Source organism: Saccostrea cucullata, unplaced genomic scaffold (assembly GCF_032062105.1).
Source record: "Saccostrea cucullata isolate Sc308-1 unplaced genomic scaffold, CSIRO_AGI_Scuc_v1 ctg3621, whole genome shotgun sequence".
Classification (NCBI taxonomy): Eukaryota; Metazoa; Mollusca; class Bivalvia; order Ostreida; family Ostreidae; genus Saccostrea; species Saccostrea cuccullata.
In genome coordinates this window covers 19,675-91,763 of record NW_026921698.1, presented here as the reverse complement: position 1 = coordinate 91,763, position 72,089 = coordinate 19,675, and the positions used below count along the sequence as shown (strand labels likewise).

Genomic DNA, 72,089 nt, shown 5'->3' with positions numbered 1-72,089 from the left:
AAGCATTCTCAATGCATATTTTTTTTAACTCACAAAGAAATGAAATAGATTTCTTTATGTTTTAGATACACGTACTTGCTGTTTGATTCTTTAATAATATATCGGGATGGATCACATGCCTCGTCTGACAAAAGCTGTGTATGTACGGAGGCCGTTCAAAAATTACTCGGACTGTGTTATTATTTACTCTAGCGGGCGTCATATAGTTATGAAATTTCCACAGAAATATGTATCTTAAAGATTCCAATAAATTTTGGACAAAATTTATGAATTTAAAAAATAATTCTACGAAAATTATCGGTATGTTAATATCGCTGTTGAAGAGGTACGGAGCACGACAAAAAATTCGAAGCAAAAGCATGCGGAATCCAAAATTTAACTCATCATTTTTCGATAATTCGCGATATTTTTCGACAATTTTCTCAAAAGTTTCTTTAAAATGTTCTATTATTATGTATTTAGATTTCTAACCTGATATTTGAAGTACTTATAGAAACATAGTGATTTTTCTCCGATGCGTTTCCGTGAAAACGACGTCTCCTGAATTGACGGCGCACCACACTTTTGTTAAATTGCGTGTGATGCTTGAGATATCGCCAACATAGATCCAAAATATGCATAATTAAACATGCAGTAAACTAGAGTATTCGTGACATTCGTCCACAAATAGCAAAATGAAATTTTAGATCGTTAAAACTCTGAAAGAGGCTATACGGGAGGACGGGAAGATGATTATCGACGAAAACTTTATCCGGACTGTAAAGAACCTGATTGAGAGTCACCGATATCATATTATATCTCATAAATACCTGCATTGTTTGGTTTTAAAACAAAAAAATAGAATATTCTTTACTTGTTTAATAAATTTTAAGCTTGACAAGAAATGGTGTTTGGATGTTGGGTAGATAAGGTAACTCAAACTGTACAGGTACTCTTGGGAAAATGTTAAGAAAATGAAAGTTTAGTAACATTTTTTTATAATGCCTGTGACGTCGAAGATTTTGCTGCTCCATGACTTAATGATATGTCCTGATAAATCACTCAAAATCGATACCAATTTATATAAGTTAAGATTCTTTTATATTATGTGTGACATTTTGCCTGATTATGTCGTTAAATATTTTTTCAGTGCAACAAGTCTGCGTAATTTTTGAACGGCCTTCGTAGGACTTTGTTGTGAAATAGGGAGTCCTACAGTGGTAAGGATCAGGAAAAGAAAAGTGATGGACACTGAGGAGGTGGTGGTCAAACCCGTGTATATAATGAGGGGAATTGACAGAATGAGGCATCCCACAACACACTGTGATTCTGATGGAGTGTGATGGTTTACCACCGGGATTTACCAGACTTAACATGATGAGTCAATCAAATTATACAGAAACCATTTCCTTCTGTTTTGTAATGGATAACATTGTATACATTTCAAGTAAATTATTCAAAGATAATCATTTGCGATCATTAAAGACCTGCAATGTTCCTATGGCTACTGTTGTCCCTCATGGACCTTCTTCTACATTTTCCTTAATTGAAGATATCGAGGGTGACAATGTGTACTGTTTCCGATCTCATCACTGGCCTACAACAGCACAACAATGGATGCAGAGGTCTCGCGAACAGGGCTCGCCAGATCAGAATGTTGTTTCAGATATCTTACGAGGAAGATGTCGTGTTGTTCCTATTGGAAGCACATCTGAAAATGAACTAGAATGGAGAATCTCATTCTCTCAAGCAGAACAAAAACTCGTTTATTCAATGAATCATTCTCAGTTTTTCTGTTATTGTCTCTTCAATTTTTTCTGAAAGAAATAATTAATTCGCAAAGCAATACATCGATTCTATATTCATACTTCATAAAACCTATTTTATTTTGGTCATACAGACCAATACTCCCCTGTCTTGGACACCAGTAAACTTGCTGAATTGCTTCTGGGAAAGCTTTAAATTATTGATACTCTTTGTTCATACTGGGGTATTCCAAACTTTTTTATTCCACAGAATAATATGCTTAGAATTACAGTCACCGGTTTTGTACAAACCTAATTGTTAAGTCAATTGTGTGATTTGTATAGTAAGGGGATTTCTTGTCTACTATTAAGTGAAACAGTTAGACCCTACCTCAATGTTGCTATATTAAACAGGACACTTATAGTTTATACAAACGATAACAGCATGGTATCCGGCACAATGTTCGATATGTGCTTATTTATCGAATTAAAAATAACTGATCAATATATTTGGAGTAAATCGGAATTTGCAGTTTACATAAAACAAATAGAGAGAATGATTTGGGGTGGGTTGACATCGAATCAGCTAGTCATTTTACAATGTATCACATCAGATGTACTACGAAATACTGCAATGTACTTACAGAGTAGTAGATATCAAAATAAAAGTGGATATAAGATTTTTTATAAGGCAAAAGCAGCCACATTACTAAAACATTCCTGTAAGTTTGGATATCTATCTGACATTCTGTATCTTGTTATGTACTTTTATAGAACACGTAGATATGAAGAATCACTCCGATGTTTACATAAAGCACAGGAGGGAATGTCCTTGCCATATTTAATTTATAGGGATCATGTTATGTAGATATGTACAGGCATTATATGGATGGGAATTCCCTGTGTACTAAGATGAGGAGAGCTGTATTAAGAGATATTGAGCTCTTTGTTGTATATAGGTACATTGATGAACTAGTGTTAGAATAGGAGATCAGTAAGAAGCATGGTATTCCTTTATTACAAATTCCACCTCTAGTGATGTTGCACATGTTGTTTATACTGAATCACCACAGACTGGGTGACACAGTGAAGTCACAACAATCTCTACATGATCTACAGACTCTGCTGCTCTATGATAACGGGCATTATGTATTTCCTCTCTCTAGAGATATTTTGTGGCAATTACTGGGAATCTGCCAACAAATATGTGGGAACTATTCGGGATCTCTCCAGTCTTATCGATATTCCCTACAAGAGAAACCACTCCACTAGCTTCAGGAAGCAACAGAGTGTAGAATTAGAAGTCTCCCAATTGTAGCCGTCTGAAGTGTTTGAATAAGTGTATTTGTTAACACATCATTCTAATTCATTGTATGACACATATTTATAATTTATATACCCTGTTTCCCGTGGGGTTTGTTTTTAATGTATGTAAGGCGGTTCCTTTTTTTTTTAATTTTACAAGGGATATAAAACGTATTCTTTTTAGATAGTACAATTAATTACTGTTTTTGATTGTATTGACATTGATATTTGTAAGAATCTATTCAATATAAGTATCATCAATTAAACTTCTCTATCACTGGATTTTTTTTTTCAATTGAACAAAAATTGATCAATTTATATCAAATACTAAGGTATTATTAAAGGACAAGATTTAATGTTTTGTTAGCCAGTATAAAATGTAAATAATTAAAGCAAATAGAAATAATTTAAAAATTAATAATGCCGAGTTAAAGAACGAATTAATTAACTATTACTGTGCACCGGACTTTTCCCCAATTTCTTTCTCAAATTCAGATGTAAAATGAAATTAAAAATCTTCATTAAGTCTGACATTTTATTTTGATCTTATTAAAATAAAATGCATTTGGTGGGCATGATTTAAATCAATTTGAATTTCAAATTATATTTCATAATAATAAATGGTATATTCCTATTTTTTTGACATCACTTTTAGAAATGAAGACATATTTTTTGTAAGAAGCACACGTTCTTTACGTATCACTCAGCATCTCTTAAAAAAATAAATCAAGGCATAAACTGCCCAATTTGGATTACATTTTGAGGTCACTGTTAATGTTTTATTCTGTTGTTGCTCTTTTCGTTTTTACACATACCGTGGAAACTGCATTTTCAATTAACAACTTTTTGGCGTAGAAAAATAAAATGAATATTCACTTATGGTTTTATCACTATGTAAGATTTCATACTTCGAGATGTTTGGAAAAATAATACTACTGGAGGTACTGTAAGCGATGAGCTCACTAAATAATACCCTCGCCTCCATTTAGTTATAATGGCATGTTTTGCTGTGGCCGGGAAACCCAAAATGTGTGTTGGATAAAAAAGTAAAATAGGAGGTGCACAATGGCAATATGTAATAAAGATTCTGTGAAAGTTTAATCAAATTTCATTCAGTGGTATGAGAGGAGTGCGGATAAGAGATGGTTACCCCAAATCGAAACAGACGGACGGAATTAACGATTACTATATACCCTCCCGCTTTTCAAGCGGGGGGGGGGGGTTATACAGATTGATTTCACTTTAACAATTTTCCTGATCAGATATACAACTGGCTCCATTATTTGAAATCATTGTTATCAACGTCGTTTCAGGTGTTGTTGATACTGAGTTAAGGAGTCCCGAGATTATGTAGTGTTTGCGTTTGTAATGATAATTTAGGAACTATTTATAGACTATATGAATAAAAAATGAATTAATTGATTGTCAATATATGTCGAAGGAACTTCCAAAGCTGACATCTCTTTTTAAAGAAAATGGACAATTCTGATTGAATATAACTAAATAATAATATATGTCTTTTATGTAACCAACCCTGATTTAGTTTAAGCTATATTCTATTTGAACATGACAAGCAAGAAATACAGGCAAGAAGTACAAAGATCAAAAAGGATTCTGAAACAAGTTTCAAAAACTTATACAGTAAAAGTCGGAGATAACGTAGTCATGTCATTGGTAACCAATAAAATTACTTTGCTATATCCGTATAGGGATTTGTAAAATTCTTATAGAGTTTTGCTGTACTAATCCGTTTCCTTATAATTTATTATAAAGATGACAGATCCTTATTAGATAGTTACAAAACACGATTTTAAGTTGGTTAAAACAATATGTGAGATTGCCATATACATTGAATATGAAATCATGTTAATTTACATAAATGAATTGCGTTCTAATTTTACAGGAGAAATCTAATGGATGTACAATTTGTCTGAGAAAAAAAAGTAGAAAGTGGTTGAATTGACAGAGAAGAACATTTAAGAATAAATACAGGAGCAGTGAAATATTAATACAAATTTGAAAAAAAAAATAAAAGAATGGGGAAAATATTGTAAAAAAGAAAGAAAAAATGAATAATAACATATTGTTGCACTGTGTTCAAAATAAATGTATACAATACTCCATTCCTTACTTATTCAGCAATATACCTTTATCACCTGCAAACGGAGTGTATATATCTCGGTTGATTCAATACGTAAGATCATGCTCTACGTATGAACAATTTCTAAAATGAAGTAAATTATTAATAAGCAAGTTGATGAAACAAGAAACAAGAATATCAGCAGTCTTCTTCTAGTAGATTAATTTGAAGGGATGCAAGATGCAATATATAATATAAAATTCCTTTTTGTTTTTGTTGCTTTAATATGGGTAGGACATAAATGTTGAACACTTGTAGTTTACAATCAGGTGACATAGAGGCTAACTGGTCACACCCGCCGTGTGCTCCTTAACATGATCGGGAAATAATGCAAAATCCGTCGATAATTCAATCTTTAAATAAAAGTTTAACAATTAGTATGAAGAACGTTAGTCAGCATATGCATGACTGAATGACAAATTGCATTTGATGACAAAATAATTGTATCGAGCATAGAACTTAAACGTTGACTTTAAAAAAGGCGGCATACATTCCTGGTCAACAATTTGTTAATTATTTTTACTGTTCATACGTTGAGCAAGTTCTTGCGTATCGAATCAACATATAAATCTTATGACAGATATATACATTTCTTTTATGCAGGATGTATATATCAAACTCACCCTTTCCATACTGAATGGTTTAACATTATATCTAAAACTTAGATATCTCTATATGAGATATTTAGATATCTATTTATTCATGTCACAGAATGATATTTGGAAATAAATGCAACCGTACTTGCAAATTTTTTTTGCTATGAGAAACTAATTATACAACTAGCATTTAAAAAAAACAAAAGCCTTGTCAAGCATTAAATTGATTTCTAAAACAAAGTTTAATGTATCTCACAAAATACTCGTTCATGTATATATATTTTTATTCATTTTCAAAGGTATTTGGACGAACATGTCAAGTTGGTCTTCTCCAACAGTGCCCAAAGGAACCACTGCAAAGTCAATAAATAAGCACTCTCAATACATGTAAATATTGTTGACATTCACAAAAAAATGACATAGATATCATTATGTTTCAGATATATGCATGTTCTTGCTGCCTTATTCTTTTATAATAATATATCGAGATGGATCACAACCCTCGTCTATCAGAAGCTGTGTATGTAGAACTGTGTTGTGAAGTAGGGAGTCCTACAGAAGTGAGGATCAGGAGAGAAGTGACTGACACTGAGGAGATGGTAAATAAACCTGTGTACATAATGAATGGACTCGATAGAATGATGAGTGGGAGTCAACGTGAAGGATTTTAGAATGAGAACTTCAGACACTGATTGGATGTTCTGGCATCCAGACCACAAGGTGATATGTGATCTCTCTCAAGTCAGTCTCTATCTTATCCCACGACACACTGTGATTCTGATGGAGTGTGATGAATCACATCCCGGATTCCCAAGACTTAAGGGGGCTCTCTACACCTATAAAGTATAACTGATTTTTGTTGCATGCATTTGTTTCTAATAATAGGCCCCATATCCGATAACATAAGGTTCCAAAGTACATCAATTTATATTTTAGAAATATTTGAAATATTTTATTTATTTTGTTAAAATCCCTCCTATCTATATTTTTAAAAGCGTAGTGCTTTAAATTTCTCTTCGAAGTTTAGTGTTATAAAATATTTAAATAATAACCAACAAAGTTAAAAATAAAATCAACATAATTTTTATTTAAATTTACAAAAATAGACAAAAGAAAAACTAAAACAGCATTTTCTCGAGAATAGCTGGTTGGATCCTCTTCAATATCTGAAAAGATATATAATATCAAAGGGTAAAAACAATGAAAAAAAAAGAAATTGAAAAAATTTGAAAAACTGTCAAAAATTTATAAACATCACAAAAATTCAGGTGTGAGAGATCCGCTTTAAGAGTGGACTCAAATATCTTGGTACTGTTTTTTTTTTATAAACTTCAAATAAACTCTACTTGCATAAGTATTAAACAAATGTCACGCAAGGACATTGAAAGAAGTTCGTATTGTACATATATTATTTTTCCATGAGTTTAAGCAAAAATCATCGCGTTTCCAGTCAATGACAAAGACATGTATTTAGCGAATTCATGGTATTGAAAAAGGTAGATTTACTTACCGTTTTTATCCAGCTTGCATGTGGTATTCAGTGCTATATATAACAAAACAAGTTAAGATGGTAAATGGCCAAAAGCGGTAAAAGAAATTTCTATAACCAAGTGCACACTTCGTCTAAAACCTGCACGTTTCCCATACTTGTAAACAGCTGACAATCAATGATCAAACGTTTGGGTCATGCAAAATTTCACCGGGTTTAACTATTCATTCGGGTGTATACAAATCGAGAACATAGTATCCTCTAGTCGATGGGAAGATAATACATATGTCTTATCTGATCAAATTTGCAGTTTTGGGGGGATATATTCTGTTAGAAAGCATATATGCTTATTGAAGAAATAAATTTCTGAGTGTATGGCGCTTTGACACGTAATGATGAATTAGCATATGGACAAGCCATGTTTTATATCATTTTTTTCTCACCTAAAGATCTTATTCTAATAAGTTTATAAATGTATTATTTAATAATTAAATAAGTAGAAATTGAATAAATTGACAAACAATTCATTTTTAGCCGGGCTCATTGTTCGTAGAGCAATGCCCGGCTATTGCGACGGTGAGCAACAGGAAATGCTGCTTCCTCACCGCCAAATTGAGTTTACGAATAAAAATATAGTACGTACGCCCAGTCGCTGTTAAGAAAACAAAATCCATTCAAACACCTTAAGAAATAGTAAATCGAATATTTTTAATCAAAATATTGAATTGTTTAATATTTTTCCTGGCTCCTTTGACTAATATTTTACAAAGCAATTCAAAAGGTGCGAAAGGTTTTCACCAGGTATCCCTGTCTGCGTCATATTCTATAAATAAAGGTTGTACTATCAGGCTAACACAAATGCAGGGAACTACATTAATGACTTGATGCAAAACCCCCCGCTGAGGACACATCAGTGCATAGTCGTTTGACCTTAATTAATCTTGCTGCATCGGTACTTATTTACTGCTGTTTGTATATAAAACCCCGAAACGATAATGTGATAAATATTTTACGCTGTTTTTTCTAGCTATATTTTATTTAATTTTTAAAACTTTTAATACTATACATGTCATTGAGATATTTTGTGTGTAAATTATCCTCTAAACGTCTGAACTTGATTTTAAACTGTCACCACGGTCTTTGTTCATTACCCTGTAAATGAGCTTTCAGTACTTCTGAGTACTTTGATTAAAGAAAGGGTACGAATTGGGCAATACACTGTATTAATGTACATTCCATCCACAATATCGCATGTTGTGTTATACTCAGTGATTTATCGGTGTTAAGTGAATTTGAATCTGGTCATTTGGGATCAAAATAACGTTTTTACGGAAGTACTCCATTGTGACTTTGTAGAGAGCCCCCTTAACCTGATGAGTCACTCAAATGATACAAAAACCACTTACTCCTGTATAGTAATGAATGACATTGTATACATTTCAAGTACATTATTCAGAGATAACAATTTGTTATTCTTAAATACCTGCAATGTTCCTGCTGTGGCTCCTCATGGGCCTTGTTCTACTTTATCCCTAGTTAAAGATTTAGAGTGTGACAATGCGTACTGTTTTCAATCTAATCACTGGCCTACGTCAGCACTACCATGAATACTGAGATGCCCTGAACGAGGCTGGCCAGATCAGAATGTTGTCTCAGATATATTAAGGGGAGAATTTCATGTTGTTCCTATTGGAAACATACCTGAAAATGAATAAGGATGGAGAATCCCATTCTCTCGAGCAGAACAAAAACTTGTTTATTCAGTGAATCATTGTCAGTTTTTGTGTTATGGTATTTAAAATATTTCTGAAAGAAGTAATTAATTGTCAGCGAAATTCATCCATTCTCTGTTCATACTTCCTAACAACTATTGTGTTTTGGGTCATACAGAACAATACACCAATGTCTTAGACACCAGAAAACTTATTGTCTTGTTTCTGGGAATGCTTTAAACTATTGATACACATGGTACATACTGGGGAATGTCCAAACTTTTTCATTCCACAAAACAACATGTTTAGAGTGAAAGTCACCGGTTCAATACAAACCTCATTGTTCAGTCAGTTGTATGATTTGTATAGTAAGGGGATATCTTGTCTACTATTAAGTGAAAAAATATCCGACTTGTCCTCAGTAGGGCAATAATAAACAAATCTTTGAGAGTCATTAAATAGAACATTGCAAGTCTGTACAGATGAGAGCAGTATCATATCCAGCACAGAGTTAGATTTGTGCTTATTCATGGAATAAAAAATATCTGATCAAGAAATTCGGGGTATTGAGGAGTTTGCAGTTTACATAGAACAAATAGAGAAAATGCTGAGTGGAGGATTGACATCGTATCAGTCACTGATTTTACAATGTATCACATTAAATGCTCTTCGGAATACTGCCATGTTGCTACAGAGTAGATATCAAAATGAAACTCGAAATAAGGTTTATTATAAAGCAACTGCTTTTCTAAAACAGTCGTGCAAGTTCGGATATCTATCTGACATTCTGTACCTTGCTATGTATTTCTACAGAACACGTAGATACGAAGACTCATTCAGTTGTTTACTTGAAGCACAGGCTAGAATGTCATTGTCGTATGCCATTTATAGGAATCATGTTAACGAAGATATGTACAGGTGTTATATGGAAAGTAATACCCTGGGTACTAAGATGAGGAGAGCTGTGGTGAGAGATATTGCGCTCTTTGTTGAACATAGTTACATCGATGAACTAGAGTTAAAGCAGAATATCTGTAAGAAACATGGCAGGCGTATATTATTAATCCCACCTCTAGTGATGTTACACATGTTATTTTTATTGAATAACCACAAATTGGGTGACACAGTCAGGTCACAACAATCTCTACAGGATCTACAGAGTCTGCTTCTCCCTGATGACGGGTCTTATGTACTTCCTCTCTCTAGAGATATTTCGTGGCAAATTCTGGGAATCTGTCAACGACTTTGTGGAGACTATTCGGGATCCCACTGGTCTTATCAATACTTCTGAAAACAAACTCCACTCCACAAGCTTCAGAAAGCAACAAAGTGTCTAATTAGAAGTATCCAAATGTAGAATTAAAAACAAATTTTAATTCATTGTGTGACACTTATTTATAATTTATGTAACCTCTTTTCCGTAGGGTTTGATTTTAATGTATGCAAGGCCTTGAATGTTTTATAAATTTAAAAGGGACAGAATACATAATCATCAATAAAATTTCTCTATAACTTTTTTTCCCTCAATTTAACAAAAATTGTTTGATTTATATCAAATAATGAGGTATTATTAAAAGACAATATTTTATGTTTTGTTAGTCGGTATAAAATGTAAATATTTAAAGCAAATAGAAATAAATTAATAATGTATATTCCGAGTAAAAGTAGGAATGAATAAACTATAATGTGCACCGGACTTAACCCCAATTTTAAAATGAATTTCAAAATCTTCATAAAGTCTTACGGTGAAATCAATTTTAGGATTATTGTCCACACATCTCGAAGTCTCACATATTACATAGTGATGAAAACACAGCATGTATGAGAGAACAATGATTTTATTTTTCTACGCCAAAAAGTTGTTAATGAAAATGCAGTGTCTACGGTATACCGTAAAAAAACGAAAGGAGAAACAATTGAATAAAAACATAAACAATGACCTCAAAATGTCAACCAAAGTGGGCAGTTTATGCCTTGATTTTTTTTATGCTGATGCTTAGTGAAAAGTAAAGAACGTGTGCTTCTTACATTAACTGTCTTCAATTTTTAAAAACGATGTGAGAAAATAAGAATAAACCATTTATTAGGGAAAATATAGTTTAAAATTGAAAATAAATATAATTTATGCTCTTCAAATGCATTTTATTTTAGTAAGATCACAATATAATTTCAATTACATTTTTTTCTGATAAGATACAGTAAGGGGAAAAAGTGTTGAGAAAAAAATGGCGTCACGTTTCCAACAGAAGAGAGACAACTCGTGCGGAAAACCGTCTTGACAGCTGACTTACTATGACAAAATCACAAATACTTACCTTAATACTTAGTAAGATTACCTTTTAATCTGATGACCTGTTGTATTCTTCTTGGAATTGATTGATAAAGATTTCTGACATAATTTACGGTTATGTCCTGCCATATCCTATGCGTTTCCTGAAAAAGTTCGTCTGCGGAATTTATATTGTGCATCCGTGATTGGAGTTTTCTTTTAATATAAAGCCATACAATTTCTATGATATTTAAGTCCGGAGACTGTGCAAGCCAGGTCATGTTCTTAATATGGTTTCTGGCAATAAAATCCTGTGTAACACGAGAGCGATGTACGGGGGCGTTATCATCTTGAAAGAGGTAACTTCCTTGTGGGAAATGCCGCACTAGAACTGGCCAGAGGTTTAATTCTAAGATGTCAATATATTTTTCTGATTTAATGTTCCCTTCCACCCGACACAAAGTTCCGATACCGCCGAAGCACAGGCACCCCCACACCATGATACTGAATTTGTGGCCATTTTGTCGTGGCACCAAGTCCGGTCTCCAACCTTCGCCTGCTTTTTTCCAAACATAAATACGATTATTCTCCCCGACACATATCTGAGATTCATCGTTGAATATAACCTTGGACCACTGAGTTTGTACACTCCACCATCTCTTCTCTCTACACCATGACAAGCGTTTCGTTTGATTTACATTTTTAATCACAACTTTTTTCTTATACACATCTCTAGTGAAACTATTTTCTTTAAGTCTACGTTTGACAGTCTTCTGAGACACAGATGTTGCCCTGTTTTCATTAAATCGCGCTGTAATTTCTCCTAAGGGTGCTCTCCGATCTCTATTAACAATCCTCTGGAGCCTCCGATAGTCCCGATCGTCGATAGAACGAGGCCGACCCGATCTTGGCAAATTCTCCACTGATCCTGTGCCTTGATATTTACGTACAATACGGTACACTGAAGCCAGAGACCTATTGATACTTCTTGCAATAGTTGACATTTTTTCTCCGTTTAAGTAAAGTTCCACAATTACTTGTTTCAGGGGTTGTGAGATTTCCTGACGCTCCGTCTCCATTTTGTTACTGAGTTAGATCGTCTACAAAACTACAGCAGATGACGAAATATACGTCATACTATACGTCATGTGTACTGACCTATTTATATATCAGGTGGATTTCCGAAATTCCAACTCTGAACAAAAATACACGACTTTTAATACACGCGGATCTATAAATTATTTTAATTACGCCATTTTTTTCTCAACACTTTTGTCCCCCTACTGTATACAACTGCCTCCGGTGTTTAATAACGGTATTAACAATAATTGTTAACAATGTCATTTCATGTATTTGTTGATACTGAATTGAGAGATGCTGAGATTATGCAATATTATATTGATAATATATTATAATTTATTAAATTAATAATATTAATAATATTTATTATATTGATAAACTTCAGACAGTCATCAACATAAAAGTTCTTAAACACGTTGTTGATGATCTAAGAATCAAAGAGTTCTTTAGAATCTCTAGCTGTTTTTCTAAGAGCATAATTAGCACAACTAGGCGATGATGATGCGCCAAACAAGAGTACTACCATCTGATACTCTACAATCATCTTAGTCATGCCTCCATCTTACCACCATAGAAATCTAAGGAAGCTTGATCTTGTTTTGTTTTGAACTTGGTAAAACATACTGTCTATGTCTCCCATCACTGTTACCTAGGTCGATATACTCCATGCATCTTCGGTTAATATCTGTCACCCTGGGATTATAAATGCAGATTGACCTACGTTGAGTCAATATTTGTATAATATCTCTTAATATCTTGTTGATCAGGATACTATTCAAACATAACAGGTGGGAGATCTTGCATCGAAGTCTATTTGTTTTGAGGACGGACATAATCAAACTGGACTTCCATTTAAGTCTAATGATGTCAGATTACCAAACAACAAGAAGCAAGTCCATGCATCTTCGGTCAATATCTGTCACCCTGGGATTATAAATGCAGACTGACCTACGTTGAGTCAATATTTGTATAATATCTCTTAATATCTTGTTGATCAGGATACTATTCAAACATAACAGGTGGGAGATCTTGCATCGAAGTCTATTTGTTTTGAGGACGGACATAATCAAATTGGACTTCCATTTAAGTCTAATGATGTCAGATTACCAAACAACAAGAAGCAAGTCGAACAACGGTTATCGCCTCTTGTAAAACTATTCAATCGTGATGAAAACATTCACAGAGAATATTGTGAGTTTATTAACAAGATTATGAACGAAGAATATGCTGTCAAAGTTCCAACTGAAGATACGGAGCAAATGGATGGTAACGTTTTGTACTTGCCGCATCATGGAGTGTATCATCCAAAGAAGAAAAAGTTGAGAGTGGTGTTTGATTGTGCTAGATTTAAAGGCACATCATTAAATGGTCAACCTTTACCTGGACCAAACTTAACTTGTTCACTTGTGGGTACACTGCTAAGATTCAGAGGAGATAACAGTAGTAGTAGACCATATGTTAAGTTTGGTCAAGGTAAAGGTTAACAATTTAATGATATGCCTTTAAATCTAGCACAATCAAACACCTAGAGCGCTAGCCCGAGGTCGATATACTCCTTGTATCTGATGTCAATATCTGTTACCCTGGGTCATTATAAATGCATATTGACCGTGCATTGAGTCCATATTTATTATATTATATAAATAATATTTTCCCAAATTTATTTATACAATTAATGTATATCTTCCTAATGTTTACAGAGATAGTATTAACCATAAAAAAGTTGAATGTAAATGTTTCAGAATTTATTGAATGTTACTCAGAGGAACTTGTTTCGGTTATAAATTTTAACCCATACACATCCAGTCCAAAGACTTTTTTCTACCTACGTATCTATTAATAGCTACCTAGGTATTTCAAGCTACCCAAAGTAGCTATTTTAACCTACTTTCTGCTTTACTTACATTTTGTTGCCAAATGCAGAAACGGCGCAACATGGTGAGCACAAAATTTCTTGATACAGTCACACTGATGATGGATATGACAAAAATTTGGCCAAAAATGATTACTTCGTATATTATCTATTTTGCATAGAAACTAATATAAAATTGCCGATTCAGGAAGTAATCATTTTTTGGCCAAAATTTTGTGGTATTCATCCTTAGTGTGACCGTATCAAAAAATATAGTGTTCGCAATGTTGCGCCGTTTTGTCTTTTGGCCGCAAAATGAGAAAGTATAAAAAGTAGATAAAATAGCTACTTTGGGTAGCTTTAAGTTCCTAGGTAGCTATTAATATGCCATAGCATAATAATAACGCAAGATATCTATTTCCGAATAACACCGATTACCCCCTCCCCCAGATTGAAAATCGCACTCGTTTACACTTGCAGAGAAAATTATATGCACTGACAAAATATAAATACCTATGTCTTCTACGATAAGATACAATCATACATGACACACTCGTCTTTATTTTCTTTAGTCTCCGTAATCGCGTAAACAGCGTCAAAACTCTGCTCGCCGAGTGGAAAAGTCGAATTCAACCATGAAATGGTATGTGCTAAGTATTCCCGAAAAATGTTCACAGATATCCTTGTAATTGTTTTGTATTCTCAGCCTCAGAGTTCTTCACTATATCTTTTAAATTTTCCTCACCTACAACTTGCAAACTTGAGAATACTCCATGTTTGTCTAAAGCAAAAGTGAAAATGAAGCAGCTCGTGCGAGTCATTATTCGCTTTCTGCGGTCGTTATAAAAAAAAATAATTATTTCGTATTGACGAATCAGATTACCGGATTTGAAAATGTTATATAATATATTAAAATAGCCTACTTTATATAATATATCTGGCCGTTTTTGATGAGATAACGAGATAAAGAACAGATTTCTCAAGGACTACTTAAGATCCAATGTAGACCGCCCACAACCGCCAGGAGTTCCTTATCAGGAACGGTTTAAAAACCTGTAAACATTTCAGTGTGCTTCATAAATAACATTACAATTTGTATTTCAAATATCAACCATCTTTCTGTCGAATCACAATGATGTGAAACATATTGATTTTATGGATGACGACTCACAAAATATGAAAATATCCGAGTTCAATATTGATATATAGGTTTTGCCTATCATATAACAAACCGTATTCCTTTGAAGTATACTGACATTTGGTTTCGTTAATGTACTCAGATTACGCAAACGGACGTCTAAAGTTTTGGTATAGTCCTAATTTCATTTTTGTTTTTCTTCAATGCTTACAATTAATTTTGAAATTGCATCCCTTTATATTACTCTCTGTCTTTGGTGACGTGAAATACTTGACAACTGACAGAAATTGGTAGTGAAAAATCCAACTTATCAGATCAGTTGATTTTTGATTTACAGTTGATACTGTATATATGCTAAAGTTCTATTCTATATATAAATTATTAGACCGATTGAGTACGCAAATTTCGAGATTATCTCCCTTGGTGCGCTCTTTCGTTGAGGAGGGGAGTTTGGACAGGTGGGACAGATATTTATTATTGGATATATCGCATCATCGATATACTTGTTTATCGTAACTATATAATCGTAAGTATGCACTGTTCAACTGAAGAACAACAGAATTAAAGTAAAGGTGTCATTTTTAAAGCAAAAAATTCGGAACAAAAAGAAAATTCAGTGGATGTGAGACTTTTCAGACGAGGGAAGAGATATATGGACCTCTAATAAATACGGTAAACATGAAACATGATCATTACATATCGGCAATCTAAATGACACATTGATTTTTTACCTTATCATAACTTAAAAAAATCCACTAACTTTTTAGAGAATGTTTGTACAATCAAGAAAATCTTTTACTTGTATGAAGACCACGACGTTTATTTCATTTTTAAGTACCCTATAATTGAAAGTAGATTTATAAATAAACACAGATGAGCTTGATAAAATCATAAAATGCATCACTGACTAACATCTTTATCTTTCTATAACATTAAATAAATTTTAAAAGCCATAGACATCGTTCATTTATTTATGCACGTTTGTATACATAAGCAAACTTTCCCACCTCCATGCTGAAATGGGTACTTGTTGCGCCTTTATCGCAGGAGAGTTACAATCTCGAAACTGGCGTATTAAGATCAAGTGAAATGTATCCAACAAATTTCATAATAAACGCAAGTCTCTGATTACTCTTAACACGGAAATTAACAAATCATTTATAAGCCTGATGTGAAGAAAAATAAAACAAAAAAGCTAATAACAGAAAGAAATGTTTTTTTATCTCAATGGAAAGAGAAATTCTGTTTCCTCCGTATTTCATCATTATGTAAAATAAGAATAATTGTAAAGTAAGAGCACACGTCCTCTGTTGTAATGACTTATTCACATCCAGACAAGTGATATTTCTTTTTTCATTTAATTGATCTCATTGTAAATATAGTTTATAACATAATTTTTGTTTTGATAACGCACTTAAGCAGTATGATATTTTCCGTTAATATTACACCTAACAACAATTTGACGATACATATATGTGATTTCCTATATATAAGGAAATGCTTAATTTTTTTTTACGTTCTAAATTATGTATATATATTTAAAAAGAACTTAAAACGTCATGTACCAATTTCCATTTCATGCGTGTCAAGATCATGTTAACATTGTGGCACTGTAGTTACACAGATATCCTGAACATAAGGCCATCGTGAAGTAAGGTCAGTATATAATGAACCATAGATTTTGTAAAAGTATGAAAATTCACGCGCGATATTTTTGTTGTATAAATAGATTGACATAAATTAGTATCGATTAAATTAAAAGAGGCAATAACAGATCTGTTCTTGGTGGAGGGGGGGAGGACCTTGTCTTATCTGTCATGACTCAGGGTAAAATCATGGGGTCTGTAGGTAGGTGCGATTTTTTCCAGAAAATTTCATCATATTTGTCACGGGATAAGATCTCTAGGAATAAAAAAATACATCGTGTACTAGAATGCAAAACAGAGTTTTGAGTAAGGCCGTTTTTAATAAGTCAATCGTGAGAGGTCAATTTTCCCTCTGTCAAGGTTTAATGAAATCGTTCCTATTCATATACGTTCAGCAAAAAAAAAACCTTATGACAAAACTCTAACAATGTAAAGGTGTATCGATTAATTTAAGTTGTATTAATAATTATGTTATTGCAATCGTATCCTCCAATTATTGTATCTTAGATATTGTTTTTAGTAGTTTACTTCTTCCAATTAAAGTCTCCGAATTTTTAAGAAAGTTCAGCAAGTTTCTTTATTGTTTTTATAACCACAAATGCATCATCAAAAGTGTGTAGCTCAAACGTCCATAAAACAATACAAATTAAGATAAGAGAAAACTCCGATCTTTAAAACTTCAGGGGAGCAATCAGGTGCCCTGGAGAAAGAAGCATCCCGTCACCACCGATCACACCCGCTGTATATTCTCTGACATGACTGTTAAATAACGGAAAATTCCATCGATAATGCAGTTTGTAAATAATGATGTTATTAAGTTTAAATTTTGATAAAGGATGGTTTGAAAGAAAAAATTGTCTGAATTCCTACAATTAGGTCGATTGTCCTATCTGAGATATCCTTATGAGTATCTGTATCCAAATATGTACGAGAGGCATCTCGATCCCAATAATATTTGCAGTCAATTGTTTTCATCTCAAGCATGGACGAAAAAATAACACTTCGAAATATCGGATTCGAGTTAATTTAGAATAACTCTACAGGTAAATAACATTCTGTTGTAGTTTGTTAAAGTATCAGAGTTAAAACTTTTAGCTGAGTAAAAGTTTGTCTCAAGGCTAACGGTGGGAGAGGAGCAGGAAGAAAGCAATAAATGACAAGTGACAAAACATATGCAGAAATTGACCAAACTTTATATAAACCTTTTATCGGGATTGAGGGTAGGGTGTTTGTAAGAAAAATTAAGTTCTTTCCATAATCATTATAACTGGGAAAGATTTGGCAAAACTGCAACAAAAAACTGTTGGAAAGAATTGGAAATTCCCATCCTCATGTTTCTTTTTGGCATATTTATTAATTGATGGTCAAAATTCTCAAGAGATGCTTTGAGTATCTTGAAATTCCAGGCACTTTGAAGTCCCCAATTTCCTTAAATTGTTAAATTGTCGTATCCTGGTTTCCAGAGAGCTTGAGAATGTACTTCCTCGTGCGAGTGTATTAACACTTATCGATACTGGGAGAAAAACAGAGAAGAACTGTTTGTTTAGGATCCATAAATATCTCAAAAGTTGCTCTATTTACAAATTAACTACAGTTTATTTGAAGATTTCTTTAATATTTAGACGACTCTAAGTCTATAAGGTGTCTTTAAGGTGTACTAGCTGGATCGATTTTTTATTGAGGGGGGTGGTGGAGGGGGGTAGGTGGGGATGATGATATTTAATACTTTTAATGTGTTGTATATTTTTTCTTTACTCTGTGATTTTTTACTTGATATGTTGAAGCAATCTCTTCTATTCAATTATATAATTTGTGTGCTCTATTTATTTATACTTGCTCGATATCGGTCAAAATAAAAAAAATAAGCTGGATGGACTAGGTAACTCAAAAGAAAACAAGGTAGCTCAACAAAATGAGTCAAATCTTGTTTTGAAAATGTATAGCTTAATGTTCTTATCTTTGTGATAATAAGAGAGTTAAGATAATATATACACTATTCTGAAAGTTTTTATATCAAAGCATAAATTATATTTCACATGTACAACAACAAGAGAACAAAAGATGTCAAAGTAAAATAGTGCATTTTCATTTCATTAGCAATTTTCGAGGGACACCATATCAAAATGGAATCAAGCTCTTAGAGCAACAGCGCAAAAGTAGCAATTTCTAAGGGGAAGGCGGGGGCATACATGTATCTGTCAAGTATTTCACTGAAATAAAATTAAACTGAATGAAAGAAAGTCAACAGGCGCTATAAAGGATTGTGTGCGTGCCTCTCCCCCCACTAGGGGTAAATGGGGGGGGGGGGGGGGGGTAAATGACATTTTAAGCACATATCCATAATGGTATGGAAACGAATCATGTATCGAATATAAAGAGTTATATTGATGGTGTTGATATTTACTTCTTTTGTATTTAACTAGGAAGGTTACCAGGTAACTTTTTTGCAACGTCATGGTTTTTATAAATTACAGAATGAATCAATAATATGTCCTAATGTTAAGGGACATCTAGATGGGGATCCAGATAAATGTTTTGAAATAAAATGCAATGACATATTAAAATACTCTATGAAAACAAATACGAGTTTACTTTTTTCTCATTTTATATATGTTTTTATTTCTCCAACGAAATGAGAGGGGTTTACAATAGCTCTATGCAATTATTCAGAAACATTACCTCATGCTATTTCTCAATGGATGGGATTGCTTTAGAACCATATATATAACGATGGACATTTTCTAAATAGTTTTGCCATTTGGATGGAGATGCATCTCATACCTCGATATGTTTACGACTACGTATACTTATACGGATACGCATGATAGAAGATTTAATAATGTATGCTAATTAATTATTTAAGAAAAATGTACTTGTCAACCAGATCGTGACGTAACGTGAAACTTTTTCAGCCATGATCTGATTAACTTCTATATTGAAACAAAACACATTTGATTCCACACACCACTAAACTCCTAAGGCTCTTTCAATCGGTAGCGCATCGTAATCCAAGTCTAGGTCCTTGACTCCTTTTGCTAGCTCTGAGATTGGATTTGTCATCATGACATCTCTGTTGTTGTCTATCCACTTTGAAATGTGAAACCCAATCCGAGTAAGAAGTCTTTGTACATCCTTGATTAAGTCGATAGCATAATCAACAGTCTTGACGGACTTCAGACAGTCATTAACATAAAAGTTCTTAAACACGGTATTAATGATCTCAAAATCAAAGAGTTCTTCAGAATCTCTAGCTGTTTTTCTAAGAGCATAATTAGCACAACCAGGAGAAGATGATGCGCCAAACAAGAGTACTACCATCTGATACTCTACAATCTTCTTAGTCACGTCTCATCTTCCCACCACAAATATCTAAGGAAGCTTGCATCTTGTTTTGGAACATGAACTCGGTAAAACGTACTGTCCATGTCTCCCATCACTGTTATCTCCTCTGAATCTTAGCAGTGTACCCACAAGTGAACAAGTTAAGTTTGGTCCAGGTAAAGGTTGACCATTTAATGATATGCCATTAAATCTAGCACAATCAAACATCACTCTCAATTTTTTCTTCTTTGAATGATACTCTCCATGATGCGGAAAGTACCAAACCTTGCCATCCACTTGTTCTTTATCTTTAGTTGGAACCTTGACAGCATATTCTTCTTTCATAATCTTGTTCATAAACTCACAAAATTCTCTGTGAATGTTTTCATCACGATTGAATAGTTTTACAAGAGACGATAACCGTTGTTCGGCTTGCTTCTTTTGTTTGGTAATCTGACATCATTAGATTTAAATGGAAGTCCAATTTGATTATAACCATCCTCAAAACAAATAGACTTCGATACGAGATCTAGAGACTTCCTGGCATCTCTGGATGGCTCATGTATGTCATCATTTGTCCTCTCACTGAAGTCGTAGTTAAACTGGTGACGAATCTGCTCTTCTAGCCTCCTTGCATCAATGCAATTGATGGATACACACAAATTACTGTTGTCATTGGAAGTCACTTCCAGCGGTCCATTCACGATCCAGCCTAGTAAGGTTTTCGCTGCCAAGGGACCATTATCTGCACTCATATAGGCATGACCTCTATACATCATCAACTAAACTTTTCTATAATAAAAGTAATAAAAGTAATTCTTTCTTTTAATTCTATTTCAATAAATTGTATTGAATTAAAGTTTATATTTTCCATACGTTTCCTTATGCCATACATGCATATTTTAACTTTACGGAAATCTGAGTGAAATGAAATGCAAGAAAATTAATTTTCTAATCAATTATTATCTGTAGGTATCCAAAATCGAAAACAAAAATACAAATTTAAAGTAGGAAAAATATTTATGATTTTTTTTGTTTGTTGTCAAAGTCAGATGAACTAAATTGTTCACTGTGTGAACCTCTCTTATATGTTTCATATTCTTTCTGTACACATTTTCTCAACTACAACTTCATTTTAATGAGAGGTTCCCGATTGACATACAATTTTATGATGGAAGTCAAGTAGAATTATTGCCTTTAAGGTGTCAAATGGACTTGTGTTGACTGTAAAGTATAATATGAATTTATCCTTTGGTGTACGTTATTCTGTGTCTAGTCTAACCTTATTCAATATCTTTATCAAAACAATCAAATTTTAAGTGAATCACAAATTCTTTATTTTTCAAATTATACCTGATGTATCTGTTTTACAAAAGAGATATTAGCCTCATTATTTTAAAAAAATATACAAATAAAAATACACTTTTGAATCTGTTTATTTGTGATAAAAACAGATTTTATCAGAAGTGGATTCGATGGTAGTACAGCAGATTTGCTTCACTTTTATTGTAAAATTGAAAACTTTTAAATTCATTATTCAGAGTTTGGAGGTGTTTAACAAAACAATGTAGACGTTTTCGATTATAATTTTGTATATTCACAAGTGATATTACATAGATATTTTTTTTAAACTTTTATGTAGAATATTTCCGAATGATGCTTTATTATTTTCTATTTACTTCTACTAAAAAAAGTTTTTTAAAACTATGATTTATAGTGCAATATTTTCAGTCACTTTGATTATATGTCTAAAAATATATTCGTGTGCACAATACTGGTCTTATTTTTCAAATCTGGCATGATGGAATCGGTTTATCATTCTTTTACAATAAAAGAAATGTAAATCGCACCCTTGTTCATTATACACTGTAATAACAAACTAACTGAACAATCAACATTGCCAAGTCTGCAATGTTTCTTGGGAATGAACATGAATCGAGTATTCATTGAAAATATTATACGAAAATATCCCAAGATCAATTTACATTCAATAAATCCAGGGTTGTACATGGATTTAGGTTAACGACAATTCCTTTCAAAATCTTGAAACCTCCACATTAGTGATCATGTACAAACAAATGTATCATTCTGTAACAATATGGAGATTACACAGGAAATGAATTCGAACATGCCATCAATAAAACTTAATTTAAGAAAATAAATTCAGCTAGGAAATGAAACTCGTTTTGAAATTCGAAATTTGAAATTCGAAAAAAAAATTCCTGTGTTTCTTCAGAAATTGAAGCGACGTACACTTAACAATGGAAAAAAGATTTTTAATACCTAGAACAGTGTTTTATGTTTTCAGATATGGAAGGTCCTGCAGTCAAATCTTAAACCCTTCAAAAGAAGTATGAAACGTACAGATAATAATCAAATTTGTAAAACTAACAATGTCAGAACAAACACATGTCTATATGATAATTTTTAAGACTTGCTTCTTGAGAGCATATGACTGAAATTATAAATGCATGTAAATTTTATATCGTTATTTATTCCAATTCTTAAAATCCTTTTTCTTTTATTGCATATAATCATTTCTCGCATTTTATTTTATCCATTTTGAGGTATTATTTGGAAGATAAAGAAATAAATGATCTATGTTTTAAGATGTCGATATTGCTAAAAATAGGGACATTAAGGAGTCAATGAATACCAAAAATATAATGTAGGAAAAAACATTCAAAACGAATTTTTATATTAAGATGAGAAATTTTAAATCACTCTAAATAAGAATAAGTTCGTTTTTTTCCCACGGAACAATGTACCTTTGTTCCAAAATATTTATTAAGTTTGAATCTAAATTGATAATCACAACTTTTTTCATTTTGCTACATTCAATATATGTATCCCTTACATTCCTTATAACCCTTCCCAATCTATGTGTCTGTACACATACTGTTCTACTATTAATATTAAGCATAAACTTCTGTTTATCTAAAGATCACATAGAATTCAGGAAAACAAAACTGAAGAGGTCCTACTGCTTAGAGATAGTGTGGTAGTATATTTTTTAATTCATTAATTTTACAGTTACAGTAGATATATAAGAATCCGTTCATGTATAAATAAGGGTATTTTATATTATCATCAATCGTATTTGTCTGTTTGCATTGTTTGGTAAGAGATGTCCATTCAGGCGGGACACAGTTTTACTACATGTATTCCATTCAGATATACTTTCTGTGAAGGCTTCAGTCAGAGATCTGTTTCTAATCGTTTAAAACTTGATATTTAGTTTGGAGTAAATTAAATATCTCATAAACTATAATTAAGTAAATCTTTTAATAAAACAAATCTATTGATCATTAACCAAATGATAATGAATAAACCTTGCCAAATGCGTACATGAATGTAAAAAAAGTAAAAAATTAGTGAAGTTAAGATGATATTATAATCTAGGAGCAAGGTATGTTTATGAATATTTCATGTAGAACTTTTGATCTGGGTTTGAATTATGAATAATTTTTTTTATAAGGTAACAGCTCTAAATCGGAGTGACTACAGTGTACAATTCAATTCATTCACTCATATTTTAAGGTACCAGCCTCCTGACATTTACAACTATTATTTTCAGATCTAAGCAAAGCACTGCGAAGCATGATAATTCCCATTTATTTATACACTTTTCACTTTAGTTTTCGATTTTAAATGTAAATTAGTATCTATTTAAACCTTAATAATAACTAGTAGTGGAAATAATCCGATGTGCTCATTTTGGTATATTGAGTCAAAATTTAAATCACACCCCTTGATAAAGAGGTAATGTGATCTGTGTTTTAAGACGTCGATATTGCTAAAAATAGGGTCATTGGTGAGTCATTACTTGCCAGAAATAGAGAACAGGAAAAATACAAACCGAAAGTTAAATTAAGGTGAGATTTATTTTCTCTCTAAGCAACACTAAGTTCGGCTATTTTCAGGGGAAACAGGTACATTATGTTTTCAAAATATTTATTACAACTTGAATCTAAAAACAGACAACCAGTTTATTTATTTGTTAAGTTTAATGAATGTATTTCTTACATTCCTCATAATCATTCCGTGTCTGTACACATATTGTCAACTGTTTTATATTAAGCACATTTTTATCTGAAACATAGAATCATATTTATTTTTTTCTTTCAAATAATTTATTCAATAATGTACAATACAACAGTGATCATATACGTATCTCCAATATTTGAACACAGAATTTTTTCACATTATACTAATATATAATTAGTGACCCTTCATTTTCATACATATACATAAATATCTCAAAACAAATTTGTACCATTTTTATATATAATGACAAAGTATACGTTTAACACCAATAGAAGTATGACCCTTGTTGCAGAGGAGATTCTGTGAAAAAAAGAAAGAAGTATCTATATCAATCTCATTGTAACTAGTGTTTAGGGCCAGATCACCCTGTTATGTTTCACAACTTATAAACAAGATCAATATGTAGAGTTTTGTGATAATAAAATGAGATTATAAAAAAAAAACACATCAGAAAGAATGAATTTTACAAAGACATAAATATTTTTTTCCTCACATATAAAGTTTGAATCTAGCATTACATTTTCATTTGATGATCTTTTAACTTATTCATCTTAAACATATTTAAAACATAAAATTTCCAGTTACATGAAAAATAACATAGCAAAAAAACTGATGTGTCTTATAATGGATTAAAAAAATTATAATACATGTATATATAGTAGATACTGACAATAACACTATAACTAGTATTAAAATCAAAAAGAATTTTGAAACATATGATTTATTTTCTTTTGAAATCTGTCAAATCATGTGATTGTAATAGTAAAAAAATCGATTTCTTTTCATTTTTGAATCCATTTTTAATATTGAAATCAGTTATTTTCAAATTCTCATATTTTAATTTTATTTCTTGTTTTCCATATGACCCCTTTATAAATACATATTAAGATGTTAACAACGGTTCTTTGGGTTTGCGGTTCCTTCAAGTATCCTTATATTATTGTCTGTTGGTCAATTTGTAAAGTTCCATTTAGTTGTAGCACATCTTCAATTATATCTTCTAGTAATTTGATAGTTGTTTTCACTTTTGTGCTATGGAAAAAAAGGTGTCGTTGATTTTCTTTACGATTTTTACATAAGTTGCACAAACCATTGGATTTTACGTAATTCATCTTCAGTATACAATATATCATGCACGCATTTCCATTGGAATTCTTGAATTTTATTTTCAACTTTCATTTTTGAAATACCGTCCCAAATTTAGTTCCATTGTATATTATCTTGATACATATTTTCCCATTTTTCTTGACATTTTGGAATTATTGTCTTAATAAATATTTTTCTATGTTCTTTAACTTGATATCTTCATAGGTTACCGCTTCATTAGTATCTCTTTTTATGAGTAAATTATTATTCAATTTATAAGGGAGTTTTCTTTTGCTATTAGATACTGAGTTGTTTCTTTTCAGTTTTTGAGAAAACAGTTTAGGAATGGCTGATTTTATTTTACTATATTTATTCAAATATCCAACATCTTTTGTCTAATAATTTATTAAAAATGGTGTCATTATATTTAAACAATTTTCCGCATCATTCCAAATGTCTTTAATGTTTAATAAACCACTTTTAATAAATGATTCCGCATATAGGTTTTCCCTTGGAATTGTATAAGTTTATAATCAAAGAGTGAGTGGTTAAGTATTTCCTCTCGATTCTCTGGCTCGAATTTTGACTGAAAATCGCTATATGCGACGAATGCTTTTTATAAAAACTAGACATGTTATTTAAGAATATTGGAGATAAATCTGAACGAGTACATAAGAAATATTCCTGACTTTAATGCATATCTTTACTCTGTAACCAGTATTTACCAATAGCATTCCATGTTTTTAACTTTGAATGCATGATTTTATAAATTGCTTTTATTTGTTTACTTTTTAAAACATTAAAGATATTCATCATGTTAATTCCTCCTTTATTCTTCCTTAAGCAGCACATATTTCTGTAAATTTTATTCAATTTATTATCCCACATAAAAGACCAGACAATATAATTTATCTCTTTCGCATATATATCCGGTATTCCCCTCATTTCGATTTCATAGCCAATAATCAGAATTATTATTTTTATTATCAAAGTTTCCCCTCTGAATGTAAGGTTCCTAAGTTTCCAGACATGCAAGCTGTTCTTATTTTTTTCCTATTTTTTCCAACCATATTGCAGTAGTATCAATACTATATCCATGATATACCCCAAAAGTTTTTATATTAGTTTTTATCCACTGTGTCTTTTTTAAATTTTGGTGTTTTACCTTTTGATTTGCCAATAAACAGCTCTTTGTTTTGAGAAATTGATTTTTGCCCCTGAGGCTTTTTCATATATTTCTAACACATTGAATGAATTTATTATAGATTCTTCGGCCTTATTAAATAACTGTGTATCGTCTGCGAACATATTTATTTTACATTCTTTGTGTTGATCTTTATTAGGAATTAAAATGCCCTTTATCTGCAGATTTTGTCTAAATGCACAGGCCATAGGCTCTATTTGAAAAACATAAAGCAATGGAGCAATAGGGCAACCTTGTCTTGCCGATCTTGAGATTGAAAAGTATTTTGATAGAAATCCATTAGTTTTAATGCATGTTTTTGATTTAATAAATATCATTTTTATCAAATCGCCATCTTTTTTACCAAAGTTAAATGTTTTTAATGTTGCTTCTATCCAGCCCCATTCAATTCTATCAAACGCTTTTTGATGATCTAGAAATATAATTGCCCCTTCTAAATCTTCATTACCTGAATAATCAATGATATCTTGAATCAGTCTATTTGCATCACCGATATTTCTACGCTTAACAAATCCTTTTTGGTCTTGATGAATTAAATTTGGTAGTACTTTTTTTAATCTCTCGGCGAGTATTTTAGCAACAATTTTATAATCATTGTTAAGCATTGTTAAAGGTCTCCAATTTTTATATCTTCTCTTTCATTCCTTTTATGTATTAATGAAATATTGTTTGTGAGTCACAGAGTGTGGCCCTATGAAAAATGTGTTTTTGAACTTTTGAAAATTAATTTTTAATTATATCCCAGTATATCTGATAAAAAGTTGATAAAACCCCATCTTCACTGGGAGATTTATTTGGCTTTAATGGCATCACTGCTTGATATATTTCTTTATAATTTATATCACTATCGAGCATGATTACATCGTAATCGTCTAATTTACATTGTACTTCCGCTAATAAAAATTCACCACTTTCACTATCCTATCCTTCCGTATTCAATAATTTGTAATAAAAATTAATTTGCTCTTCGATGATTGAATCAATGTAAGTTTTATACGTACCATTATCTGTTTTTATTCTATTCCACATTTTTTTCTCCCCATTACTCTTTTATAATTGAAAGAGTTATTTCGAAGGAGCTTCTCCTTCTTTAAACCATCTACATTTTGATGTATTATTGCCGCTTCTGTCTTATCTATATAAATTTCTTTTATTTTCTGCTCAAGGTCATTTTGATACTTTTTATTAGTATTAGGAATGCTTTTAATCTCTTCTTATTCTTTTTCAAATTCCTCTAGTTTTTGTTCATTAACGTTTAATTTTGTTGACATCTCAATACACAATGTTTTTATCTTATATTTAGTTAAGTCCCACCAGTATAGAATATCTTGACAATTATTTAAGCTTTTCTTGTAGTTTTTCCAGAATTCAACAAATGTTTTTCGGAAATCTTCGTTTGTTAATGTTTTATTATTCATTACCCATAACCCTGGACCTCTTTGGATGTTATCTAATTGTAGTTTTAATATTATCAAATCGTGATCGCTAAATGGGAAATGGACAATTGCATAATTGTTTATTTTGTGTAGTATATTTTCACGTGTAAGGAAAAAATGAAATGAAATGTGTAACATCGTTTTTCTGGGTTTCATTCTCGCCAAATATCCTGCAATTCACATAGTTTAGTTAATTCATAAAGTTCTGATAGCGCAATATTTTTTCGGAAGCGCACGAGATGCCTATCAAGCTGTTTGTTTTGGGTGCAATTAAAGTCACCGCATATAATTCTATGATGAACTGTTTCGTCAAATTTCAGTGAGTTAAAATACTGTTTTCTATCCGTTATTCGGCGTGTAGATACACTTAAGATCTACTGTAAAGTCATCATTTTTTTATGCTAACAGTGATGTCCCTTCCTTCTGTCAGAAAAAATTTTTGTGATTTTTAAATTCGGGCTTTTTGATCATGAATAACATCCCCCACATCCCGTGATTCGCTAGACCAATTATATCAAATAGAATTTGGCCCTTTAAATGTTTTCCATTTCACTTTTGTGTTTTTTATCTGTCCTATGTGTTTCTTGTAAACAAATTATATCGTATTTGCGTTTATTCAACCATGAAAAATACACATTTTTTTTCTTATCTCGTAGCCGGTTAACATTAATTGAAGCTATATGTAGAGTCATTTTAAGCGATAATACTATCTAAAAAAAAATACCACGAAATACGAATGAAAAAATATAATATGTACAATATATATACAAGTAGTAATTATGTACATAGTGACCAATCTATCTAACAAAAGTCATATTGATCAGCTCAGTTACTTAGAGTTTACATTTTTTGTATTTTACCCTGCTTTTCGGTCGAAGCTGGGGTATTTGAACTTAACTTCCGTTTTGTAATGCTTGGGGTTCGAGGAGGACCGTTTTTGAAACAATTGTAATTACAGAAAATGTCGGCAATTTTCTTTGATCCTTCGCTACCGACATGCACACCGCTGGGGTCATTGCTGTCATACAGTGCTCTAGTATCAAGCACTTGGTCATTTATGAATGAGCTGCACAAGTCAATCACTGATAGTAATTTATTTTTTTTTTTCACACAATTTTTCAAGGAATTTATTCACATGCCAAGTGTTGTCGTTCATTTTTTTTAATTGCGGCGTTTTTCCTTTCCTGGGTATGGCTGTGCATACTGCAATTCGAGTCTCGGGGAAAGTTTCTTGAATCTTGTTAAGACCCATCATAACACTGCTGGTTAAATCCCCGATTTCGTCTTCGTATCTGCTAACATAATTTGTTCGTAAATGAACGATTACACTTTCAGGTGCAGTTTCATCCATTTTTTTCTTAGCGTATTCCAGTAATTGTGACAAGTATTCGTAGGATAACCCAGAGACCGAGGCGTTTAAGATATTTGGCGGAAGCGTTTGAATGCGCTTGCAGTTCGACGCCACCAGAATAACGGTATTGATCTGATCGTCATGCGTGTCCGCTTCCGTACTGTCAGTTTCGCTTCGTTGGTCATCGTCGTTTAAAGCCTCTCTGCCTTCATTGATATCTGCGGCATATTTACCATACTTTTTTACCATTTTTTTCTGAAAGTAAATCGCAATTGTCCTTGCTTTGGCCCTCTTCTTTACAATATCTACACACAGGTTCGTTTTCACAGTCTTTGGCCAAATGGCCTTGTTTGTTACAATTAAAGCAAATTGTTTTGTTTGTGGGTTTGTATAGGCATTTGTACGAGGGTTGATAAGATTTTCCGCAATATGGGCATTGCGTGCGATTATTATCCGCAAAGATTCTGACCTCGTGATCTCCTAATTTTGTTCTGTTTGGTAGAGCAGTTTAATATTTGCAAGTAACGTGTGCCGTTTTCAATTGATGTATTTTTAATAGTGCCATGTTTGATGTTGCCTGCTGCTACCTGACAATATTGCATCATATTTGTAGTTATGAAGTGTCTGGTAGTTCAATAGGGGCATCTTGTCACATTCGTTATTTGTCTGTCAACCTAGACATATAATGAAACTTGTCGATTTTACCGTTACACCGGACATTAATAGTTTTTCCTTTGTTTGTTAACTTTTTAGAGTAATAAAACACTCATTTTCTGTAATCTGAATTGGTTTTATATCATCAATGTCAGTCTTTTCTTTTACCTCGTTTAGTACATCTTCATGAGTTATACCCTTGTAGAATTTTGTCGAAAAGTGTATCGACAGATTTCTTGTTACATTCTGCATATTGAGTAGGGCTGAATAGTGTTCAGTTGGATTTACTACTTGCTGTCGTTTTGATTTTCAATGTTCAAGATATAATTTGATACTCACAGTTCGTTGCCTTTAGTTGCGGCATACAAACCACAATACTAATCACACAATTTAAACAGCATACAGCGCTCCAGAATAGGATAAATAAGCAAATAAATTTAATATACTCGGAGCGACCAGAAAAACCTGCCGTCAATGACAAGGGCCATAACTCTCTTTATTTGATAAATTTAATGAATGCATTTCTTACATTCCTCATAACCATCCCGTGTCTGTACACATATTGTCAACTGTTTTATATTAAGCACATTGTTATCTTTAACAACGAATCATATTTAATTTTAAACTAATTTTAAAAACTCAATAAGGATACAGAGCCTTATTATTTACAGATGGAAAATATGGAGATAACCAACAGTATTCGAGCTTTAAAATTCACTAAACAATACAAAATAGAAGAAGAGCAAACAGTTTATCTAATACGTAGATATCTCTACTCCTCTACGGTATTTATATCATCGAATGGTATTCGGAAAGAAATGCCAACTGTACTTGAAATGTGTATTTGTAATTAGAAACTAATTATACTTATATTATAACGTATATGATTTTTTTGGGAGGAATAAACAAGATTTATTTTCTGGAAACAAGGTTAAATGAATTTAGCAAAAAACTTCTACATGCACGAATATTTTTATTTTCCTCGAAAGGTTTTCGGATGTCAACATCTTCCTTGAAAATGTTTTGTTTAATGTACCTAGCATTCAAGCACGAAAGAACCATGAAAATAATTGCATAATCAAACAATAAGCACTATCAACATGATCAATACACATTAAAAAAATCATAAAGAATAGAAGAAATAACTTACATTTTTTTATGTTTCAGATACACGCATGTTTTTCTCTGACTCTTTTAAATTATTTTGTGATGGACCACGTCCCTCGCTTGTCAGAGGCTGTGTATGTGGGACTGTGTTATAAATTAGGGAGTCCTACAGAAGTGAGGATCAGAAGAGAATTGATGGACACTGATGAGGTGGTAGGACAACCTGTGGACATCATGAGGGGATTAGATAGAATGAGAAGTGGGAGTAGACGTGAGGGATGCAGATTGAGGACTTCAGATGATGATTGGATGTTCTGGCCTCCGGACCACAAGGTGATATGTGATCTCTCTCAGATCAGTCTATACCGTATTTCACAGCACGCTGTGATTCTAATGAAGTGTAATGATCTACCACCGGGATTTACCAGACTAAACATGATTAGTCAATCAAATAATTCAGAGGTCATTTCCTCTTGCGTAGTAATAAACAACAAAACATACATTTCAAGTACATTATTCAGAGATAACTATTTGCGTTTCGTTAGGTCCTGCAATGTTCCTTTGACCAATGCTTTCCCTCATGGACCTTGTTCTACATATTCCATGTTCCAAGAAGCAGATACTGATTTTGCGTTCTGTATCCAATCACATCACTGGCCAAAGTTAGCACTACCGTGGATAGAGAGATGTTGTGAACGGGGCTGGCCAGATCAGAATATTGTAGATGGTATATTGAGTGGAGGATTTCATGTTGTCCCTATTGGAAGCACATCTGAGAATGAACTCGAATGGAGAATCTCTTTCTCACAAGCAAAACAAAAAGTCTTTTATTCAATGAATCATTGTCAGTTTTTGTGCTATGGTCTTTTCAAAATTTTTCTGAAAGAAGTTATTAATGGCCAGACCAATACAGCCATTCTCTGCTCATACTTCATAAAAACTATTATATTTTGGGTCATACAGAAAAATGCATCCTCGTATTGGACACCAGATAACCTATTGTCTTGTTTCTGGAAAAGCTTTAAATTATTGATATTCATGGTGCTTACTGGAAATTGTCCAAACTTTTTTATTCCACACAACAACATGTTTAGAGTGAAAGTCACTGGTTCTGTACAATATTTGTTGCTAAATCAGTTGTATTATTTGTACAATATGGGGATATCATGTCTACTATTAAGTGAAACAATCCGACCATTCTTCAGCCTTGCTTTATTTAACAGGACATTGAGAGTCGGTACTGAAGAGAGCAGTATTATATCAAGAACTGATTTAGATATGTCTTTATTTGGTGAATTATTGATATTTCATCACACTCTTCAGAGTGCTGAGGAATTAGCAATTTACATCAAACAAATAGAGAGAATGATTAGGGGAGTATTGACATCGTATCAGACACTCATGTTACAATATATGACTTCGTGTGTGTTAAGAAATACTGCAATGTTTTTACAGAGTTGTGTGTATTTAAATGAAAATGGGAATAAGTTTTGTTATAAAGCAAAAGTAACTGCTTTACTAAAGCAGTCCTGTAAGTTTGGATATTTATCTGACACTCTGTATCTTTCTATGTACTTCTACAGAACACGTAGATATGAAGACTCACTCAGTTGTTTACATAAAGCACAGGACAGATTCTCATTGCCGTATATAATGTATATGGATCATGTTAATGTAGATATGTACAAACACTACATGGAAAGGAATACCCTAGGTACTAAGATGAGGAGAGCTGTTGTTAGAAATATTGATATTTATTGTGACTACAGTTACATTGACGAACTTTTATTTAGAGCAGGAGATTAGTAAAAAGAATAACAGGCTGGCATTACACATCCCACCTTTAGTGATGATGCGCATGCTGTTTATACTTAATTACCTCAGACTTGGTGACACAGTTACGTCACACCAATCTCTATGTGATTTACAGACTCTGCTCTGCAATGATGATGGGACCTGTGTACCTCTTTTTCTCAGAGATATTTCGTGGCAAATTCTGGGAATCTGTCATCAAATTCTCGGGAATGATTTAGAATCCCTACAATGTTATCAATATTCCTTACAACAAGAAGCATTTCATAAACTTCAGAAAGCAACATTAATAAGAATAAACAGTCTCCCAAATTAAGCCCTCGAACGTTTTTTTTGAATATGTGAATTTGTTAACACATCCGTTTGATTTATTGTATGACATTTGCATTTATATTTTATATTTTGTATATTTTGTTTTAATTAATATTAATATATGTGAGGTCTCGAAATTTTACTAGGAAGGTTATACATATTCCTTTTAGATAGCTGACAAATAATAATAAATAATGTTTTTATTTGTTCTTATAAAAATATTAAAAAAACCAATATGATACAAGTATCATCATTAACATTTTTCTGTAAGAAAAATTATTCTCATCATGAATGTTGGTTTTTATATCAAACACTTAATTGTTGATTAAGGACATGATTTTGATTTCTCGTCCGTATAAAATGTACACAGTTTTTAAAGTCATTATTTGAATATATGTATATTTTAACTGTTATGCTTAATAAAAGTAGTAATGAATTCATTATCATTGTGCTGAAGAAGTTACCCCCATTTTTTGTCAAATTTAGATGTAAACAGAGTTTTCACAAGGTCTCATGTTCAAATTTCATTGTGATCTTGCTGAAATAAGAATTATTTACAGAGCATAACGTTCATTTCTTTTATATGACTGTCAAACTACATCTTGTTCTATTATACATTTCACGCAGCATCTGTTATATAAAAAATTAAAATTAAACTGCCAATACATTTTTAATTCCTTAGATTATATTAATTTATAAATTTTTTCCATTTTATAGATTATAAAGGAACTATTTATTGATTATAAAAAAGAAATTTAAATGACCGTCAATATATGTATTTGCAGACCATGTCGGTAGGTTGAGTTCCGTATTACATCAATAAGACATAAGTCAATTATCAGGTTTGACCAATGTTTTAATAAAGCGTAATACTATAAGAAAAAACCTGTAATAAAGACATTATAATTAATGAACATTTGCAAACCCTTACTGACTTTACTTTTAATTACAAATAAAATAAGAAATAGATAAATGATCAATATATATTTGCCAGGCACACTACATGTATATAAATCAGCTACCGTATGATAGAAAGTTATGACTATTCCCGTCAAGGGTGTAGCGCCGAGTGTGCATAAAAATCATTAGCAGCGGAAAGTTAGTGAAAAGTAATTAGTAGCAACTGGTCATACCGGAAATGGTCAAAAATGTCACACCTAACAAACATAAACACTCACACGTGGACATCCACACATAACAACACAAACGCAAACACATATAATAGAAATAATTATAAACCTTGAAACTGAAACATCTCATTGCTTACACTGGTTACATATTCCACCTTTTTAATAAGTGAAGGATATGGAGATAACGAACAGTATTCAATCTCAACGTCCATTAAACAATATACAAAATAAGAGCAGAGCAAACACGGACTTGATTGATTGATTGTATATTGTTTAACATACCTCCCGAGAATTTTTCACTCACATGGAGACGCAACAACTTGCGGATGGAGAGCTGCAAATTTTGTCCTATACTAGGCACTCAGGCCATTGAGCAAGGAGGAAACTTTTTCATGCAAGCACCTTCTGCTATACGGGGCCTCGGTTTACTAGGTCTAATTCGAAGGATCGGTCACCACGTTCCAGTGTGGATTGAGATACTCTTCTCTTGTTAAAATCACTTTCAAAAGAAAAAAATGTACTTCAGTGACTTTTTCAATAACTATCCCGCTATGAATCTAAAATTGATTACTTTTAACTTTTAAAGTTGGCGTCTTGAAAAAAATATCTTGTGACTATATACGCGATGATCAACTTCTTCTCTCGTCAACCTCCCTTATTCATGTAGTATTATATAATTATCATCTGCCTAAGGATCCCATCTTTCCTAAAAAAAATTATATTTTCTAAGTACGCATTATCTTCCTTTATTAGAGAATAAATATCTTTATCTGCCATTGTATGCATAACTGATATAACAAGACTTGTTAAAGAAATGCAAAGATAATGTAGTTTAAGAATTAAAAAAAAAAAATGTCAAGCGTTCATTTGTGTTTTGATGGTAAAGTTTTCACGAAATAAAACACTTTCTTACAGTAATATCCTTAAATTACAACTTATATAGATGTTATCATTTTTGTTTTTCAAAACAGCAGAAAATTTTCATTAAGCTACTATGTTTTTATGTAGAGTACTCAACAAACTAGACAAATAGAACGTAGTTCTGGATGTAACTCGGAAATTTCTGTGATACTAGAACTTTGAAGCACGCTTATTGAACAAAATTAAAAGAAAACTTAACTCAGTTTCTACTTGTGAGATTGATTTATAGAAGATATCTGCTATTTTTCGTTTCTGATTTGAATACCGGTAAGTATAGCGACATTTAATTATTTCGAATACAAATTTGAAATACGATTATCATACTCTGCAAGGCACGATAATTCCTTATCTGAAATTACATTATTAATTTGAAAATTCTACAAATATTTCTATTCAAGCGTAAATAAAAGATTTAAATGACCCAACGTTTTCTTTTTCTGGGTCTTCTGAGTCTAATATTAATAACGTTCTCTCGATTTAAAGGTAATGGTATCTTCATTATTAGACATCAATATTATCCTGTACCTAACAACAGTGATTTGTCATTGATTTCCAAAACCAGAGTACCTGTAATAGCTTGCATGATACAGAAGTTAAATTAAAGGTGAGGTCTTTTTTTCTTTTACAATTGGCATTTTGTCGGGCCATTTAGGAAACAAGGTAACGAATGTTGGTATTTTATAACATGTGAAAAGATTTTAATTTACAAATGTACAGACACAAAGATATGTGTTTTCACAACCTCAGGGAATGAATCCCTCAGAAGCATTTCTTACCATTCTACCTTTCCCTCAATATATTTTTCTCACCTTAATTAGCCCATGCCGTAAGAATATCTTTTAAAATAAGCGCACTAGATCGTAAAATCGTTTTCAATTTTAGAGTCAATGTGGTTGATATTTTACTATAGAATACCTGAAGCTTACGGGATGCTATTTTGGAATAATTTTGACTTAAGTCTATTAAAATACATATGTATATTAAAGATTATGCATCACAGCAATGTGTTTTTACATGTCACAAAGCCCTCTTCAGATGAATTTGATTTACTGAGACTTTGAAGATGCCGAAAAAGTAAACACTTTAAAGCGCCACTCCATGTAACAATATTCAAAGTCAATCTTCCCTTTTCCATTATTAAAGAAAGACACATTATAACAAAGAATTAGTATAAAGATATTTGTCTTTCAGATATCTACTATTTCATTCCTTCATATTTTTTTGAGAATGAATCACATACCCCGATTATCAGAAGCTGTATATGAAGGACTGTGTCGTAAAGAAGGGAGTCCTACCCAAGTGAGGATCAGAAGAGAAGTAATGGAGACTGAGGAGGCGGTTAGTAAACCTGTGGCAATAATGAGGGAATTCAATAAAATGGAAAGTGGAAGTACACGTGAGGGATTCAGGTTAAAGACTTCCGATTACGACTGGATGTTATGGCCTCCAGACTACAAGGTGATATGTGACTCTCTCAAATAAGTCTCTATCGTACCCGACAATATACAATGATTCTGATGGAATGTGATGATCGTCCACCTGGATTTACCAAACATAATCTCATAAGTCAATCAAAGGATGCTGAGACCATTTTCTCATGTGTAGTAATAAACAAAAGTGTATATATTTCAAGTACATTATTCAGAGATAATCATTCGCATTTCGTAAAAAACTTCAATGTTCCCATCACTAATTGTGTACCTCATGGTCCCTGTTCTACCTTTTTCTTATTCCAAGATGCAACGGCGGACTATGTGTTCTGTTTCAAGTCACATCACTGGCCTACGTCAGCATTTCCATGGATACAGAGATGTCGTGAACACGGCTGGCCAGATCAGAGTGTTGTATCAGAAATATTAAGGGGAGGATTTCATGTTGTTTCTATTGGAAGCACACCTGAAGACGAACTCGAATGGAGAATCTCATTCTCTCGAGCTGAACAAAAACTCGTTTATTCACTGAATCACTGTCAGTTTTTATGCTATGCACTTTTCAAATTTTTCCTGAAAGAAGTAATTGATAATCAGACAAATACACCTATTCTCTGCTCATACTTCATTAAAACTACTGTATTCTGGGCCATACAGACCAATACGTCTTTGTATTGGACACCTGATAACTTACTGGCTTGTTTCTGGGAAAGCTTTAAATTATTGATATACATGGTATATACTGGGAATTGTCCAAACTTTTTTATACTACAAAACAACATGTTTAGAGTGAAAGTCAAACCTTGGTTTTACATGAATTTAGCTTAGTGATAAATCCTTTCAAAATCCTATATATAATTCTGATGTCATTAGAGAACAGACAGGAAATAAGATTGATTAGGCCATCAATAGAGCTTATTTTAATAAAAAGAATTCGACAAACAAAGCATGCTGTATTGCCAATGTTTCTTTAGAGCATAATCTACTTATTCAGCAAATCAAATTCTTGCATGTCAAGCGAAGAATTAATTTTTCATGTTAAAGAATTCTTATATTTTTGAAATATTTAACAGTATTTGATTTGTTCATTTGACAGTTACAAATATGGACGTGTCTTTATAGGTTTTTGTTTATCACACAAAAAGCATTCCAAAATAACGTGCTGTTTACAAGTTATGGTAAGATCATATTTAGAACATAACCTACTTATTCAGTCAATCAAATCATCAAAATGATGTTCAAATTTTTGCTGAACATTAAAATTGCCTTAGTTAGGAATTGTAAAATAAAAAATTAGTAAATTTAATAGCTTTTATAACGAGGACAGTGTTTTATGTTGTCATGCAGATATGGAAGGTTCTGTGATTAAAAATGCATGTAAATTATGCCTTGTTTATTTATTTTGTTTGTCTGGCCTATACTTTTATTTCTCGCATTTTGGTAAATCCAGGTCAATATTTTGATGAAAAAAAACATAACTTGTTCTCTCGATGGCATACAATAGCGACATTTTAAAAACATAAATATTATCAGAGGACAAATAAAGCACTACAAGATACGATTTCTCTAATGTTAAAAATATTTAACACTTTAGTTTTCCCTTTTTAAAATATATCTTTATATATATCTCTATTTAAACTTAAAAACCTAACTGAAATGGTCCGAGGTGTTTATTTTGACATTGAATGAAAATTAAATCACACCCACCTAGTAACAGGTAATGTGATCTATGTTATAAGACGTCGATACTTCTAAAAAAAATATCGACATTGATGAGTCATTGATTGCTAGAAATAGAGAACAGGTAAAGACGTTCATAATACAAACCGAAAGTTTTATCAAGTGAGGATTTTCTGAATGAATGTAAAGTTTAGTCATTTTCAAAAGAAACAGGTACGTAATATTTTAATATTTTATACTTTATATTTGTTACGCTATGAAACTTAAAACTGAGAAGCAATATATTTTTGGATAATTTTAATTTTTGTATTTCTTACACTTCTTATAACTCTTGACAATCTACGAGTCTGTGCGCATATTGTCAACTGTTTGTATTAAGCACATTGTAATATGTTTATCAACGGATCAAAAATATTTAAAAACAAAACTGATGGGGACCTACTGATTACAGATAAAATATATGGATTTTTATATCTTTTAATTAACGCTATATATATTTTTTCAGGAATTTCATTCAATTTTACATTTACACAAGGACTGGGCATGCATTTTCTTGTAATTGACTTTTTTATGTTTTTAATCCTAACATCCCATACTTTAAATAACTGCAAAACCAACTGGGTTACGGTGGATAAAAGAATCCGTCTATGTATAAATATGGGTATTGCCTAATTTCATAATTTCCATTCGTTAGTTTGTATTCTTTAGTCCTTTTAGGCGGACGACATTTACTTAACTTATTTATTCAGAGACACCATGTGTATGAAGGGTGTAATATTTGTCTGCAATTGCTTGAAACTTGATACCGGCATTTAGTTTGGAGTAAAGGACAAGATAGGGAGAGACCAGGTTTGTCCCCCGATTTTTGGTGTCTTTCAGAATGATCCAACAGTTTAACCATGAAAACCTGTTTTCACCCCTGCCACAAAATGAGTGTTGGTTTTAAGATTTAAAATATATAGGGGTCACAGTGAGTTCAGGAAATAGGTCAATTTTCGAAATTTCTCATTTTAATGCAAATTTTCATTAATTTTACAGCACATTTTCTTTCGGAAAACATAGAGCACACGCTTGCCTATCTACCATATATATATATATATATATATATATATATATATATATTATACACTGATATCAGATGCAGTATATGTGATTTGTAAAAATCTCAGATAGGCAAGCTTGTGCTCTATGTTTTCCGAAGAGAAATGTATCCCAAATGTGATGAAATTCCACCAGAATTGAGGAAATTCGGGAAAATGATCTATTTCTGCACCCTCAAGTGGCTTCCATGTAAGCTTCGGATCAAAATTAGTGCTTGTCCTAAAGTTAGCATTATTTTTATTTCTTAACAACAAACTATCACAATTTTACCAGTGTTCTGATTTTTATATCAAATAAGGGGCCAGATTCGGCTGTGATCCTATCTTGTCCTTAATCACCCATTCAATGTAAGTAAATCTTTTATAAATCAAAGCTAATGATCATTAAATCAAAAGATAATGGAAGATATCAATTATTTTCCAAAGTTAAACATGTCAAATGGGAATTAATGTGCTAAAAAGAAAGGTCTTAAGTTGATAAAGTTAAGATTCATATTGTAAAGTAAGAACAAGTCATGTTTATAAATAATTCATGTAGATCCTTGAATCTGGGTTTAAATTCTGATAATTTAGAATTTATAAATCCATTATGGTCATCGTATATTACTCTACATCCTAATGGATGGAATGCAGTGTTATCATTAAGTTCATACACTGGTATGTTACTCTCTTAATTTAAAGTACCAGACTGACATACATGGCAATATTGTTTTTGTTAAATTATTATTATCAGACCATAGACAAAGCACACCAAGACACGGTAATTCCTTCTAAATCTTAATACAATTTTCACCTTAGCTTTCCAATTTATAATATAACTGAATATCTTTCTATTAAACCTAAATAATTAAATACATTGGTCTGTTATGTTCAATTTAGTATTGGGTCAAAAATTAGATCACATCCTCTCGATTAATAGGTAATGCGATCAATGTTAAGAAGTCATCATTGATAAAAATAGTGACATTGATAAGTCATTGATTGTCATCAATAGACTACAGATTAATACACTCATAATACAAACCGAAAGTTTAATTATGGTAAGGACTTTATATTTCTTTAAATAAATATTTAGTTTGCATAGTCATTTTTCAAGGAAAAAAATGTACGTGGTGTTACAAAATATTTATTAAGTTTGTATACATATTATCACATTTCAATATTAAGCACATCGATCTGTTTATATACAGATCATATAGAATTGAAAAGAAACTGAGTGAATACTTCTGTTTACAGATGGATATAAACATGAAGATAACGAAATGTATTCAATCAGGTGCAATAAAGCAGTGAGCATCCCCTGTCGACCGGTCTCACTCGCCGTGTGCTCCTTGTTTTGATTGGGAGATAATGCAAAATCCGTCGACAATTCAATAGAAATCCGTCGACAATTCAATCATTAAATAATTGTTTAACAATTAGTATGAAAAATGTCAGTCAGCAATTGACTGAAGGACAATTTGCATTTGATGACAAAGTAATTGTATCGACCACAGAACTTAAATGCTGACTTTAAAAAGCTGCAGATATTCTTGTTTGAACAATGTTTTGTCAATGTCATTTCAAAAATTGATACACATCAATTTTATGCCTGATATATACATTTTCTTTTATGCAGGATGTTTAAATCAAACAGACTCCTTCTATACTGAATTTTTTTAACATTATATCCAAAACTAAGATATCGATCTGCTACGTCTTACTACTGTATTTATGTCATAGAATGGTATAAAAAAAATTAGATGCGAATGTACTTGTAATTTTACTTCTTCATTAGAAAGTAATTATACCATTTTAAAAAAAGGCTTTGGTATGTATACACTTTCTGAAACAATGTTTAGTGTATATTGCAAAATACTTGTACATGTATATGTATTCTGATTCATTTTCAAAGGTATTTGGACGAACATGATCATGATGATAAGTTGGTCTTCGATCATCGATCGTGCCTGAAAGAATCATGCAAATACGTAATTACATAGTCAATAAATGCAAGCACTCTTAATACATCTTGCTATAATTCACAAAGAAATGACATAAATTTCTTTACGTTTCAGATACACGTACTTTCTGCCTGATTCTTTTATAATAATATATCATGATGGATCACCTACATCGGCTATCAGAGGCTGTGTATGTAGGACTGTGTCGTGAAGTAGGGAGTCCTACAGAAGTGAGGATCAGGAGAGAAGTGATGGACACTGTCGAGATGGTGAATAGACCTGTGTATATCATGAGAGGATTTGATAGAATGCAGAGTGGGAGTAGACGTGAGGGATTCAGGCTGATAACGTCAGATGTAGATTGGATGTTTTGGTATCCAGACCACAAAGTGATATGTGATCTCTCTCAGATCAGCCTTTACCGTATTCCACAACACACTGTAATCCTGATGGAGGGTGATGATCTACCAACAGGATTTACTAGATTAAATCTGATGACTCCATCAAATGATGCAAAAGTAAGTTCCTCCTGTGTAATAAGGAATAACAATGTATTCATTTCAAGTGCATTATTCAGAGATTATCATTTGGATTTCGAAAGGACATGCAATGTTCCTTTACCCAATGTTTTCTCTCATGGGCCTTGTTCTACCCATTCCATATTGCACGAATTAGAGGCTGACAATGCATTCTGTTTCCAGTCACATTACTGGCCTACGTCAGCACTACCATGGATACAGAGATGTTGCAAAAAGGGCTGGCCAAACCTGAATGTTATTTCGGATATATTAAGTGGAGGATTTCATGTTGTTCCTATTGGAAGCGCACCTGAAAATGAACTTGAATGGAGAATCTCATTCTCTAGAGGAGAACAAACACTCGTTTATTCAATGAATCACTGTCAGTTTATGTGTTATGGTCTCTTCAAATTATTTTTGAAGGAGGTAATTAATTGTCAAACAAATACACCTACTCTCTGCTCATACTTCATAAAAACCATTGTGTTTTGGGTCATACAGACCAATACTTCCTTGTCTTGGACACCTGATAACTTACTGTCTTGTTTCTGGGAAAGCTTTAAATTATTGATATACATGGTATATAAAGGGGAATGTCCAAACTTTTTTATTCCACAAAACAACATGTTTCGACAGAAAGTCACTGGTTCTGTACAAACCTCATTGTTCAGTCAAATGTATGATTTGTATTGTAAGGGGATATCATGTCTACTTTTAAGTCAAACTATGAGACCATACATCAGAATTTCTATATTGAACAGAACATTGAGATTCTGTACAGACGAGAGCAGAATTATATCTAAGACAAAGTTAGATATTTGCTTATTTAGTGAATTATCAATGTCTCATCATTCAATTCAGAGCTTTGATGAATTTGCAGTTTGTATTACACAAATGGAGAGAATGATTAGGGGAGGGTTGACATCGTATCAGCCAGTCATTATACAATATATCACATCAAATGTTCTAAGGAATACTGCCATATACGTACAGAGATGTATATATAAAAATGGAACTCGCAATAAGGTTTACTATAAAGCAAAAGTAGATACATTGCTTAGACTGTCGCTTAAGTTTGGCTTTTTATCTGACATTCTGTATCTTTCTATGCACTTCTACAGAACACGTAGATATGAAGATTCACTTAGTTGTTTACATAAAACACAGGAGAGGATGTCATTTCCGTATGTTATATATAAGGATCATGTTAACGTAGATGTGTACAGACATTGCATGGAAAGGAAGACCCTAGGTACTAAGATGAGGAGAGCTGTTGTGGGAGATATTGATATTTATTGTATCTACAGTTACCTTGATGAACTAATGTTTGAACAGGAGATCAGTAATAATAATGGTATTGCTATATTACATATCCCGATTCTAATGATGCTGCATACGCTGTTTATACTGAATCACCACAGACTGGGTGACACTGTCAGGTCACAACAATCTCTACAGGATCTACACACTCTGCTGCTCTATGATGACGGGATTTATGTACCTCACCTCTACAGAGATATTTCGTGGCAAATACTTGGAATCTGTCAACAAATCTGTGGAGACTATTCGGGATCTCTCCAATCTTTTCGATATTCCTCACAGCAAATACCTCTCCACAAGCTTCAGGAAGCAACAAAGTTTAGAATTAGCAGTCTCCCAATTGTAGCCGTCTGAGTTTATGAATAAGTGTATTTGTTAACACATCATTTTAATTCATTGTATGACACATATTTATGATTTATGTACCCTGTTTTCCATAGGGTTTAATTTTAATGTATGCAAGGCCGTGCATGTTTTATAATTTTACAAGTGATATAAAACGTATTCCTTTTAGATAGTACACTTAATTACTGTTTTTAATTGTATTGACATTGATATTTGTAAGAATCTATTCAATATAAGTATCATCAGTTAAACTTCTCTATAACTAAATTTTTTTCTTCTATTTAACAAAAATTGTTTGATTTATATCAAATACTAAGATATTATTAAAGGACAAGATTTAATGTTTTGTTAGTCAGTATTAAATGTAAATAATTAAACCAAATAGAAATAATTAAAAAAAAAATTAATAATGCCGAGTAAGAGTAGTAATGAATTAACTATAACTGTGCATTGGACTTTTCCCCGATTTCTTTCTCAAATTCAGATGTAAAATGAAATAAAAAATCTTCATTAAGTCCTACATTTTATTGTGATGCATTTGATGGGCATGAATTAAATCAATTTTAAATTTCAAATTATATTTCATTATAAGAAATGGTATATCTTTATTTTGTTCACATCATTTTTAGAAATGAAGACATATTTTTTTTTGTAAGAAGCACACGTTCTTTACGTTTCACTCACCATCTGTTAAAAAAATAAATCAAGGCATAAACTGCCCACTTTGGTTGACATTTTGAGGTCGTTGTTAATGTTTTTATTCAATTGTTTCTCTTTTCGTTTTTTACACATACCGTTGAAACTGCATTTTCGTTAACAACTCTTTAGAGTAGAAAAATAAAATCAATGTTCACTCATACATGCTGTGTTTTCATCACTATGTACATGTAATATGTGAGACTTCGAGATTTTTGGAAAAAAAAATCCTAAAATTGATTTCAATAACAATTTTTCTGATGAGATATACAACTGGCTCCGGTATTTACAATAATTGTTATCAATGTCATTTCATGTATTTGTTGATACTGAATTGAGAGATGCTGAGATTATGTAATATTAAGAATAGTTTGCGTTTATAAAGATTATACATTCTGCATAGGCAATATATATAGAATTTGAATAAAAGATAAATTAAATGACGGCCAATATACATCGAAGGAGGTTATTCAAAAACTGACGTGTCTTTTTTCAGTACGAATGGTGCAAAAAATCCCAACGGATCAAAAACACTACTTATCATGGAAAAGATTCCTCTTCATGTAGTGGTTTCTTATTGACTTCTATGTTGAAACAGACCACATCTGATTCCACATACCACTGAACTCCTAAGGTTCTTTCAATCGGTAGTGCATCATAATCCAAGACTTCTTTTGCTTGCTCTGAGATTGGAATTGTCATCATGACATCTCTGTTGTTGCTTATCCACTTTGAAATGTGAAACCCTACTCGAGTAAGAAGTCTTTGTACATCCTTGATTAAGTCGATAGCATAATCAACAGTCTTGACGGTCATCAACATAAAAGTTTTTAAACACGGTGTTGGTGATCTCAGAATCAAAGAGTTCTTCAGAATCTCTAGCTGTTTTTCTAAGAGCGTAATTAGCACAACTAGGAGATGAAGAAGGGCCAAACAAGAGTACTACCATCTGATACTCTACGCTCTTCTTAATCGCGTCTTCATCTTCAAACCATAGAAATCTAAGGAAGCTTGCATCTTGTTTTGATATATTGTTAACTTGAACTTGTTAAAACATACTGTCTATGTCTCCCATCACTGTTATCTGCTCTGAATCTCAGTAGTGTACCCACAAGTGAACTGGTTAATTTTGGTCCAGGTAAAAGTTGATCATTTAATGATGGGCCTTTAAATCTAGCCGCACAATCAAACACCACTCTCAACGTTTTCTTCTTTGGATTATACACTCCATGATGCGGCAAGTACAAAACCTTGCCTTCCACTTGCTCCGTGTCTTCAGTTGGAACTTTGACAACATATTCTTTGTTCATAATCTTGTTAAAAAACTCACAATATTCTCCGTAAAAGTTTTCATCACGATTGAATAGTTTTACAAGAGGCGATAACCGTTGTTCGGCTTGCTTCTTGTTGTTTGGTTATCTGACATCATAAGACTTAATGGAAGTCCAATTTGATTATGTCCGTCGTCAATACAAATAGACTTCGATGCAAGATCTCCCACCTGTTATATTTGAAAAGTATCCTGATCAACATTTGAATAGTTATGTTCTTCACTTATAAGAGTGATCTATAACACAAGATATTATACAAATATGGACTCATTGCACGGTCAATATGCATTTATAATCCCAGGGTGACAGATATTGACCGAAGATGCATGGAGTATATCGACCGAGGGCGCTAGCCCGAGGTCGATATACTCCTTGTATCTAAGATGAATATCTGTCACCCTGGGTCATTATAAATACATATTGACCGTGCAATGAGTCCATATTTATTATATTATATAAATAATATTTTCCCAAATTTATTAATACAATGTATATCTTCCTAATGTTTACAGAGATAGTATTAACCATAAATAAGTTGAATGTAAATGTTTAAGAATTTATTCAATGTTACTCAGAGGAACCTGTTTCGGTTATAAATTTTAACCCATACAGGTCCAGTCCAAAGACTATTTCTACCTACGTAACTATTAATAGCTATCTAGGTATTTCAATCTATACCCAAAGTAGCTATCTTTACCTACTTTCTGCTTTACTTACATTTTGTTGCCAAATGCAGAAACGGCGCAACATGGTGAGCACAAAATTTCTTGATACAGTCACACTGATGATGGATATGACAAAAATTTGGCCAAAAAATGATTACTTCGTATATTATCTATTTTGCATAGAATCTAATGTGAAATTGCCGATTCAGGAAGTTATCATTTTTTGGCCATAATTTTGTGGTATTCATCATTAGTGTGACCGTATCAAAAAATATAGTATTCACCATGTTGCGCCGTTTGGTCTTTTGACCGCAAAATGCAGAAAATATAAAAAGTAGATAAAAATAGCTATTTTGGGTAGCTTTAAATACCTAGGTAGCTATTAATATGCCATAGCATAATAATAACGCAAGATATCTATTTCCGAATAACACCGAGTACCCCCACCCCCAGATTGAGAATCGCACTTGTTTACACTTGCAGAGAAAATTACATGCACTGACAAAATATAAATACCTATGTTCATACATGGTACGCTCGTCTTTATTTTCTTTAGTCTCCATAATCGCGGAAACAGCGTCAAAACTCTGCTCGCCGAGTGGAAAAGTCGAATTCAACCATGAATAGGTATGTGCTAAGTATTCCCGCAAAATGTTCACAGATATCCTTGTAATAGTTTTGTACTCTCAGCCTTAGAGTTCTTCACTATATCTTTTAAATTTTCCTCACGTACAACTTGCAAACTTGAGAACTCCCATGTTTGTCTAAAGCAAAAGTGAAAACGAGGCAGCCCGTGCGAGTCATTATTCGCTTTCAGCAGTCGTTATAAAAAATAATTACTTCGTATTGCTAATCAGATTACCGGATTTAACAATGTAATATAATATATTAAAATATCCTACTTTATATAATATATCTGACCGTTTCTGATGAGATAAGGAGATAAAGAACAGACCTCTCAGGGACTAAGATCCAATGTAGACCGCCCACAACCGCCAGGAGTTCCTATCAGGAACGGGTTAAAAACCTGTAAACATTTCAGAGTGTTTCATATATAACATTACAATTTGTATTTCAAATATCAACCATCTTTCTGTCGAATCACAATGATGTGAAACATATTGATTTGATGGATGACGACTCACAAAATATGAAAATATCCGAGTTCAATATTGATATATAGGTTTTGCCTATCATATAACAAACCGTATTCCTTTGAAGTATACTGACATTTGGTTTCGTTAATGTACTCAGATTACGCAAACGGACGTCTAAAGTTTTGGTATAGTCCTAATTTCATTTTTGTTTTTCTTCAATGCTTACAATTAATTTTGAAATTGCATCCCTTTATATTACTCTCTGTCTTTGGTGACGTGAAATACTTGACAACTGACTGATTGGCATACTGTATATATGCTAAAGTTCTATTCTATATGTAAAATTATTAGACCGATTGAATACGCAAGTTTCGAGATTATCTCCCTTGGTGCGCTCTTTCCTTGAGGAGGGGAGTTTGGACAGGTGGGACAGATATTTATTATTGGATATATCGCATCATCGATATACTTGTTTATCGTAACTATATAATCGTAAGTATGCACTGTTCAACTGAAGAACAACAGAATTAAAGTAAAGATGTCATTTTTAAAGCAAAAAATTCGGAACAAAAAGAAAATTCAGTGGATGTGAGACTTTTCAGACGAAGGAAGAGATATATGGACCTCTAATAAATACGGTAAACATGAAACATGATCATTACATGTCGGCAATCTAAATGACACATTGATTTTTTACCTTATCATAACTTTAAAAAAATCCACTAACTTTTTAGAGAATATATGTACAATCAAGAAAATCTTTTACTTTTATAAGGACCACGACGTTTATTTCATTTTTAAGTACCCTATAATTGAAAGTAGATTTATAAATAAACACAGTTGAGCTTGATAAAATCATAAAATGCATCACTGATTAACATCTTAATCTTTCTATAACATTAAATAAATTTTAAAAGCCATAGACATCGTTCATTTATTTATGCACGTTTGTATACATAAGCAAACTGTCCCACCTCCATGCTGAAATGGGTACTTGTTGCGCCTTTATGGCAGGAGAGTTACAATCTCGAAACTGGCGTATTAAGATCAAGTGAAATGTATCCAACAAATTTCATAATAAACGCAAGTCTCCGATTACTCTCAACACGGAAATTAACAAATTATTTATAAAATCAAGCGTGATGTGAAGAAAAATAAAACAAATCAAAGTACTGAACGCACTCATGGGAGTTGAACATGGTGTATAACAAAATCTTTGATCGGGAGGTTAAGTGAGTAAACAATATATTATTATTTCAAATACAGACAACTGTTTCAAATTTTTTGTGTTGCAACAATCTTGAAAAAGACATTCAGAGACATTGAATAGCAAAAAAAATGGATGGGCCATGATGCTTGCCTGCCTACATTAGTCCTTTTTTATACCCCCTGCTTGAAAAGCGGGAGGGTATTTATTAATCGGGAATTCCGTCCATCTGTTTGTTACGCTTTAAATAGGTATACCCATCTCTTATCCGTAACTCCTCTTTCACCACTGAACGAAATTTTCATAGAATCTTTATTACATATTGCCGTTGTGCACCTTCTATTACTTTTTCATCCTACACATAATTTCGGTTTCTCATTGCAAAACATATTCATATTAGAGGCGGTTGATCATTTATAGAATTCACTGCTCACATGGGTCTTCAAATTTGTTAATATATTTTTCGTTGGCACCTTTACCCATGTGTTATGAAAATTTCAGTTTCGCAGGAATACTATCAATATTGATATAATGTGGATTTTAACACATCATCCTTTAAAGAGCTAACAGGTTTGTTATATAAAACTTCTCTGTGAATATAAATGTATTTCAGTTACACGAACATTATACATGGAGTACGTCAGAACTTAATCTTTTTTAAAGTTTTAATGCATTAATGAATTAATTTAAACCAAATAAATGTTCATGAAAAGTTTGAATAAATTCTCTGCACCGGTAAAAAAGATATTGCTAAAAATCAGGGACAGCCGGGCGTCGAAAAGAGTAGATTTACCGCTTGCCATCAGTATGTAGAGCTGTCGTTCGTATCTCTTTCAGTGTATGACGCTACACTGAAAATGAGTTCCATTACGAAAAACTTTTGAGGTTCTTTATAATTCAGTTTTACTTTTAACGAAATCTAATATTCAAAATAAGATTACTTTATCATTACATTTACTAACATTTCAAATTATGAAAATTAGACCAATTCAGGAGAAAATGACATGAACTATTTGTGGCGGATGTTTATGTATGTTTTCTGTTGAATATCATCGAAGTAAATCGGGCGACACAGTAGCCTCGCTTTCGGCTCTATATAATCAACACAAATTACTGCGCATGTTAAATACGTGATAACCATGGGAGATTGAACATAGTTCAACTCCCAAAAAGCTAATAACAGAAAGAAATGTTTTTTTTATCTCAATGGAAAGAGTAATTCTGTTTTCTCCGTATTTTATCATTATGTAAAATAAGAATAATTGTAAAGTAAGAGTACAGGTCCTCTGTTTTAATGACTTATTTACATCCAGACAAGTGATAATTTTTTTCATTTAATTGATCTCATTGTAAATATAGTTTATAATATAATTTTTGTTTTGATAACGCACTTAAGCAGTATGATATTTTCCGTTATTACACCTAACAATAATTTGACGATACATATATGTGATTTCCTATATATAAGGGAATACATAATTTTTTTTATGTTCTAAATTATGTATATATTTAAAAAGAACTTAAAACGTCATGTACCAATTTTCATTTCATGCGTGTCAAGATCATGTTAACATTGTGGCACTGTACATACACAGATATCCTGAACATAAGGCCATCGTGAAGTAAGGTCAGTATATAATGAACCATAGATTTTGTAAAAGTATGAAAACTCACGCACGATATTTTTGTTGTATAAATAGATTGATATAATTTAGTATCGATTAAATTAAAAGAGGCAATAACAGATCTGTTCTTGGTGGAGGGGGGTGGGTGGGTTGGAGGACCTTATCTTATCTGTCATGACTCAGGGTAAAATCATGGGGTCTGTAGGTAGGTGCGATTTTTTCCAGAAAATTTCATCATATTTGTGACGGGATAAGATCTCTAGGAATAAAAAAAAAAAACCGGTGTACTAGAATGCAAAAGAAAGTTTTGAGTAAGGCCGTTTTTTAATAAGTCAATCGTGAGAGGTCAATTTGCCCTCTGTCAAGGTTTAATGAAATCGTTCCTATTCATATACGTTCAGCGGAAAAAACCTTATGACAAAACCTTAACAATGTAAAGATGTATCGATTAATTTAAGTTGTATTAACAATTATGTTCTTGCAATCGTATCCTCCAATTATTGTATCGTAGATACTGTTCTTAGTAGTTTACTTCTTCCAATAAAAGTCTCCGATTTTTTAAGAGAGTTCAGCAAGTTTCTTTATTGTTTTTATAACCACAAATGCATCATCAATAGTGTGTAGCTCAAACGTTCATAAAACAATACAAATTAAAATAAGAGGAAACTCGGATCTATAAAACTTCAGGGTAGCAATCAGGAGCCCTGGAGAAGTAAGCATCCCTTGACAACCGATCACACCCGCTGTATGTTCTCTGACATGACCGGTAAATAACGGAAAGTTCCATCGATAATGCAGTTTGTAAATAATTATGTAATTAAGTTTAAATTTTGATAAACGATGGTTTAAAGAAAAAATTGTCTGAATTCCTACAATTGGGTAGATTGTCCTATCTGATATATCCTTATGAGTATCTGTATCCAAATATGTATGAGAGGCATTTCGATCCCAATAATATTTCCAGTCAATTGTTGTTATCACAAGCTTGGATGGAAAAAATACCACTTCGAAATATCGGATTCGAGTTAATTTCGATTAACTCTACGTGTAAATAACATTCTCTTGTAGTTTTTAAAGTATCAGAGTGAAAACTTTTAGCTGAGTAAAAGTTTGTCTCAAGGCGTACGGTGGGAGAGGAGCAGGAAGAAACCAATAAATGACAAGTGCTAAAACATATGCAGAAATTGACCAAACTTGATATAAACCCTTTACCGGGATTGGGGGTAGGGTGTTTGTAAGAGATATTAAGTTCTTTCCACAAACATTATTATAAGTGGAAAAAATTTGACAATACTCCAAAAAAAAAAAAAAAACGATGGGAGGGAATTGAAAATTTCCATCCTCATTTTCTTTTTTGGCGTATTTGTTAATTGATGGTCATAGTTCTCAAGAGATGCTTTGAGTATCTTGGAATTCCGGGCATTTTGAAGTCTCCAATTTCCTTAGATTTTTTAATTGTCGTATCCTTGTTTCCAGAGAGCTTGAGAATTGACTTCCTCGTCTGAGTGTATTAGCACTTATCGATAATGGGAGAAAAACAGAGAAGAACTGTTAGGTTCTGATCCATAAATATCTCAAAAGTTGGTCTATTTACATATTAACTACAGTTTATTTGAAACTTTGTTTAATATTTAGACAACTGTAAGTCTTGATGTACATGGTGTTTCACAATATATGTCACAGCATTTTCCACTTCGGTTACTATGGCAACAAATCCTAAAATGTTATTCTCCAAGTGTTTTCACAACATTGTCTTAAATAACTTAAAAAAACTAGTGCTTATCAATTTCTGACCACTGTTTTTGTAAGCTTCACATGATACTTGAGACACTTCTTATTTTATATTTGGCTTTTTAGATCCCCCAAAGTTCACATCTATTTTTATTGAAAGTTGCATTTAAATAAATGTGTGTCGGTTCAGAACTACTGGTTTGTGTTAATTAGTATTCATTTCTTTCGCTCTTCCTTTCAGTAAGTCTTGCAAACTTTCACAGGCTCTGATCGTCAATTGGCTTTAGATGCTGAAATCTTGTATGCAGACAGACTTTATTCAAATTTATATTTCTAAATATAAGATACACTTACCGGTATTGTTACAATCGATTTCCCTAAAATCGTATCTTACTTTAATGTTATCTTCTGACTAAGAGGAATCTCGGATTAACTTTCATGAGGTTTTCTCAATGAATGACTTCACCTTGATATTGTTTTCATCTCTTCTTGATTTTTGGTAGGGGCAGGATTTAACTGTCTTTAATCATCTTTTCATTATAATTTAGTTCAAACTCTCTAATTATTCTTTATTGATATTTGAAAACTAGACAGCAATTTCTGATGTGGATATTTTTCATCATCACACCCTGTACAATATCTATGTATCGTTCTTATAATAAAAGTTTACAACAAATTTTTGCTTTAAGTTGTACCCCATTTTGAGAACAGCTGAAATGATTACATCAGTGATTTAATCGTCAGTTACTTAATGGCATACATGTATATGATTATATCACAATTTTCCCGAAACTTTGCAATATCATAATTTTAGATATGCTTACTTATAGTGTTTTGGTATTTTTGGTATGATGTTCGATATTCAGATTGTGCCCATTTAGATATGTGGCAAATATTGTGAAACACCATGTACTAGCGGGATCAATTTTTTTGAAAAAAAAAGGGGGGGGGGTAGGTGGAGATGAAGATATTTAATCCTTTTAATGTGTTGTATATTTTTCTTTATTCTGCATTTTTTACTTGATATGTTGAAGCCATCTCTTCTATTCAATTACATAATTTTTGTGCTGTATTCATTTAAACTTACTCGATATCGATCAAAATAAAAAATAAAGTAAGCTGGATGGACTAGGTAGCTAAGAAGAAAGCAAAGTAGCTCAACAGAATGAGTCAAATCTATTGCTGATTGACGTTTTGCATACTGATTGTTAGTCTATTATTTATACACTGAATTGACGACAGATTTTTCCATTATTTCCTGATCATGACGGGGAGCACACAGCGGGATTGACCGATCACTAGGAGATGCTCACTCCTCCGTGGCATCTGATCCGACCTCTGATGTTTCGGAGGTCCATTTTTGCTCTGCTCCTATTTTGTATTGTTTTTATGGACTTTGATATTGAATACTGTTTGTGATCTCCATATCCTTCTTAGAGGTATTTCTTACCATTTACACTACTTACAAATGAAATATAAGGCGAGATTTGTCAGTTCACTGATTTGTTGATCTAGGATTGATATATTATTAAGGTTGTACATGTTATACATGTATTATAAATTACCCTTTCATACTAATTCCTTGAGCATTGTATGTGAATCTTATCTACATATCATCAAAATGTGTTCATGCTATAAGAACTTCTTTTGAAATAAGCGCATAGATACCTAAAGTTGTCCTGATCATTAAAACCCTTTCGCTTACTATTTTACTTTTGAACAACTGAAATGTTTAGGCATACTATTTTAAAATAATCTTATCTTATTTTTTTAAAATATGTAATTTATTCATCAGAGTAATGTACTCGTACATGTCATAAAGTTCTCCTGAAATTGTTGATATTTGCTTTACAGTGACCTTAACGATAGTGCAAGAATACGCCAAGTCGACACTTAAAAATTAGTCAGAGTATAAGTACTTTTTCTATTTATTTAAATAAAAACAATAAAGAGAGAAAAAATACGCATGCAGTCATTTGTTTTTCAGATTTGTTGTTTTTGATTCCTTCATAATATATCGTGATGTACAACATACCTCGCCTGTCAGAGGCTGTGTACGTAGGACTGTGTCGTAAGATAGGGAGTCCTACAGAAGTAAAGTTCAGGAGAGAAGGGGTGGACACTAAGGAGGTGGTGAATAAACCTGTGAATATCTTGATGGGATTTGATAAAATGAAAAGTGGGAGTAGGCGTGAGGGATTCATACTAAGAACTTCTGATGAAGATTTGATGCTCTGGTCCACAAACCACAAAGTCATATGTGATCTCCCTCAGATCAATCTTTACCGTATTCCACAACACACTGTGATTCTGAAGGAATGTGATGATCTACCACAGGGATTTACCAAACTAAACCTGATGAGTCTATCAAGTGAAAAAGTAATCATTTCCTCCTGTATAATAATGGGTAATATTATATACATTTCAAGTACATTATTCAGGGATAACTACTTGCGTTTCTTAAAGACCTGCGATTTATCTATAACTACTGCTGTCCCACATGGACCTTGTTCAACCTATTCTTTATTTCAAGATGCAGGAGCGGTCTATGCTTTTTGTTTTCAGTCACACCACTGGCCTAAATCAGCATAACCATGGATACAGAGGTGTGGTCAACAGAGATGGCCAGACAAGAATATTGTTTCAGATATATTAAGGGGAGGGTCTCATGTTGTTCCGATCGGAAGCAGACCTAAAAATGTTCTTGAATGGAGAATTTCATTCTCTCGAGCAGAACACAAACTGGTTTATTAAAAAAAATCACTGTCAGTTTTTGTGTTATGGTCTCTTCAAAATATTTCTGAAAGAAGTAATTGATTGTCAAAGCAATTCATCTATTCTTTGCTCCTACGTAATGAAAACTATAATATTTTGGGTCATGCAGACCAATACGTCATTGTCTTGGACACCTGATAACTTATTGAATTGTTTCTGGGAAAGCTTCAAATTATTGATATACATGGTACATTCTGGGGAATATCCAAACTTTTTTATAAAAAAAAAAAAACCCAACATGTTTAGAGTGAAAGTCACTGGATCTGTACAAACCTCGATGTTCAGTCAGTTGTACGGTTTGTATAAAAAGGGAATATCTTAATTGTCTTCTGTTAAGTGAAACAATCCGACCTTTCCTCAGTATTGCTATATTGAACAGAACATTCAGAATCTGCACAGACGAGAGCAGTGTCGTATCCATGGCAAGAATAGATATGTGCTTATTTATTGAGTTAACATCATCTAAACATAATATTCTGGATTTAAAAGAAATTGCAGCATACATAAAACAGATAGAGAGAATTATTAGGGGAGTGTTGACATCGTATCAGCCAGTCATTTCACAAAGTATCACATCAAATGTGCTTCGCAATACTGCCATGCTCTTACAGAGTTTCCTATCTCAAAATGAAAATCGGAATAAAATTATTTATAAAGCAAAAGTAGCCGCATTACTAAAACAGACGTGTAAGTTTGGTTGTGTATCTGACATTCTGTACCTTGCTATGTACTTCTACAGAAGACGTAGATATGAAGACTCGATCAGCTGTTTACATAAAGCGAAAACGAGGATGTCAGTGCCGTATATCATGTATAGAAATCGGTCAAATCCAGATATATACAGAAACTACATGGAGAGGAATACCCTGGGTACTAGGATGAGGAAAGCTCTAGTGAGAGATATTACGCTAAACGTTATGGACATTTACATTGTAGAACTTGCGTTAGAGCAGAAAATTTGTTCAAAAAATGCGATATGGTCATTAACCATTCCACCTCTTATGATGTTGAACATGTTGTTCATACTGAATCACCACAGACTGGGTGGCACGGTCAGGTCACGACAATCTCTACGTGATCTACAGTCTCTCCTTCTCAGTGATGATGGAACTCATGTACCCCATCTCCTCAGAGATATTTCGTGGCAAATCGTCGGAATCTGTCAACAACTCTTTGGAGACTATTCAGGATCTCTCCTGTCTTATCAAAAATCCCTACAACAAATTCCATTCAACAAGCTTCTGCAAGCAACATTGTTCAGAATAAACTCTGTTCAAAATGAAGAGTTCTGACTTTGTTTTTGTTCATATATAAATGTACATACATGAGCGCGACACATACATCATCAATTAATATTTTCTGTTATAAAAGTAATTCTTCCTTTCAGTTGTATTGTATTTAATTGTACTGAATTAAAGTTGATTTGTCAATACGTTTCCTTATGCCGTACTAATAACATTTTAATGTTACGGACCTCTGACTGAAATGATATGCATGAACATTTTTCAATATCAATATGTAACTGTTGTTTTATTATATGTAGAACAAAAATACACAAGTGGGATAACTTTTTTTTGATTTTTGATTTTATCTGTTATAACAAATATATGAAATTGATTCCTGTGCCGTACCTCCTGCATTTTTTTTAAATGTATTCCATATCCCATCATCAGAAATGTGTTCCCACGTAAATTTTGCTTGGAATGGTTGCCAATGACAGTTGTTAACAGAAAAGTATAGAGTCCGTTCATGTTAATATTATGTTGTAGATGATTCTGTCATTATTTATCCTTATTCAATATCTTGATCAAAGCAATCAAATTTCCTGTGAACCACGGATTCTTCCATTTTCAAAATACATCTTATGTATCTTCATTACAGAAGAGCTATTAGCCATTGATTTTTTACCAAAATTTCTAGAAATAAAAATTAAGTGAAGTGAACAAAGAACAGATTTTATCAAAAGTGGATTTGAAAGGTAGTACAGTAGATTCTCATCCCTTTTATTGTGAAATTGGAATTCAGACTTACATGTGCTCAACGAAACAATGTAGCATTTTTCAAATATCATTTTTGTATAATTTACAAGTGATAGAACATAGAAAGGTGTTCTTTAACAAAAGATTTGTAGTGCAATATCATAGGCGTCGGAACCGGGAGGGGGGGGGGGGTGAGCCCTCCAGTTTTTTCCAGATATATACTTAGTATAGACATTGAACATTGCTTTGTAGGTTTAGCCCCCCACTTTCCGCAGGATAGGTGAAAAATGGGGAAAGTGGTGGTGTTTGGAAAAAAAATTTTGGTACTGAAGTTCGAACCAATCTCATTAAAATTAGATGTTAGATCCGCTCGCATACTCGCTACACTAACTAGTGTAGCGTATGCGAGCGGATCTAACATCTAATTTTAATTAGATTGAAGTTCGAACATAATACCCCCCCCCCCCACACACACACACACACACACACACTAAATAGGATTTTCGTTTTAGGGAAATGAAATTTTTTTTTGTTTTTTTTTTGTTTTTTTTTTTTTGCTTGTCAGGTATATAATTTTTTTTACACTTAGCCCCCCCCCCCCTACTTTCAATTTGCTTCCGACGCCAATGAATATTTTGAGTCACTTTGAGTTTATATATATGTTGAAAATACATTCGTGTGCATGTAGTGGAGGTATTTTTATTTGAAATAATAAAAGATGGAGTGATTTTAAATGATATAATATAAATATTACATATGAATTAATAAACTAAATAAACTATAAATATGTTATAAATAAGCAATCTTCCATTAAAGTTTTATTCTTCTTTCCGTTCTTTTATCATAACAAAAATTGCATAAAAATAGATAACTAACAGAAATTTGTGTGTGAGAGAAACGAGAGGACATTCACTTCCTAGTATCATAACAAGAACTGCTTAAAAATAGAAACAAATTAGTGTGTGAGAGAAACGATAGGACACGAGGGGATCGATATTTCCTAGTATCAGATAAAAATAGTCAAAGATGCTGAGTGAACCTATCACCTGAGAAATGCCGTGAGAGTGGTTGCATGAGTGTGATGAAACTTGATTTCGTCAGGTCATTTTTGGTCATAAGGAAAGGGACAGCCAATCCTACGTAACAGGCGATAGGTCAACCATTGGAATAAATTGTCAACAAAATGATAAAAAGTAAAGTTTTTGCAAGAAGTTTAATAGGCATTTTAAACTGTATTTCAAAAGTCAAAAGGATAAAGAGGTACAGAAATGCAAGTAAAAATTCAAGTCGCAAATTGATGTTTGTAGTTGAAAATTTTGATGAAATAACAAATATGGTCAGGGCGGAGCTCTTACTCATAGCATAGTATAAATGCGACAGGGAAAGATTTCTCGTCAGAAATTCCGACGAGTTGTGTCTTCTCTGTTGTATTTATACAGGTAAGAGATTTTTACAAGCTTTCGTAAATAATTTTAATAAAAGCTAAGTTTCAGATTATTAAGTTTCAGTTGGCTCATTTTCTTTACAGGAAAAGATATTTTATAATGTTTAATATTTCTTGTACTATTTATTGTGTTGAATGAAGTTGTTTAAAATATAAAATGGATTGTGAAAATAAAAAGAAATTCCGACGAGTTGTGTCTTCTCTGTTGTATTTATACAGGCAAACCCGTTTCCAAGAGGGGTGAAATAAAAGCTTTCGTAAATAATTAGTCACTGGTCAACAGAGGTGTAAAAGAGTTGTTCAGTTGGTTTACCTCTCACTGCGGAATTTAATAAGATCCTGGTGGATATCAAACATATGCATGATCGGCACAATGTCATTCTGGACTCTGCCTTCCTAAACCTTTGCTGGTTAGGATTTAACATCAATTAAGGCTGGAGTCCAGAATGAAGTTGACCCGGTTATGATACTTTACTAACTTGGTTATTTAGTCATATAGTTATACGCCCCTTGGATCCACACCCGTACACATACTTTTACATGACCACACACACACCGATTGGTCAGATTTTGAAATGATTAGTTTTCATTGGTTGAATGTTTGGTCTTTGCGGGGTATTGAGTTTTATTCAGATTAAGCTCTAGATTTCGATTTCAAATGTTGAAGACTTATTTTGTATTGCTTCTGACTTTTATAATTTGAAAGACCTTTAGACAGTTCCTGAAATGTAAGTTTTTACTTGTTTTATGCTACAAGATAAGTTTTCTATAATATTATGTTAAAAAAGTGGAAAACAAGATATTATCTATTGATTATTAGAAAGGTATTTGTAAAGAACAAATCCTGATTATTTTACTTTCTGTACATAGGTTAACACCATAAGATAAAAAATGTATATTTGAATTGGAGAAAGTTCAGTTCCATAAATTGGTATGCCTATCTGTATATATATTTTTATTATGTACATAAAGAAACACAAAAGAAAGATAATTCTTCACACGATTTTCAAGTGAAATTGTGTTTTAAGAGTTAACTCCCTTATATCATGTGTAAAGTATATTCTTCATGTCTTATCATATGAATAATGATAATAATTGTAAAAGGGAAGACAGATAATTTGTTATATTTTTAGGATAGGAATATTTGTTAAATGAAATGCTATTTGTACATATTTTTATGACGCAGTTTGTATATTGCAGGACTTTGATAAAGTTTATATTCCATGATTTTTCATTATTTCTATTACATCATTCCTTTATATTTCATAATTCCATATCAGCTAAAGATGTCATCATAATAAATGTATAAAACTACAACTGGTGTTTTCCATCATACTGCCGGGGAATACCCGCTACAAAATGGCGCCCAACGTGGGCTGACTTTTTTTTCAAATCATTTTTTTTTACATTTTGGCCAATCCCGATTAAAATTAAACTGCATGACTTGAATGATATTTATCATTAATATATCATGTTTTCATTATGTTTAGTTTTGAAAAGTATATACAAGTCAAGCAACGTAATAAATATACCAATATTGTACATTTTTTGTAGCAGACATATTTGTCACATGTACTATATACATATATTTTTATTTACATTTGAAAAATACTCAGTTATCCTGTAGGTGCCTCTTATTTTATTATAGAGGCTTAGTTCTTCAATTCTATTTAAGGTGCGCAGTTGAATAGGTCATTTTCTTCGAACTTCACTACCAATTTTTTTTTTTTTCAAACACCACTTTCCCCATTTTGAACATATACTGCGATGTGTCTGTGGAAAGTGGGGGGGGGGGGGCTAAACATACGAAACAATGTTCAATGTCTATACTGAGTATATATTTGGAAAAAAAAATGGGGGGCTAAGCCCCCCTAGCCCCCCCCCCCCCCCCCCCCCCGGTTCCGACGCCTATGCCATACAAATATGTCATTGATTGATAGAGCTCACTGCTTCACTATGAAATAGCACATTACTTGTTTGGCGAAGATTTAATTTGGATGTCTTTTTTCTTTTTTCTGCTTAAAAGCAATCCTTCTTGGTCTATGCATAATGAAGCTATTACTTTGTTTTCACTGTTTATAATACGGCATGTTTCATAAAGATCAGGGTCATATCATAGAGGTACCTGTACAATTCGCCCCAGAGGAAAACGGTCGAAACAGTGGATTATTGTTTTGTGTAGTTCGTGATCAAAAAGTGGTGTAATGAGCCTCCTTTAACTTTTTGACTTTGACTTGTCTTTATTGGAATTCTGGTAAAATTGATTAGACGCTTGATCATCCAGCAACAATAAATGCTCTTTAGTCTGGCTCATATTGAAAAAGATCCCTCCCTGCTCAAAGGCCCTCAGTGCCGAGTAAAGAACAACATTTGTAGCTCTCCTTCGACATTTGAGTGAAAAATTCTCAAGATTGACGTTAAACAACATAAAATTGATGAATCAATATAAACATACACTAATTAACGGGATACATACATCATCAATAAAAATGTTCTGTAGCAAAATTGTTCTCATATTAAACTGTATTTAATATAATTGTATCAAATTAAGATATAGAGATAATTATTATTTAAAAACCCTATGCCTTACATTTTAAGGGTCTATGACTGAAATAAAAAATTATGTAAATTATGCAATATAAATTAATTTTATTGTCAAACTCCTTTTTTATTGTATATATTAACTTTTCGCATTTTGGTTGATCCAAGTCAATATTTTGATAAAAGAAACTTCTTTACTCGTTCTCTCGATGACGTGTAAGTAGTGCACTTTAAGGCCAATTTTTAATACAATTTACACTTTTGTTTTCCGATTTTAAATTGTTCAATTTTCTGAATATATTATTAATAGAAATGGATAGATATCTGCTCATTTTGATATAGAGTCAAAAAAATAATTCACGTCACAACAAATAAATCACCACAAGGTACAATAATCCTTAATTTTAAAATCAATTTACTCTAAATAGCTATCCGATTTTAAATCATACATAGTATTTTCCTATTCAAACCTAAATAATTATTTGAATTATAGTAATGTGTTCATTTTGATATTGAGCCAAACATTAAATCACGTCCTCTCAGTTTACAGGTAATGTGATCTATGTTTTAAGACGTCGATATTTCTAACGTATTGACATTGATGAGTCATTCATTGCCAGAAATAGAAGACAGGTAAAGACTTCAGAATTCAACCCGAAAGTAAAATCAAGGTGAGGAATATTTTCTCTTTCGAAATGAAAACTTAGCTTAGTAATTTTCAAGGGAAAAAGGTACATGGATAAATTCAATGTACGTTTCACTTATATTCCTTATTATATTCCCCAATGTACATGTCTGTACACATATTGTCACTTGTTTATATTAAGCAGATCGTTGTGTGTATCATTGGATTCATATAGAATTTAAAATAGAAACAAAACTAATAGGGTCTTTCTGTTAACAGATGAAATTACAGTCAATCAATGTTATATATTTCAAATCAGGAATTTTATTCATTCAGCCATACATTGCCACAGGCACTGGGCATTAATTACTAAGAACAGTCTCTTGCCAAGTAATTTTCTTTCTATTCACACAACATATAGCATTAAATACAAATTTGAAAAGAAACAATATGATGTGTTTTTTTTTATTTTAAGAGAGAGAGAGAGAGAGAGAGAGAGAGAGAGAGAGAGAGAGAGAGAGAGAGAGAGATTAAAGTTAAGAGAACAGCAGGTTCAACCTGTTTCACTGGGTATCACACTTTTCATTTTTACCATTCTTATAAGAAATACATTTTTGTGTTTCATAGTGAAATTTCAGTTGTGATATTGCAATTGATAAATAATTGTCTTAAAAATGAAAGTTATAAGAATAATGAAATGACATGCACGAAAAACATAAAAGAAAATATTTTTGTTGCATGCATTTATAAATGTTAACTTTAATGTTAAAAACGTGCATTTTCATGTATTTTCTTGAAAAGTTGCAGAAAACACCAAAGGATCACTTCGTTATAAATAGAGATCTGACCCATAGGACCGGGCTTGGTTTTATTCTCTACAAAAAGCTTGCCGATTTCCGTTCTGATTAATGACATTAGGCTGAATAAATATAACAATTTGTTTTTCCTAAATCTTTATTTCAGTGAGTAGAGATAGGAGCTGAACCCTTTCATAGATTTCTTAGTTTGTTATCTCCAAACATAATAATTGATATTTTTCTTTACTTCTTATTGTGCTTAATGTTAATGTATACTGTCTCTGAAATTCTATTCTTTATGTTCAGGCTATTTATCCGTGGATATAATAAAACATGCCATTAATGTGTGCAAATTATATAGGCCTAAATAAATCCAAGGAAAACAGTTACTGATATATGTAAACAAAGTCAATGTGATTAAATTCTTATGAATATATACAAATGAAATTCTTCGCAGCTTTCCAAGAATACCAGTATCGAGTAACACAAAGTGAGCTTTTCTTTTCCTCGGAGAAAGTGTGCTTATATTGTTCCGCCTGACTGACAACTGTACATTGGATTGTTACGATCTGATCTCTCTTAAGTGTTCCTTATATCAAAAATGGGCATGCATAAAGGATAAATAATTGAAAGTAAATGCAAAGGTCTATAAAAAAAATAAAATAGTCTTTGAAAAGGTGAAAAATGAAAAATTTAAAGGTATGGTACCAGGTGGATTCGAACCCTCGAATTTAAAAAGAAAGCATCGTCAATGTAAAAGTCAACATATATCAACTGAGCTAGTCTGATTATAAAATTGTATGGCATAAATTTTAAGCGGATTATCAAAATCAGGTTTCCTTAATTTTTGTAGGTTTTTTTTGTGAATTTCCACCCTAGTGCCCCTAAAAAAATCTTATCTTAAATTATTCTTTACATCCCAACCTATCAAAATATCACAGTTTTATTTAGGGGCAGGCCTGCCCTGATTCTCGGCCAAAATACATGCAGAAATCAACGCTTTAATGGACAAAATAGTGTTTTGGCCAATTTTGGAGGTTTATTGTACAGTTTTAGATAATATATATTTGGTATAAAATACAAATTTGAAAACTTTAGACATATATGATAGAAAATAACAAATAAAGATTAATTTTTTAATGTAACTTTTTCCGGGAAATTGTTCTCTCCTATAGGTCAATTCGTTTGTCAAAGCGAATACACCCTTTCAAAGGAATTTTCTCTCCGATAATATTATCTACAGACATCACCCTCATAAAATTGATATGTGATATTCGTTTTAAATTCCGCACAATATATACAAAAATTATTACACCTATTCACTGTAATTAAATCTTTTACAAATCAAATCTTATGACTATTAACTAAAAGATAATGAATTAAATGAAGTGTTTTTAAAAAAAAAAAACTTGCCAAATGAATGTAGATTTTCTCAAGTGAATGGTCTAAATTTGATAAAGTTAAGATTGATATTATGAATTATCATTCATGTAAATCTTTAGAATTACGATCTGGGATTTAATTCTAATAAAAATATAATGCAGGTGTATATAATTCTTGCACGAGGGAATACAAAGTTATAATTTATTTCATACACTGGTAAATTAAACTCATAAAGATTTGTAAATATTTCAGCAGAGAGAAATATAATTCATCATTGATTTTTAATCTAAGTGTCAAAAAGTTATCGACTTTTGAATGTGTTTGCAGGAATGTAAAGAAATGGCCTAAATGAATTTTTATGTGTTTAAAACTGTGATTGTTTTGTGTTGTAATGTATTGTGCTTGTTTATGTTTTTAACTGTGTACATTTATGTTGTTATTGTTTTAAAGTTTAAAAAGAAAAATTAATTTTTAACCCTAAAATAACAAAAACTAATATAGGTTTTATCTACACACCGGGTTTGACTGGTCAGCAGGGGATACTCACTCCTCAATGGCTACTGATCTAACTTCTTTTTTTGGAGTTACATAGTTATGCTCCTATTTTTTGTATTGTTTTATGTATTTTTGATCGTGAATACTGATAGTTATTTCCTCGTTTCATCTCCTCAAAATACTGATTGACTGATGAATTTGATATTGTTTAACGTCACAATCGAGAATTTTCACTCATATTGAGACATCACCACTATACTGTGACACGGGACCTTATCCGAAGGGCTGGATTCGAATACGCGACGTACGGATCAATTCTTTACTTCGTGACTCTAGAACAGACGCTCTAACAACTGCGCCTCACAGATGACATCCACATAAACAATAGAATCTAACCTTATACGGTCTTGCAGTTGTAATTGATATCAACAAAACTGGTTACATAACAAACAGTCTTGAAGTTCAAAATTATAAACAATACAAATTTGGAGCACAGAAAAGACGGACGTTTAAAACAGCAGAGGTGGGATCAAGTGCCATAGAGGAGTTAGCATTCCCTGGCAAAATCATTGTATGGACCACAGAACTTACGAAATGGTGACTTTCAACGAGACTGCTGTTTTCTTGTTACATCAACTTGAATATCAATAGCCTACCTCGCTTCAAAAATTGTTTATTCGTAGAGCATGCTCTTGCGTGACGAATCAACTGACCGAGAGATACGCATTAATCTTATGACGGATAAATATATTTCTTATGTATATTTAAAAATCGCCCAGTTTATACTGAATATTTTAGCATTATATTAAAACATAGATTTCTCTCCTACACTACTTTATTTACAGAATATTGTATTCGGAAATAAAGGCCAATGTACTTATAATTTAATGAAATTAATGTTTGTTATTTAACACAATATACCTCCTTAAGTTTGTTCACTGTAAATTTGAAATACGCACGCTAACTGTCGATTCCCGCCTACATTTTGGAACCAATTAATTCAATATGAATAGCAATTTGGTCATAAAATCTTTGTTTAATACAAAGAACAGTTCAATGGTAATTGATAAATTGTCCTAATACCAGCGCTAAACAGTAAATTATCCATAATTTCAGCTCTTGAAAAAAGGGTGGTAGACGATCTTTTCCATTAAAATCGGAGTTTCAAGCATCACCGTATTTTGAAATAGTCTTGGATATGATTAAATGTTCCTTATATCTTTTCTTATGTTTTAGGCAAATAAATAAATCATAAATATTTCAATAAAATATATATTTGAAATTGGTAGAAAATAAGCATTTTTATCGATTTTTGTCAATAAAAGTATGCCCCCCCCCCGTGTCACACAAAAAGCTTTAGTATGAATTTGTGAAATACCATTCCATATTACCTGTAAAAAGGAATTTTTGTGACACGGGGGGGGGGAGATGTTTTAAAAATATTTTCCGTTTTCCGTTCATTTCTATAGTGAAAAACACAAGTTTTACCAAAATTTTAGAGTTATCTCTCTTTGTTTTCCCAAATAAGTAATGTTTCATGAAAATCCATATAATTATCTGTAAGAAATATTAAAAATTCATCGAATATGTTAACTTTTGAAAATTGACTTGGAGGTAGGCGGGAGAACAATTCTTTGAAATAGTGCCCCAAACACCAAAGAATCATAACAATAATTGCATAGTCAATAATTAAGCACTCGCAATATATATTGAGGAAATTCACGCAAGAGAAGAAATAACGTTTAAATCTTTATGTTTCAGATACATGTGTTTGCTGTCTGATTCTTTAGAAATTTATCGAGATGGATAACATACTTCGCCTGTCAGAGGCTGTTTATGTAGGACTGTGTCTAAAATTAGGGAGTCCATCAATTGTGAGGATGAGGAGAGAAATGATGGACATTGATGAGGCAGTGAATCAGCCTGTGAACATACTGAAGGGATTTGATAGAATGGAGAGTGGGAGTCAACGTGAGGGATTCAGACTGAGGACTTCAGATGTAGATTTCATGTTCTGGCCTCCAGACTGCAAGGTGATATGTGATCTCTCTCAGATCATTCTCTACGTTATTCCACAACACCTGTGATTCTGATGGAGTATGATGATCTGCCACCGGGTTTTACCAAACTTAACCTGATGAGTCAATCTAATAATTCACAAACCATTTCCTCTTGCGTAGTAGTGAATAACAAAGCATACATTTCATATACATTATTCAGAGATAACCATTTGCGTTTCGTTAGGTGTTGCAATGTTCCTTTGACAAATGCTTTCCCTCATGGACCTTGTTCTACATATTCCTTATTCCAAGAAGCTGATACTGATTTTGCGTTCTGTATCCCATCACATCACTGGCCAAAGTTAGCGCTACCGTGGATAGAAAGAAGTAGTGAGCGGGGCTGGCCAGATCAAAATGTTGTAGATGGTATTTTAAGAGGAGGATTTCATGTTGTCCCTATCGGAAGCACATCAGAGAATGAACTCGAATGGAGAATCTCTTTCTCACAAGCAGAACAAAAAGTCGTTTATTCAATGAATCATTGTCAGTTTTTGTGTTATGGTCTCTTCAAAATTTTTCTGAAAGAAGTAATTAATGGCCAGACCAATGCACCCGTTCTCTGTTCATACTTCATAAAAACTGTTGTATTTTGGGTCATACAGACCAATACCTCCCTATCATGGACACCAGATAACTTATTAACTTGTTTCTGGGAAAGTTTTAAATTATTGATATACATGGTACATACTGGGGAATGTCCAAACTTTTTCATTCCACAAAACAACAGAGACGGTGTATGTAGAACTGTGTCGTGAAGTTGGGAGTCCTACAGAAGTGAGGATCAGACGAGCAGTGATAGACACTTTGGAAATTGTAAGGAAATCGTTCAACGCATTACACAAATTTGAAGGAATGAGGAGTGGGAGTAAACGTGAAGGATTCAGACTATTTACTTCAGATGAAGATTTGATGTACTGGTATCCAGATCACAAAGTGATATGTAACATCTCGCAGATCAATTTGTACCGTATTCCACAACACACTGTGATTCAGATGACATGTGATGATCTACCACCGGGATTTACCAGACTTAACCTTATGAGTCCATCCAAAAGTGTAGAAACCATTTCCTCCTGTATAGTAATGAATAACAATGAATTAATTTCAAGTTTATTATTCAGGGATAACCATATGTATTTATTAAAGACACTCAATGTACCCATCAGTAATACTGTCCCTCACGGACCTTGTTCTACTTTTTCCGTATATCAACATGCAGAAATGGACAATGCGTTCTGTTTCCAGTCAGATCACTGGCCTATGTCAGCACTTACCATGGATTCAGAGATGTTGTGAACGGGGCTGGCCAGATCAAGGGGTTGTATCAGATATATCAAACGGAGGATTTCATGTTGTTCCTATCGGTAGCACACCTGAAAATGAACTAGATTGGAGAATTTCATTTTCCCGAGCAGAACAAAAAATTGTTTATTCAATGAATCACTGTCAGTTTTTGTGCTATGGTCTCTTCAAAATTTTTCTGAAGGATGTAATTAATTGTCAGACCAATGCACCCGTTCTCTGTTCATACTTCATCAAAACTATTGTTTTTTTTGGGTCATACAGACCAATACCTCCCTATCTTGGACACCAGATAACTTATTGATCTGTTTCTGGAACGGTTTTAAATTATTGATATACATGGTGCTTACTGGAAATTGTCCAAACTTTTTTATTCCACAAAACAATATGTTTAGAGTGAAAGTCACTGGTTCTGTAAAAACCTCATTGTTCAGTCAGTTGTATAATTTGTATAACAAGGGAATATTATGCCTACTATTGAGTGAAACAATCCGACCTTGCCTCACTATTGCTATATTAAACAGAATATTGAGAGTCTGCACAGAGGAGAGCAGTATCATATCCATGGCAAGATTAGATATGTGCTTATTTATTGAATTATCTATATCATATCTAGATATTATGAGTGTTAGGGAATTTGTAATGTGCATAAAACAAATAGAGCGAATGATTAGGGGAGGATTGAAATCGTATCAGCCAGTCATTTTAAAATTTTTCACATCAAACGTGCTGCAGTATACTGCCATGTACTTACAGAGTAGTAGATATCAAAATGAAATTCGAAATAAAGTGTGGTATAAAGCAAACGTGGCTAAATTACTGAAACAGTCGTGTAACTTTGGATATTTATCTGACATTCTTTATCTCGCTATGTACTTCTACAGAACACGTAGATATGAAGATTCACTCATTTGTTTACTTAAGGCACGGGAGAAAATGTCATTGCCGTATATCATGTATGAAGATCATGTAAATGAAGATATGTACAGCTATTACATGGAAAAGAATACCCTGTGTACTAAAATGAAGAAAGCTTTAGTGAGTCATCTTAAGCTTAATTATTTGCATAGATACATTGATGAACTGATCCTAGAACAGGAGATTAGTAAAAAAAATGCTAGGCCTGCATTATTTATCCCACTTTATTTATTTATGATGTTACACATGTTGTTTATACTGAATCACTACCGACTGGGTGACACAGTGACGTCACAACAATCTCTACAAGATCTACAGACCATGCTGCTCTATGATAATGGAGTTTATGTACCTCCTCTCTTAAGAGATATTTCATGGCAAATACTTGGAATCTGTCAACAAATCTGTGGAGACTATTCGGGATCTCTCCGATCTCATCAATATTCCCTGCAACAAATACCAGTTCACAAACTTCACGAAGCAACATTGTTCAGAATAATCATTCTATCAATGTTAAGTGGTCGGATTTCTTTGACTAAGTGACATTGTTTACAATCATTTTATTTTGTTTTAGGAAACTGATATTAATAATTTATTTATATTTAGTCCTATATGGTTTATTTATAATGTAAGTAATTGAAAGATTTATTTTTTTCTTCCTTATGTTCTTACTGAGTTATAAACAAACCAGAAAAATACATGAATCATATTTTCTTTTACTGTAATAAAAATGCTCATTTAAATTGTTATATTTCCTTAATTCAGATATGTAAAAAGAGTATGTAAAATATTCATTAGTTTGGAATTTACTGTCATTTCATTCACAAAAAGGCATATTCATAGCACATTTATTTAAATTTTCGAATGTCTTTTTCTACTATTATGCTATACAGCAGACATGTAGTAAATAGACAATTTAAATGCATATAAATTCCATGGGGATGAGAGTAAGAACCAAAATTGGTTGAATTGATGACGGTGAAAAAACGTCATATTTTTCAGACTAGATAGTTTCTACAGTAAAAAAGTACATTTGTCTAAGCAATAAACCGGTTAGTGATGTGAATCGATATTCATTTTTTTTGTTAATAAAATGACAGTTAATTTCAAACTTATTTAATAATTTACATATTCTTTTAATATATCTGAATTAATGACAATCTTTTAACTTTACAAAGTTAAACGATTCAAATAAAGGATGCATGACTGCACCACTACACAACAATCGCAGCTTAATTTTTACCAGGTACTATGCAAAAGGTTAAGTAATATCGAGATCTGAGCGAAGGAATTAATCTTTGCCATTTTAAAATGACTGGGTTTTTTTTTAGATGATTAGGTCGAATTTCCTCTAACCTACTGCAATGTCGAAACACTTTTACGTCCTGTCCACGGACTGTCATTAATGAGTATGATATGTATTTCGGCAAAATGTTAAGTACTTCTTTAACAGCACAGACTAGCTCCCAGCACTTTTTAAGTAGAGGAAATAAACATTTTTTTTAATGTGTATCAATTTTTCTTTAAAAACATTCGTAGTATGCCCTACCATTATCCTTATTTCCTACATTCCCCGTAACAATTCTAATTTTATACTAGTCATGTGACAAACAGCTGATAAATGCGATATAAGTGGTACTGTGTATGGCCCAGTCCTATCCATTATTGATAGCTAAAGTACATTTTCTACAGGTATTCGGTTACTTTGCTACCATTTAAAAGAAGTACTACATATTAAAACGCTGCTAGGATCTCATTTTCCAAACTTTCGAGGCCTATGTATTAGTCAAGTAGATCGAATATTCCATACTCAAATCAAAGGACTAGCAATATATAGATAACAAGTCAGCAAAAATCCCGCCATAGGTAATAATTGCTAATTTATAAGGTTATTTCATTAGAAATAGAAAGTACGCAAAAAGACCTCTTAAATTTACATATCTCTCAATAACTTTCCTTTCTTTAAAAATTGATCGTTCTCAGTCGATACTTATGAGTATACTTGCGTTATGTGGAAATAACGAACAGTATTCGATCTCAAAAGGTCATTATTCATAACTTATTGGAGCAGAGCAAACATGGACCTCCAAAACATCAGAGGTGGGATCAGGTGCAATTGGGGAACTGAGCATTCCCTGTCAACTGGTAATATCCGCTGTGTGGTCTTCGTCATGATCAGAGAATAACCGAAATAATCTGTAATTTGTAGACAACTTAATGTGTAAATAATGGCCTAGCAATCAGTTTGAAAATACTGTAAAATCACATATTTGCGTGGAGTCAAAATTTCGTGGTTTGAGGAAAATCTCTTGGTTCATGGGGATTTGATTTCGTGAATTAAGAATTTATGATAACTTATGTATGTAACATTTTACATTTCGTGGTGGACATGAATTTGTGGGTCTTTTCATACCTCGAAAACAACAAAAATTACCCCCCCCCCCCCCACGAAAATTTGTGATTTCACAGTAGTCAGTCAGCATTTGACGTAATGATGAATTGAAACATAAGGAGATTATAAACAATATTCAAGATAAAAAGTCCATAAAACAATACAAAATAGAAGCAGAGCAAACAAAAACCTCCAAATCATCAGATCGTGAGATCGTGTGCAATTTGGGAGTGAGCATTGTATTTGCTGACAAGGTCATTGTATCGACCATTTTAACTTACAAAATGATGACATTAAACGAGACCGATATTCTTGCATCATCGACTTGAAGTAACTACATATGTATATTAAGTGTATGCTTCTTTAATTTTAAACTGCCCGGAAATTTTAATGTTGAAATCAAGATGCAATTAATAAGATATTAATCAAAATTTTGTGTATTTATTTGGTGGAGAAATTTTAGTTGAAACTTCTTTGAAATGTTATACATCTATAATGTACAATTATGGTTATTCCCCATTGAATTCCCTTATGCAATAAGAATTTCTTTCCAAGTAAGTGTTAATGTACTGAAAATTCATTTGTGTAATTAGTCATTTATTGTCTATACTAAGGCTTTAACCTGCATAACATTCACTTATTTGAAAACAATATTAACTAAACTGGTAAATTTTTCAACTTTTATTTATCTTCAAAGGAAGTTTGACACTCCTGTGAATTTGCTCTTCTTAGATTTTATCACGTTCTCTTCATTACGTCACTAGAAGTAGTGCCTTCAAAATCAAGCGTTGTTAAAATTATTGATTACGAGCTGAGCTACTTTAATTCTTTTTATGAAAAGAAGGGAAAATACTAAACAATCTATCGTTTTCTTCAGATATGTGCATTTTCATTCTTTCAGAATATATTGCGATGTATCACATACCTGGCCTGTCAGAGACGGTGTATGTAGGACTGTGTCGTGAAGTTGGGAGTCCTACAGAAGTGAGGATCAGACGAGAAGTGATAGACACTTTGGAAATTGTAAGGAAATCGTTCAACGCATTACACAAATTTGAAGGAATGAGGAGTGGGAGTAAACGTGAAGGATTCAGACTATCTACTTCAGATGAAGATTTGATGTACTGGTATCCAGATCACAAAGTGATATGTAACATCTCGCAGATCAATTTGTACCGTATTCCACAACACACTGTGATTCAGATGACATGTGATGATCTACCACCGGGATTTACCAGACTTAACCTATTGAGTCCATCCAAAAGTGTAGAAACCATTTCCTCCTGTATAGTAATGAATAACGATGCATTAATTTCAAGTTTATTATTCAGGGATAACCATATGTATTTTTTAAAGAC

General features: G+C 32.5%; 3 protein-coding genes and 1 pseudogene across 3 annotated transcripts; 3 read left to right on the top strand and 1 right to left on the bottom strand.

Moving 5' to 3' along the window:
* The first annotated feature begins 16,883 nt into the window (after positions 1-16,883).
* LOC134260584 (uncharacterized) lies at positions 16,884-43,677 on the top strand. The gene is made up of 2 exons (XM_062743127.1): positions 16,884-16,961; positions 41,600-43,677. Exon 2 carries the CDS (start codon positions 41,641-41,643, stop codon positions 43,675-43,677), a length of 2,037 nt encoding a protein of 678 aa, XP_062599111.1. The 5' UTR covers positions 16,884-16,961; positions 41,600-41,640.
* LOC134260586 (uncharacterized) lies at positions 19,919-20,269 on the bottom strand. The gene has a single exon (XM_062743129.1). It carries the CDS (start codon positions 20,267-20,269, stop codon positions 19,919-19,921), a length of 351 nt encoding a protein of 116 aa, XP_062599113.1.
* On the top strand, positions 31,260-32,963 carry LOC134260585 (uncharacterized). Its single transcript, XM_062743128.1, has one exon. The coding sequence runs from the start codon at positions 31,260-31,262 to the stop codon at positions 32,961-32,963; it is 1,704 nt and encodes a 567-aa protein (XP_062599112.1).
* A 17,642-nt stretch (positions 43,678-61,319) lies between the features above and the next one.
* Positions 61,320-68,882, top strand: LOC134260583 (uncharacterized; annotated as a pseudogene).
* The last annotated feature ends 3,207 nt before the right edge of the window (positions 68,883-72,089 follow it).

Bases quoted from the DNA above. Each gene is read 5' to 3' on its own strand.
- LOC134260586 (XM_062743129.1), bottom strand. From the start codon at position 20,269: ATGGTAGTACTCTTGTTTGGCGCATCATCTTCTCCTGGTTGTGCTAAT.
- LOC134260585 (XM_062743128.1), top strand. From the start codon at position 31,260: ATGGACCACGTCCCTCGCTTGTCAGAGGCTGTGTATGTGGGACTGTGT.
- LOC134260584 (XM_062743127.1), top strand. From the start codon at position 41,641: ATGATGGATCACCTACATCGGCTATCAGAGGCTGTGTATGTAGGACTG.